This window comes from Nicotiana sylvestris, chromosome 8 (assembly GCF_000393655.2).
Source record: "Nicotiana sylvestris chromosome 8, ASM39365v2, whole genome shotgun sequence".
Lineage (NCBI taxonomy): Eukaryota > Viridiplantae > Streptophyta > Magnoliopsida > Solanales > Solanaceae > Nicotiana > Nicotiana sylvestris.
Genome location: NC_091064.1, coordinates 102,622,167 through 102,694,255, shown reverse-complemented (window position 1 = coordinate 102,694,255; position 72,089 = coordinate 102,622,167). Strand labels below are relative to the sequence as shown.

At 37.5% G+C, this 72,089-nt stretch overlaps 2 protein-coding genes across 2 annotated transcripts; one reads left to right on the top strand and one right to left on the bottom strand.

The window, feature by feature from the left end:
• Positions 1-34,966: 34,966 nt before the first annotated feature.
• Positions 34,967-35,795, bottom strand: LOC104247492 (14 kDa proline-rich protein DC2.15-like). Its single transcript, XM_009803523.2, has one exon. The coding sequence runs from the start codon at positions 35,734-35,736 to the stop codon at positions 35,335-35,337; it is 402 nt and encodes a 133-aa protein (XP_009801825.1). The 5' UTR covers positions 35,737-35,795; the 3' UTR covers positions 34,967-35,334.
• A 4,274-nt stretch (positions 35,796-40,069) lies between these two features.
• Positions 40,070-42,160, top strand: LOC104247493 (protein FAR1-RELATED SEQUENCE 5-like). The gene has a single exon (XM_009803524.2). It carries the CDS (start codon positions 40,070-40,072, stop codon positions 42,158-42,160), a length of 2,091 nt encoding a protein of 696 aa, XP_009801826.2.
• The last annotated feature ends 29,929 nt before the right edge of the window (positions 42,161-72,089 follow it).

Genomic DNA, 72,089 nt, shown 5'->3' with positions numbered 1-72,089 from the left:
TTAAATCCAAGAATATTAATATTAAAATCTAACCGTTTCCATTTTTCAATTTTCTGTTTTGGTAACAGAAAATTAACTACCCTCTTCAATTTTCCCTCTTTATTGTTAAGTAAATAGCAATTTATGTTGTGGCCGTTTTGTATAAACAGTCATTCTGAAGAGTTGCACCTCTTAGTATTTCAGCCCAACATTGGCTATAAATACAAGTCCATTCTCTCATATTTTCCATACGATTTTCTGAGTTTCTCCTCCTTTCTTCTGCATATTTTTAACTTCAAAGAAAGCAACAATAAGTGTGATTTGCTACCGAACTTTGTGTTCGCTGAAACACTGGAGTTTGAAGTACCACTACACTAGTGTGTAATTCGTTATATCCTAGGAGGAAATAATCCATAACCTTGCGTACTAGGAGGGGATTAAATTCCTTAAGGAAATATTGTGAATTCAGTGGGCTCGGATTAACTTTTGTGTCGTTTACATTTTCTGTTTATATGTTGTTTTATCTTTTCCAGAATTAGTTTACAAATACAGTTTAATAACAAAAGATTGGTGCATATTTTAAGAATATTATTAACAATCTTAAAGATTTTATATGGCTGTTATAGAGTGATAATTTTACAAAAAACGTTCTGTTAAAAATATGGTTGATGTTGTTATAGGTAAAATATTATTATAGAGAAGTAAAATATAATTTAAAAGTTTGATTTTGAGGAAAATTTAGCTTTTTTATAGTAAATGACTATTATATAAGGATGAGATTATCGAGAGATATGATTGTATTACGACCAAATCAAAGTTCGGTGATGCTTAGAATTCTATAGGCGATTAAATACACATAATTGAAATGGATACCATTGGTTTCTCCAACTGAATTCTATAGGCATTGAAATGGATACCATTGGTTTCTCCAAACTTACTTTCAAGAAACATTCACAGAGTTTAATATTAATACTGTTATGAATAGTTTGTACATTGGATGCTCATGTTGTGAATAACTTAAAGATTAAATTTCCTACTTTATGTCCATCATCTTTACTTTTTATGCCTATAAAAGGCTATGTAATTGCAATGGAAAGACACACACAATTGAAGAAGAAATCTCTTCCTTCTCTCTATCTCCATTTCTTGTTCATGTTTTACTAAATTGCTTTTATTTTCTTGTTCCATATTGTTACTTTGAGTTATATTTCATAACACGTTATCAACACGAAGTCTCTAACCTTAAGGTTGAATTCCACTTCTGGTAAGGTATATCTGGATGATCTATTGTCATAATATAAACTTGAGCATCTTGTTCATGAATATAGTATAGTTAAATTTTCATGAACTAACAATAGGTGGCATGCGTTAGACTACATAATTTACAAAATTACAATTATACTTTATTATGTATGCTTATGGTTTTACCTTATAATACAATTTCCTAGTATAATGATTATACATTAGTTTACTGCCACATATAATTAATATAATAATAATAATAATAATAATAATAATAATAATAATCGTAACTATTTTATTTTGATAAGATAAAATATTAGTATAAGAGGTATGTACTACACCAAATTTTTCATTAATGATAGTTCTTATCAAATTAACGTGTTCAATCATTTCTATATGGAAATATATGTCTTTATTTGCTACATCTCTTATCGGACAACGATAATATTCCAAGTAAGCCGCATTCTATCATTTCTACTCCATCTTGTGGTATGAAAATTCGGTATAATTTTTTTTCTTTAACTAACTTTGGAGCTTAGTTCCATTAGAAACAGTGAAATAATTTATACTTTGGTACAATTCTCATGGCCTTTTAGTTTCACGGACAGATATATGTTTGATCGGAATAGTTATTAAACTAATCAATTCTTTCCTTGTTATTGTTCACTGCCTTCATTGAATTGTTCATCTAATTATATGAACTAATGACTTTAAAAGCAAAGTAACATGGTTTTGCTGGTACTTGGCAATAGTGATATCATTATGTTTTATAGCTAGCTAGCCTATTGGAATATGTAAACTGTCTAGCAAAATATTATTACTTTCTTATTAACTTTCTGAAAATTGAATTGTGATATATAATAAAGCAACAATACTAGTTATGTAGCATGTCAAATCACTTAACCAAATTATTACTGGAATTGCTTGATAAAGACCTTAGTGCAATAAGGGGATTCATATTAACCAGTATTGTTCTTACATGTATTTAGTACCTTTTAAGTCATGCGAATTAAGTTATATAATTTAATAATGTATACCATGCACTAACTAGACATACGGTTTAGACATATTTTGGTATTATCTAATTTACGATTTTTGTCAAATTATTATGATATTTTTATATCATATTTATGCACCACTTAATTCATTTTATTCAAATTAGCGGACGTGATATTTTCTTTGGGTTATTGAGATATCGATGTCCAATTTTTAATCAATACCACAACAATTAGTTATTTAGTGTAGAATAAATATTTTTATAGTGTTAGTTCATATGAACTTACAAATATGATATCACTAGAGCACTAATTGGTTTTATGCATGTAATCATTATAAATTGGCATTATTTTTAAAGCTTGGGGTAAGACATGGATTTGAATCCTGATAGAGTTTCAAGTCATTATGGTCAAACATGCCTTTACATGGGTAATACATTGGATTCGAGTCCCAATGCACCATATTGATGATATAATGATGACTAAAGAAAAATTATATATTTTTCATTAAAGGCATGAAGATTGTCCCACTTGATTTGCTTCATTCTTGAAGTGAATGTGGTAGCAGTACATAATAAGTTTAAATGAAGACATGTGGTTGAACAATGAACGTGGTCGTTCCAAAGATCAAAATAATAATAATCATCACTATGATTTTAAAGGAAAACAATAAGGGTTCTCAAAATAGTCCTTCAAAATGTGAAGGCAATGTTTACCATAAAATTGGTATGAAAATAATAAAGCACATCGCTGATTATGATCCATTCCTTGAAGAGAATGTGACTTGTGATAAGCATTGAGAATGCAAACTCATTCCTAAAGTTGAATGTGGCAATATGTGATAAAAGCAATGAATAAAGACATGCAATTCATGATTATATGAATACCACACAACTCACCTCTAAGGGAGGTTTGACTGAAATAAAGAGAATAAATATTATTGTGTGGTTACATAAATATGTCATTGGTCGCGTACATGTGATACGCCAAATATTATTTTGCCATGCCTTATAAAAGTTATTAAAGTCAAAATTAAAGCAATAAATGATTTTGCTTATGATGATTTTGACCATGACAATTTATTATAATATATGTTTCTCCGTGAAGGAGACATTTACCATATGAATAGTTTGATAAAAGATCGTGTAGTACAAAAGTTGTTAAGAGCTCTGGATGAATAAAATTATTCATGACATTGATATTGTAAAGTCTCAGAAGAAACTTTTTGAGTTTCAAATGTACAAGTCAAAGTGATTATCATATTGAGACAATAAATGAAAGGAAGATTGAATATATTCATATTTCTATAATTATATCGGGTAAATATGAAAGGTTACCCAGTTTTATTTCTATTTGTACTACACAAATATAAGCATGATGCTTGAATCATATGCCACAAGTAAACTAGAGGTTTACTAAAATAAATATTAGTTGGCATAACCGGTTGACCATCCCGGTTCAATTATGATGCGAAAAAATTAATTGAGAATTACATTGGCATATATTGAAGAATAGAAGATTCTTCAAGAATTCTCTTATGCTGCTTATTCTCATGATATACCAGTTAAGGTAGGGATTGCATCCCTTGATTTCTGGAACAAATAAAAGGTGATAAATATATGGGCCCAGTCACCTGCCATGTGGACCGTTTACTATTATATGATTTTAATAGATGCATCTATTATATGGTCACATGTGCATTTGTTATCAACTTGCAGTTTGGCTTTTGCAAGATTTTTTGCTCAAATTATTAGAGCACAATTCCAGAATATAGATTATGATAATTTATCTTAATAATACTGGTTTAAATCCAAGTTGGTTTAGCAGAAATTGTATGCCTCCAGTTATAGCTAAATCATTGGTTATGAGAACAAAACTCTCAAAAAACGAAATTTTGTATGAGATGTATTATTTAATATACAGCAGCACTTGTACGCATCTAGCCAAGTTATGAAAATTTCTTCCTATCACAATCAGTTCAGGGTCAGGAACCAAATAATTTCTATATAGAAATATGGATATGTTATATGATTTAATTATTCCACCACAATGCACAAAGATGTGTTCCCAAAGAAGGTTGGGAAATATGTTGATGATCCCAACATTAGGGGGAGAAAATGGGCAGCTGAGAAAGTGATACGTGAAATAAATTATTATGAATACATATAGATCCCCGTACAAGAAAATATGAACTTGAAGTTCAAGTGATAATTCATTTACAAATTATTGCCAGACACATTTGCTGACCCAAAGCTAAATGTCATATTTCAGCTGCTAATGCTCCAAATAGAATAAAGTCCATGTGGGACAGAGTCTATGCCACGCATAAAGCGTAACAGACCAATCCATTCCAAAGATAAAACTCCTTGAAGTAGGAGAGGGGCAAATATTCAAAAAGGTCATAAAAAGGAGGCAAATGCTCTAGAAGAGCACCACGACATAATATTTCATAAGACCTCATGGGAGAGGCTCAGATACCTGAAATAATGAGATAAAGAGATCTCAATAAGTTATATCTTTATTAGGTAATAATTGAACTGATATAAAATGATCGTCGACGATACTGTTAACATAATGTAGCGCTCAATATTATTAATATTGATGAGGATCTTGAGCTCAAATCTGTCATAAAATTAGGACAGATAAATAATTGGCCAAATGAAAAATACGCAATGAAAGTTGACTTCAGTTGAAAAATATAAAGTTGGACGGAGTCCCAACACCTAAAAGTATAAATCTAGTGGAGGTAAATGTGTTCTTGTGCGAAAAAGGTCAAGTCGATAGACATAAAGATGACTTGTGTCACAAGAATATTTGTAAATATCCTGGCATTGATTATATAGAGATATGTTCTCTTGTGGTGGATGTAGTCATTTAAGATTTTAATCTGGCAATACATGAAAAACTTGATATGCGTATATTGGAAATCATTGAAGGATTTAAATTGTTCAGAAGCATATAAAAGTTTTCGAGAAACTTGTTCAATAAAGCTTCAAAAATCTTTATACAGATTGAAACAATCAGGTCATATGTGGTACAATCGCTTGAGTGAATACCTGTTGAAAGAAGGGTACAAGAATGATCCAATTTGTCCTTGTGTCTTTATAAAAAGGTCTGGATCTGAATTTGTTATAATCGCCGTGTATGTTGATGATTTAAATATCATTGGAACTCCTGGGAGATTTCAAAAACAGTAGACTGTTTGAAGAAAGAATTTGAAATGAAAGATCTTGGAAAGACAAAATTTTGTCTTGGTCTACAAATTGAGTATATGAAAGATGGAATATTTGTCCATCAATCAACATATACCGAAAAGTTTTTAAAGCGATTCTATATGGATAAAGCATATCCATTGAGTACCCCGATGGTTGTGAGATCACTTGATATAAAGAAAGATCCATTCTGACCTCATGAAAATGATGAAGAGCTTCTTGGTGCCGAAGTACCATATCTTAGTGCAATTGGGACATTAATGTATTTTGCCTATAATTCCTGACCAGATATAACTTTCTCAGTAAGCTTATTGGCAAGATTTAGTTCTTCGCCAACACAAAGACACTAGAATGGTATTAAACATATATTCAGATACCTCCAAGGGACCATTGATATGGGTTTATTTTATTCAAATGAATCCAAGCCATCATTGATTGGTTATGCAGATGCAGGATATTTCTCTGATCCATACAAAGGTCGATCTCAGACAGGCTATTTATTTACAAATGGAGGTACAACCATATCATGGCGTTCAACAAAATAAACTATGGTTGCTACTTCTTCAAATCATGCAAAGATAATAGTCATTCATGAAGCAAGTCAAGAATGCGTTTGGTTGAGATCGATACACATTCAGCAAATATGTGGTCTTTCTTCGAAAGAGAATATTCCAACAATATTGCATGAAGACAATGCTGCATGCATAGCTCAATTGAAAGGAGGATATATCAAAGGAGATAGAACAAAATACATTTCACCGAATTTTTTTCACTCATGATCTTCAGAAGAATGGTGAAATAGATGTACAACAAGTTCGTTCAAGTGATAATTTGACTGATCTGTTCACTAAGGCATTACCAACCTCAATATTTGAAAAGCTGATATATAAGATTGGAATGCATCGTCTTCAAGACATTAAGTGATTTTTCATCAGGGGGAGTAACTACACGATGCACTCTTTTCCTTAACCAACGTTTTGTCCCACTGGGTTTTCCTGGTAAGGTTTTTAATGAGGCAGCAAGCAATGCATATTATAAATAACTATGTACATCCCAATATTTTTTTTGTAAGTTCTTAATGAGGCACATTATCTTACATGGACATCCAAGGGGGAGTGTTATGAATAGTTTGTACATTGGATACTACATTGGATGCTACATTGGATGCCCATGTTGTGAATAACTTAAAGATTAAATCTCCTACTTTATGTCCATCATCTTTACTTTTTATGCCTATAAAAGGTTATGTAATTGCAATGGAAAGACACACACAATTGAAGAAGAAATCTCTTCCTTCTCTCTATCTCCATTTCTTGTTCATGTTTTACTAAATTACTTTTATTTTCTTGTTCCATATTGTTACTTTGAGTTATATTTCATAACAAATACAACTTTTTCCTGTTTTACTATTGACTTTCTTTCATGAAGATCTAATTCTTTTTAATTCTATGAAATGGAAAAAGTTACTACCAAATTATTTTTATATATCGATCAATCAGTTACGGTCAACTTAAAAAGTGAAAGTCTCTTTTCCAAGATTGTAAACTCTTAGTTTTGTACATGTTGCGATTTCCATTTTTTCTTCCGGTTTCATTTTTTTCTCTTGAAATTATTGCTTTTCTAATTTATTTAGCAGTTTAAGAAGGGAAAAGTTCTTATCACATAGTGAAGTGGCGGATCCTATGATTGGTCCAATATAATCCATAACCTCCGAGCTTTTAAAATGTAGCATGTTATGTGTTTGAGCGATAAATTGTTTGGTCGCTTTTTCTAATATTTTCTAACTCATGATCTGTATAGTATTCTACTTTTTTCTTAATATTATGTAACAGATAAAATGGAGAACTATTTCTTCTGAATTCTGATTTATGCTTTTTTGTACTTCTAAGGAACACGAAAAATAGCTATTTGTTGCTGGATTTTCTCTGTAAATTTCTGCATTAATACTTGTATAAGGTAGAAATCGGAGCTATCCGATTTCACTATTTGATCGAAACAAGAACGTTGCATTGAAGAGCTAAGGCATTGAGTTCGAGATTGAAGTCTCTTTCGAGATCGAGGTCGGTATCAATCGAAGTTAGGGAAGATAAACTTCGAGTTACATCGGGGATAGCTAGGTAACAAAAAAGCGAGATATTTGTGGTTGGTCGAGGATCGTGGCGTGAATCTCGGAATGGATCAATTCACTGCGGTTAATTAGATGTTAATATGGTTTCCTATTATAATTAGAAGTGTACCTTATTTAGGACTCCTCTATTATATAAAGGGAGAATATATTCATTTGTAATGATCATTATTGACTGAAACAAAAACAATATAGCTCTTCTTTTCTGACTCGTATTCTTGTTCATCAATTTATTCAATCTTTACTGTTCACATACTATTATCACCTCGAGGGTAACTTAATTCAAGGCTGAAGCTCTGTTTGCATACTGGTTTGGCTTATTTACAGTTCAATTCTACCTTTTATTTTTTTTCTACTTATCAATTGGTATTGGGTGAAAGCACATATCCTTAAAACCACAGTATAAGTTTAATTGTTATCCAAATTCTAGGGTAAATAGTTTGGCACCCACCATGGGGCTAAGGATAATAGTGATTGCCTAGTATTAATCCTTACAACACACACTGCTTTTACGCTTATTCTCGTAAATGTCTTTGATTTCAGGAATCAACATGTCAAACTCTCAAGCAGCGCTCACTCACACAGACACCGGCCTTAGTCTTCATGGATAAAATGATAATGTAGCCGCCCCAGGGATCGAAGTGCCTCAGGTGGGCCATGAGGGAGTACCAGTCACAGACCTCGTTGATGTTAGTTCGCATGTCGCCCTAAACGCAAATCTGGGCGCTGATACTGAAGGTAGCATATGCAGAGAAGCTTGATCAGGTGGGCGAGGTACGCAGGGTGGAGAAGAAGGTGGAGTTAGCCTCCAATTGATATTTGAAATGCTATAGGATCAGCAAGCCGCTATAGCGCAACTACAGAATCAACATCGAGCACCAATTGGGATCGAACCAGAGCCTGAACCAGAAACTATTCGCAGGGGCAACCTATACTAGAGAGATCGAATGCCAATGATTCGAGGACTGACCCTACTATTATGAAAATGCTCGAGGAGCTCACTAAACGAATTGAATCAGTAGAAAAGAAAATCGAGGTAAATGATAAAAAAGGTAGAAACATACAACTCCCGGGTTGACCAAATACCAGGGGCACCACCGATATTGGAAGGACTAGATTCTAAAATGTTCGTGCAAAGACCCTTCCCCCTAGTGCTGCTCCAAAGCCAATTCCCAAGAAGTTCCGTATGCCCGAGATTCTCAAGTATAACGGGACGACTGATCCGAATGAACACGTCACCTCATATGCGTGTTCCATAAAAGAATTGAATCCGTACTGTTGAAGAAGTTCGGGGAGACTCTATCGAAAGGTGCCTTAATATAGTATCATAACTTATCCCCTAGTTCTATTGATTTGTTTGCTATGCTTGCAGATTCTTTTGTAAAAGCACACGTCGGAGCTATTAAAATTACAACGAGAAAGTCGGACCTTTTCAAGGTAAGGCAGAAAGATAACGAGATGCTCAAGGAATTCGTATCTCGGTTCCAACCGGAGAGAATGGATGTCACGACCCAAAATATCCACAAGTCGAGGTAAGCCAACAAACAGAAAAACACAACCCAACTGAGGTTATATAGAAAAGAAAATAGATATTTACAAATTTACCAAGACCTGGTAGTACGAATCACGAGCTTCTATGATTTGAAATTTCAAAACTGATACAAATAAATACACGTTCTTTTTGAAGGTTACATAAACAGATTGGCAATAATCTAAACTACCAAGGACAAGTGGCAAGTATAACCAAACACACGAACATCTTTCGAATCAACACCCGACATCACCAGCAGCTCCGCTTCAAAATCTGCATAGAACGTGCAAAAGTGCAGTATTAGTACAACCGACCCCATGTACTAGTAAGTATTTTGTCTAACCTCGTCGAAGTAGTGATAGGGCTTTTAGTTGAAAGATGTTTATTGTTATAACATGTACATTTGACTAACAATATATGCAGTTTCAAACATAACTGATAAAAGAACTGTATACAACTTTGCGAGACAGTCAACAATTACTAGCAGGAATCACAGTAGAAGATTTACAATCCTTCATGGTATGAGAAGTATATCCAAGATATCAAGTCAAATGGCACGGTAACACCCTTCGTGCTTCTATCTCATCCTCACCATATATAAATAAATTTATGTGACAAATCAATTAGCACGGAAATACCATTCATGCGTTCAACTCATCCTTCCCAAATGTGCGTATAGCAGAACCAACTAGAGGATAGAAACACCATAACAGGAATTACAAAGTAGGAAATACGCAAGTAACAACAATGGACGAGGATATACATGTGGGCAACAGTAAAAGACTAGGCGGAAAGCACGTGAATAATAACAACCAATAGGAAAACAAAAAGTATCAACTTCAACTAATTAGCATAGTGGAGGCCTAAGTACAAATATAGCAAACAAAAAGGAAACACAAGATCTTTACAAGTTAACAAGTAAGGGCATAAATGACTAACATGGTGAAAGGCTTACACTAAGGTGAAATAGAATAGATACAACATGAGTATAATTATAAAAGCAAGAAATATGCATGGTATTTGCAAGTTAAGAAAGTAAAAGGTATGAGCAACACAACAACAATTGAGATGGAGATCATGACAGAACAATGGCAGTAAATCACATCAAATCCATAATTATGACAATAACAGTTCAAGGTAAAGACAAGAACATATACATGGAAGACTAATATCAAACATAATGCATGTCCCTCATCCTCGCCTGCACGGAAACACCCATCGTGCTATGACCTCACGATAACATACAAGAATAACGATATAAATGAAACGACACGATATCAGCCTTCGTGCTTTAACTCTCAAATGATATGGCACGGCATCACCCTTCGTGCTTTTACTCTCAATAATACGTCACAACATCACCCTTCATGCTTTTACTCTCAATGATTTGGCACGACATCACCCTTTGTGCTTTACATTTTCTCTCACATGATAATGTATAAAAAATAACACGACATCACCCTTCGTGCTTTACACTCTTCCTTACCAAGCATATGAGTATCAATGACAAATTAGGCAGGAAGCACAAATAACATCAAGGAGAGTGTTTTAACAGATATGTCAAACAAATCCCAATCATATCTTTCCAAATCAATAATGATTCAACAACCCTCGAGAACTGTATTATTTAAATACTTCTACAATTCTCACTATGATCCACAACACAAGCAAAGAGTCTAGTATCTCATGAATATGGGCCATAGTAACGTAATAATGATTTCACATAGAGATGACTGAATTAGATACATCAATGTATTCTCAGAATTCTACGAAATTCGATCAAGTTATATTGGGCTAATTCTTGATTACTAACATTTTATATCACGTTCTTAACATCGGTAAATCAAGTGAAGCATGAAGCAAGGAAGTTACGTAATCCTACAAGATACAATTATTGCACAATCTACTCCCGAGCATGATTAACCTCGGCACATACATATATGCTTGTCACCTAATATATGTATCACCCTCGCATGTAGAAAACAATGACAAGTAGGAGGAAAAATTCTTTCAACAAAGTTACGCAAAACACTTACCTCGAGCAAGCCAGTAACAATACCGAGCAAGCCAAGTGATGCTCCAAAAATGCCATCACGCGCGTAGTGGCCTCCGAAAGGTTCAAAACTATCCAAAAGCAACTCAAATACATCAAATAAAGCCCAAGGAAACAATTCAAAATGATAAAGGTCGAATCCTAATCAAATTCCAAATCCGGCCAAAAATCACACCCGGGCCCACCTCGGAACCCGACAAAATTCATAAAATCTGACACCATTCAATTTCGAGTCCAACCATACTAGTTTCACTCAATTCCAACTCCAAATCGATGTTCAAAACTCAAAAATTCATATTATGAAACTTTAGGCCAAACCCCCAATTTCCTCTTTAAAATTCATCAACCAAAATCTAAAATCGAAGAAAGATTCATGGAATATAACCAAAACTGAGTAGAGAACACTTACCCCAATTCATATGGTGAAAATCGCCTAAAATATTTCCCAATTCCGAGCTCCCCAACTCAAAATATGTTAAATGAATAAAACCCTCGTTTTAACACTGCTCTGCTTTGTTTCTTGTGCCAAATAATCTCGAAACTCATTTTTGATGCTTCCAATCGATTCCTTGTGAAATTTAGTCAAGTTAGGCTCTTGAATCACTCCATTTGACCTTATATTGAGGAGATATGTTGGTTTCAATATTTGAAAATAATGCCGATTTTAAAAACAAAATCAGTGGCAATTACGTAATTAATCTGAAAAATTTGGCAACTCAATTCTTAATAAAATGACCATAAACTTCTCATACGATGTCCAAATTTGACGATTCTTTTTGATATGGCTCGATAATTACGATACGAATCTAATGCTTCAATAAAACAGAAATTGGAGCTCATTTGCTCAATGTAATACCATTAATGCTTGAAGAAACAACGTCGAAACATTAAAAAAATGAGCGTAACACAACCCAAACCTATCCGAAACTCACCTGATCCCCTCGGGACCACGTCCAAACAAAACAACAAGTCTCATAATATAACACGGACTTACTCGAGGCTTCAATACACACATAACAACATCGAAACGACGAATCACACCTCAATCCAAAAATCAATGAAATTGAAACTTCAAACTTCCACAATCGATGTCGAAACCCATCAAATGACGCCCGATTGACCTTAAATTTTGTACACAAGTCACATTTGACATTACAAGCTTGTCTAACATTCCGAAATTGAAATCCGACCCCGATATCAAAAAATCCACTCCCGGTCAAACTTCTCAAAAATCCAACTTTTGCCATTTCAAGACTAATTCAACTACGGACCTCCAAATTACAATCCGGACGCGATCCTAAGTCCAAAATCACCCAACGTAGCTAATGGAACTGACGAAACTCGATTCTGAGGCCAAATGCTAAAAAGTTAAACTCGGTCAATTCTTCCAACTTAGAACTTAAATCTTGAAGTTCATTCTTCCAAATTGATTCCGGATAACTTGAAAACCAATATCGACGATTTACGCAAGTCATAATACATCATGCGGAGATACTCGAGCCCTCAAGATACCGAGCGAAGTGCAAATTCTCAAAATGACCAGTTGGGTAGTTACAATGGATTTGCCTCCGGTCACCGATGACTGGCTATTCAAGCTTTCACTCAAGGTCTCAACACTCAGAGTTCCATTGCTTCACAAAAGTTGAAGCAAAGTTTACTCGAGTACCTGGCTGTCACTTGGGCCGACGTACATAATCGGTATCAATCGAAGATTAGGGTCGAGGATGATTAACTAAGAACTCCTTCGGGGCTCGTTTATCCTAGCAAGCCTATGGATATGATCAAAAGGGACATCGATCAAGAGCCGAGGTCGAATAGAGATCAATATCAACCGTATAATGGAGATCGTAGAGGCAGCGGGCCTAGGAAAAGCTTTGCACGAAATGAAAGGAGAAATGATACAGGTCAAAATTCACGAAAGCTTGATGCCGAGGAAGATCACGTTAAATATCCAAAATCCGAATAAAGGTACGACCCCAGTCCAATCCTTTTTATTTTTTCAACTAACACTTGTAGGCTTTCGACAAGGATCGGCACGAAGCTTTGGATCTTAAAGCATGCATTGCACTCTTTTTCCCTTAGACCGATTTTTGTCCCAAATGAGTTTTTTCGGTGAGGTTTTTAATGAGGCAACCATTGTTCGTGCTAACTTAGAGCAATTCAACAGTATCCGAGCTTCCCTACAATAAGACTGGAGTACTGGAGGGCATTACCCTTGAATGTCTACTTTGTTGCAAGGAAATCACTTTGTGACAACGGGTCTTGATAGGAATATGATGTAAGGGTCAAATAGTCAGATGAACCGTAGTCGTATAGGTTACTCGAGCCCTAAAATCAAACATGTGCGCATGTATAATTATCTATTGAGAGAAGTATTTTTCCTTGCCGATATCTCATGCCTTTAGAAAAATTTCCCATTTTATACTCTTGATCTATTGTGTAAACAGGCTTAAGGGTCGGCCGTGATGGAAGTTCGAACAACTAACCCTGCGCTTGAGGACTATCGTCCGAAAAAACAAACAAAATCGAACTACCAAAATTTTGAGACCATAAGACCTTAAAGGCGACCCTCGATTTTTCAGTCCACGGCCACCCCACTCGGGGATTGACACTTCGGGCAAGCTCGAAGTGAAATGAAAAATAAGCCCAAAGGGATAGTTATGAACTAAAGAGGCTATGGCCAAATTAACGCAGATCGGAGACATCCGAAATCCGTAACAAATAGAAAAGCCCAAAGGCTATCTTAACCCGAGTTCGAGCAAACTCTCACTCGAGGACTAGCTATAAAGCCTAAGGGCTAACTTTACTTCGAGTTCGAGAAAATCCTCACTCGACTATAAATCCTAAGGGCTAACTTCACTTCGATTTCGTGCAAGTCCTCATTCGATCATAAAATCCCAAGGGCTATCTTAAACCAAGTTCGAGCAAATCCTCACTCGGGGACTATCTATAAAGCCTAAGGGCTAACTTTACTTCGAGTTCGAGCAAATCCTCACTCGACTATAAAGCCTAAGGGCTAACTTCACTTTGAGTTCGAGCAAGTCCTAACTTGATCATAAAAGCCCAAGGCTATCTTAACCCGAGTTCGAGCAAACCCTCACTCGGGGACTATTTATAATGCATAAGGGCTAACTTCACTTCGAGTTCGAGCAAGTCCTCACTCGATCATAAAAGCCCAAGAGCTATCTTAACCCGAGTTCGAGCAAACCCTTACTCGGGGACTATCTATAAATCCTAAGGGCTAACTTTACTTCGAGTTCGAGCAAATCCTCACTGGATTATAAAGCCTAAGGGCTAACTTCACTTCGAGTTCGAGCAAGTCCTCACTCGATCATAAAACTCCAAGGGCTATCTTAAATCGAGTTCGAGCAAACCCTCACTCGGGGACTATCTATAAAGCTTAAGGGCTAACTTCACTTCGATTTTGAGCAAGTCCTCACTCGATCATAAAAGCCCAAGGGCTATCTTATCCCGAGTTCGAGCAAACCCTCACTCGGGGACTATCTATAAAGCCTAAGGGATAACTTTACTTCGAGTTCGAGCAAATCCTCACTCGACTATAAAGCCTAAGGGCTAACTTCACTTCGAGTTCGACCAAGTCCTCACTCGATCATAAAAGCCCAAGGGCTATCTTAACCCGAGTTCAAGCAAACCCTTACTCGGGTACTATCTATAAAGCCTAAGGGCTAACTTTACTTCGAGTTCGATCAAATCCTCACTCGACTATAAAGCCTAAGGGCTATTTTCATTTCGAGTTAGAGAAAGTACTCACTCGACTACTAAGCCTAAGGGCTACCCGAGTTTGAGAAAATTCTCACTCGGGGACTATCTTTCGAGCCCAAGGGCAACCTCATCTCAAGTTTGAGCATGTCCTCACTTGACCATAAGGCCTAAGGGCTATTTTCATTTCAAGTTCGACCATGCACTCACTCAAACATCAAGCCCAAGGGATACCTTACCTCATCGACTGTTGAGCCTAAGAGCTACTCAAACTCAAGTTCAAATGGTCATTTGGGGTCCATTGATCAGAAACAATAAAGGGCAGTACTTATTGTCGGTCATTACCATCTCAAACTTTGGACATTCAAAAGGAATTTTAACTTTGACCCGCACAAAAGGGTAACAGATTCAGAAGCCATGGAAGGGAAAAAGTTTTGTATCAAAACCTTTTTACAAGGGCTATAGGTCACGATCAAGAGTTTCTCGTAAGGGCCGATCAGCCTCAAAAGAAAAAAATTATGAAGAGCACGAAACCTAAGCATCATGATCCTTATCGGCTAAAGTGTCTTCACCCTCAAAATCTTCTCCACCACCGAACTCGCTAGAGTTCTCAGAGTCTTTCTCGGGAAAGGACAGCTTCCAAGCTTTTGTTTCCTCAATCGCTTACGTCACGATGATGATGTCGTGGCAAAATCGAGGTAAAGATCGAGGACTCAATTCGTTTCTTGTTGTTATACTCCAAAAAATGAGGGGACTATCTGTATACGGTAGAAATCGAAGCTACCTGATTTCACTATTTGATCGAAACAAGAACGTTGCTCTGAAGAGTTAAGGTGATGTTCGGCCAAAAATGCATATATTTACCCATTGTTGCCTCATATTCTAGTACTTTTAATCGTCTTTTGAGTATTAGTTATATTGTTTTGTGCTTAATATTATATTTTAATTGTGTAGGAATAAAGCGATATAAAGATAAAGAGATTTGGAGCAAAATTATAAAATGCGGAAGAAAAAGAAAGAAAATTAAAATAATAAAAAATAGGGGGGACACCCTTTGGGTTTTGTCCCCTCAAGTGGAGACAACCAAGGAATTTTACAATTCAAAAATGAGGAAGTTACAATTGAAAGAAAATTTGACAAAGCAACGTCAAAAAAAAAGCGTACTGCTTCCAGCGCCACGGCCTGAACGCTGTGTTGCGAGGTTTTCCTATTTCGTTCGGAATATTAATTTAGTCCTACACGGTTCCAACTTGTATAAAAGGAGTCCTAAATCTAATTTGGAGGAGAGCTAACATACTTTGAAGGAAGTTTCACATGGAGGAACACACACCACGCTTAGATGAGGCTTCTAGCTAGTTCTTCTTCTCTTCTTTTAATCTCATAGTTTATTAGTTCTAGAGTTTTTGGTGCTACATGAACTTTGTAATTTGAAGCTTAGATGTTCTTATTATTTTATCATATTGGTTTATTTATTCAATCTTGTGCTTAATTATTTGATTGCCTGATCACCAAATGAATACTATCTACGAATCTAGGATTGAACTCGGGAGAGGGAATTCTAGATTGCATATAAGATTGAGTAGAGCAAGATTTTAACTCTGGGGGGGAGCGGATTTGCGATTAGGATAGGAATATACCTAATCGCTTTGCTTTGTTATTATATGAAAATTATAAATGCGTTCTTGTTAATCCTAAATAGGAATATAGGCGTTAGGTTAGCTTGAATAAGTGAGTTGTACTTTGGGAGAAGGCTATGAACAATATTAACCCGTCAATCAATAAACTAGATAAATTAATTAGACAATTTTGGTAGAAAACTCAACGAGATTGTTAGCTAACCCATAGCTCTAGAATATTCGCTCACATTGAATTCGGCTTTAAGTATGTCGTTGTTTTCTTTAATCTCTTAATTTGTTACTTTAGATTAATTTTAGTTAAATATTCATACATTAGGATTCACTTGAATAGATTAATTGTTTGGTTTAATTTAGTTGATAGTTAATCACAAGTCCCTGTGGGTACGATATCTGTACTTACAATCCTATATTACTTGTCGACGACGTATACTTGCGTGTGCATTTGTCGACGACAAATTTTTGGCGTCGTTGCTGGGGACTTAGAAATTAACTAGTCTACTAGATTAGATTTTTACTTTTTGTCTACTCAAGTTTTTTTTTCTTCTTATTTTTATCCTAGTTTAATATTTACTATCTTTGTTGATATGGCATCTTGGAATGATAATTGGTCGAATATTGGTTATTCTTATTATGGTGATCCTTGTCTATATTTTGGGGGACCACACTTGTGGCAAAATTGTGAATCTCAATCATATGGATGAAATTTTTGTAATGTGTGTTTGTCAAGGTGGTCATTGGGATGGTTTTCCTAATTCTTATTATCCTTCTCAGAACTCTTATTATGATGTTTCTAATAATATTTGTGAGTTTGATAGGGGTAATGAAGTGCAGGATATGAAACCTGATGCATCCATTAGGGATATTTTGAGGAAAGTAGCAGAGCAACAGGATGAACTCAAAAAAGATATTAAAAAAATAAGGGCAGCAATCACAAGAATGACGGCCAATATGGAAGAACTAAATAAAGAGAACGAGTTCCCACCAGAAGATAATTTAGAAGAAGAAGATATAGTGAGCCAATCTTGGCTAGAGGAACAAATTTAACTGATAAAATCTCATGAGTTTCTTTGTGATGGTCTTTCAAATATGACAGAACAACTGATAGAAGGAAGAACTGAGCTCAGGCAAGAGATAGACCAATTTGGCTTAGATATCCATGACATGCATGATCGATTGAATAAAAAAGTTGAGGCGTCTGATGCCTCACAACCAATTTTTGTGGATGTTGGCCAGCTTGTGGAGTGGAAAGAGGAACTTCAACTATTCGACCAAAATATTATTAATGATGCCAAAGTTGACGAAGAGTGCAAAATTGAGGATGTCAAAAATAATGCAATTTTGGAGTAAGAGCATATTGGACCTCATTCTATACACTTTTCAACATTGTGTTTGGTTAGTGACATGAGAATTGATCCATTCGAGCATATGGAGGAGTCAATGGATGAGGAACAAAGTTTTATATTCTGAAATTTTCCATACCAAGGAGGCAAAACGACATTCCTCATTTAAAGGCCAAGAAGTGCAAGATGCAAAATTTATTGATTGGTTCCTTTATTTTCACACCAACGCCCCAGGAACGTGACAGAAAAATTGATGTAAAATTGGGGGCAAAATTTATATCCTCAAAGTGGAAGGAAAAGTGGTGAAAGTGATGGCGTCGTGCCGCGACGTTAAATCAAGCGCTTGTTGGGAGGCAACCCAATTCCATCTTTTTCTTTTGTTTACTTTTTTTATATTTTATTGTGTTACATTTTTTTATTGTGTTATTATTTTGTAGTATTATTTTTATAATTTGTAGGAGTACGAGCATGGATTCAAAGCCAATAGGCATGTGCAAAAGCGAGCAGGTGGTTGAAACTAAGTGTGAGGTACCCGCACAAGGGATCATACCTAGGAGAAGTCTGAGTATCCTGTAAGCAGCTATGTCACGACCCAATCCCCGAACCCGGTCGTGATGGCGCCTCTCATGAAGACAAGGCCAGCCAGACCAAAACGGAACACCTCTTTTAAACAGTTAATCACCATAAACAGTAATAACATATAATATAATACTCATAAATTGTGGAATTTTAACGTTAACAATAGCAGGAACCATCCCGACACAGCCCAAACCGGGGTGTCACAAGTCATGAGCTACTACAGAATCTGCTATAGGTCTACAAAGTACGGAATCCGATACAACAGTCTGAAGAAAACATAAATGATAGAGGATAAGAGAGACAAGGGGCTGCGGACGTCAACAGCTACCTCGTAACTCCAAATCACTGCCTAGCCTGGAAGGAATCAGTGCTCAGGTGCGAACTCTGCTATACCTGAATCTGCACACACGGTGCAGGGAGTAATGTGAGTACTCCGACTCAGTGAGTAATAATTACAAATAATGGCTAAAAGTATGAAAACATGTAAAGGCACAAAGCAATTCCATATCAAGCAGTAAAATCACTTAAAGCAGTAAATCAGTGAAGAAATCAAATGATATTCCTTTTTAAAGAAGTAAATCAGTGAAGTAATCAAATGATATTCCTTTTAAAACAAGTAAAAAGGTAATTTAACAAGTAATTAACAAGCAAAAATTCACCCCTCGGGCACAGTATCAATCACTCAGCATAGTATCATCCCTTCGGGCTCACTCTCAGTATAGTATCAGCCCCTCGGGCTACCTCACAATCACTCAGCATAATGGTCAGCCATTGTTACTTGACCAACTTTCATCAAACAGTGTCATTGTTACACTGTTTCAAATCACATGGGTACCCGCACTCACTGTGGGTGTGCAGACTCCGGAGGGGCCCCTTACGGCCCAAGAGCTATATCAAGCCACCTCGTGGCATCATCACTCAGCATATCCTCACATTTCTCAAGCCACCGCATGGCATAAATAGTATCTCAGGCCCTCGGCCTCATATCACTCAGCATATCCTCACATATGGCCTTCGGCCTCACTCAGTCCAGAAATCATCATAAGCCCCTTGGGCATTAGTAAAACAGTAGTTCTCAGCCCAAAACATGATGTAGAAATATCATTTAAGTTTCATATCTGAGTAAAAGTGGCTGAGTTTGTAAAACAGTAGATATCAATAGGACTGAGTTCAAATAATAAGTCAAGCAGTAAGGAAACAATGATAAAAATCCCCGAAGGGTCCAAATAGTTGGCACGAAGCCCAATTATGACAATCAGCCCAAATCATGATGGTAACAAATGAATTTCAGTCAAATATTTGGTAAAATCATCAATCGGGATGGACCAAATTACAATCCCCAGTAGTGAAAACCCCATGCTCATCATCCAGCGCGTATCTTGCCTCAATATAGCACTACGACGTGCAATCCGGGGTTTCAAACCCTCAGAACATTATTTACAACCATTACTCACCTCGAACTGGCTAATTCTCTAGCTCACGACGCCTTTTCCCCTTGAATTGGCCTCCACGCGCGTCGAATCTATTCAAAATCAGAACGAATACGTCACAATATGCTAAGGGAACAAAGCCCAAGCGAAAACATTCGAAAAATATCAAAAATCTCAAAATTAGCAAAACCCGAGCCCCAGGCCCACGTCTCGGAATGGGGTAAAATTTACATTTTCAGAATCCTCATACCCTCACGAGTCTAACCATACCAAAATTATCCAATTTCGATACCATTTGGTCCTTCAAATCATCATTTTACATTTTTGAAAGGTTCCGCAATTTTCTTCCCAAATTCCATCTCAAATCACGAATTAAATGATGAATTCAGTGATAGATTCATGTACTCTAACGAAATCTGAGTTAGAATCACTTACCCCGACCAATTTCTTGAAAAACCTTCAAAAAATTGCCAAAATCCGAGCTCTCTAGGTCAAAATATCAAATAAAACCCAAAACCTCGTATTTATAGAGTACCCCTCGGATTCTGACCGCACAAAAATGACCGCGGTCCGCGCAAAATCAGCGGGGTCCGTGCAAAAAATGTCCGCGGCCGCGCAGGTCTTGCTCTGCAGGGACAGGCTTTAGTACTTTGGCCATAACTTTCGCTACAGATATCCAAATTGCTATATCTTTACCTTTCTTGAAACTAGACACGAAGGTCTACAACTTTCATGTTTGAATCACCTCAAAATTCCTTGTGTATCAAAAGATATGAGCTTTCGAAGTATGACCAGCAACCTGCAGTTTTCACGACCGCGGCCGCTTTCACGCGGCCAGCACTTTTTTTTTTTGGCAATCCGCTAGTCAAGCGCCTAGAGCTAGGTTTTATTAATAACAAAAAATAAAAATACAAAAATTAGGAAAAGTACAAATAAGGGGGACAATAGCACCGGAATTGTTACCCATATGCCTTGGCTATATAATAACTCCCATGCGCCTCACATTGCTTTATGGCAGCCTCATGTAGAGGATTCACGGTGTAGCTGTCTGCAAAGTCTCACGAGGGCATATAATCTCATAGCCGTGTGGATAATTTCCAAAGGCATAGGACCAAGGCAACACAAACCGAGCTAAACCTTACCATACTATTACTATTGAGGCGTTGCCAGCGCACCCAGCGCGAAAAGGAGCGCGGTCCGCGCCAAAACTGTTGCTCCCTCCATTTTTCTAAGTTCCGGGGTGTCCGTACTCGCTCAAAACTCACCCGAAACACACCCGAGGCCCCCGGGACCTCAACCAAAAGCACCAACGCATCCTAAACATTATTCAACCTCATTCCAATCATCAAAACACCTCGACTAACACCAAAATCATCAAATCACATCGAATTCAAGCCTATGAATCTCAAGAACTTCCAAATTCCATTTTTGATCAAAAACCCAACCAAACCACGTCCGAATGACCTCAAATTTTGCAGACAAGTCCAAAATGACATAACGAAGCTACAGAAACTCTCGGAATCCCATTCCGACCCTTGGATCAAAATCTCACCTATCAACCGGAATTCGCCAATATACTAACTTCGCCAATTCAAGCCTAATTCTACACCGTACCTTCAAAACCACTTCCGATCACTCTCCTAAGTCACAAATCACCTCCCGAAGCTAACCGAACCATCAGAACTCACATCCGAACCCTCTAACACATAAGTCAACATCAGGTTTACTTTTCCAACTTAAGCCTTCTTAAAAGAGACTAAGTGTCTCATTTCTTACCAAATCCTCTCCGAACTCGAACTAATCATCTCGATCCCATAAAACACGGATAACGAAGCGTAAAGAAGCTGAAATGGGGGAAATGGAGCGGTAACTCATGAGACGACTGGCCGGGTCGTCATATCCTCCCCAACTTAAACAAACATTCGTCCTCGAACGAGTCAAGAAACATACCTAAAGCCTCAAATAGATGAGAATATCTGCTCCGTATCTCCCGCTCGGTCTCCTAGGTAGCCTCTTCCACGGGACGACCTCTCCACTGCACCTTCACTGAAGCTATATACTTTGATCTCAACTTCCGAACCTGGTGACCCAAAATAGCTACTGGCTCCACCTCAAAGGTCAAATCGTCATCCAACTGAACCGTGTTGAAGTCCAAAACATGAGACGGATCCCCAATATACTTCCGGAGCATAGAAACATGAAATACCGGATGCACACTCGACAGGCTGGGTGGTAAAGCAAGCTCATAAGCCACCTCCCCAATCCTCCGAAGCACCTCAAAAGGCCCAATGAACCGAGGACTCAACTTGCCTTTCTTCCCAAATCTCATAACACCCTTCATGGGCGAAACCTTCAGCAAGACCTTCTCACCGACCATGTAGGACACATCTCGAACCTTCCGGTTCGCATAACTCTTCTGATGCGACTGTGCTGTACGAAGTCTCTCCAGAATCACCTTTACCTTCTCTAAGGCATCCTGAACCAAATCTGTCCTCAATAGTCTAGCCTCACCGGGCTCGAACCAACCAACCGGAGATCTACACCGCCTCTCGTACAAAGCCTCATATGGAGCCATCTGAATACTTGACTGGTAGTTGTTGTTGTAAGCAAACTCTACAAGTGGTAGAAACTTATCCCATGAACCTCCAAAGTCAATAACACAAGTACGCAACATGTCCTCCAATATTTGAATAGTATGCTCGGACTGTCCGTCCGTCTGAGGATGAAATGATGTGCTCAACTCTACCTGAGTACCCAACTCTCTCAGCACGGCTCTCCAGAACTGTGAATTAAACTGAGTACCTCTATCTGAGATGATGGAAACAGGAACGCCATGCAACCGAACAATCTCCCGGATATAAATTCCTGCCAACCGCTCTGAAGAATAGGTAGTACACACAGGAATGAAGTGCGCAGACTTGGATAGTCGATCCACAATCACCCAAATAGCATCGAACTTCTTCAAAATCCGAGGAAGTCCAACCACAAAGTCCATCGTGATTCTCTCCCACTTCCACTCGGGAATAACCATCTGCTGAAATAAGCCACCCGGTCTCTAATGCTCATACTTCACCTGCTGACAGTTGAGACACCGAGCTACACATCCCACAATATCTTTCTTCATTATTCTCCACCAATAGTGCTGCCTCAAATCCTGATACATCTTCGCGGCACCCGAATGAATAGAATACCGCGAGTTATGGGCCTCCTCCAGAATCAGCTCTCTAAGCCCATCCACATTGGGCACACAGATCCGGCCCTGCATCCTCAACACACCATCATCACCGACGGTCACATCTCTGGCATCATCATGCTAAACTCTGTCCCTAAGTACAAACAAATGCGGATCATCATACTGGCGCTCTCTGATGCGATCATATAAAAAAGACTGAGAAACCACACAAGCCAATATCCGACTAGGCTCCGAAATATCCAACCTCACGAACCGATTGGCCAGGGCCTGAACATAAACCGCAAGAGGTCTCTCCCCAACTGGAATATATGCCAAACTCCCCATACTCACTACCTTTCAGCTCAAAGCATCAGCCACCACATTGGCCTTTCCCGGATGGTACACTATAGTGATATCATAATCCTTAAGCAACTTCAACCATCTCCGCTGCCTCAAATTAAGATCCTTTTGCTTGAACAAATGCTGAAGACTGTGATGATCAGTGAACACCTCACAAGATACGCCATACAAGTAATGCCTCCAAATCTTCAATGCGTGAACTATGGCAGCCAACTCTAAATCATGAACGGGGTAGTTCTTCTCATGGGGCTTCAACTGCCGAGAAGCATAAGCAATAACTCTACCCTCCTGCATCAACACACAACCAATCCCAACCCTTGGAGCATCACATACACAGTATATGAACCTGAAGCTGAAGGCAAAACCAACACTGGAGTTGTGGTCAAGGCTGTCTTGAGCTTCTGAAAGCTCTCCTCACACTCGTCCGACCATATAAATGGAGCACCCTTCTAAGTCCACTTGGTCAAGGGCGATGCAATGGATGAAAATCCCTGAACAAACCGACGATAATAGCCTGCTAACCCAAGAAAGCTATGAATCTCTGTGGCTGAGGACGGTCTGGGACAACTCTGAACCACCTCTATCTTCTTCGAATCAACCTGTATGCTCTCGCTGGACACCATGTGCCCCAAGAAAGCCACTGAACTAAGCCAAAACTCACACTTGGAGAATTTTGCATAAAGCTTCTCCTCCCTCAGTCTCTGCAACACAACTCTCAAATGCTCTGTGTGCTCCTCCTGACTACGCGAGTACACCAGAATATCATCAATGAATACAATAACGAACGAATCCAGATAAGGCCGAAATACACTGTTCATCAAATGCATTAATGTTGCTGGAGCATTGGTTAGCCCGAAGGACATAACAAGAAATTCATAATGATCATATCTGGTCCTGAAAGCAGTCTTAAGAATATCTGAATCCCTGATCTTCAACTGGTGATAACCCGAACGGAGATCAATCTTGGAGAACACCCTCGCTCCCTGAAGCTGATCAAATAAATCATCAATGCGAGGCAAAGGATACTTGTTCTTGATTGTTACTTTGTTCAATTGCCTATAATCAATGCACATTCTTATCGTTCCATCCTTCTTCTTCACAAACAAAATTGGTGCACCCCAAGGGGACACACTAGGCCGAATGAACCCCTTATCTAGGAGTTCCTGAAGTTGTTCTTTCAATTCCTTCAACTCTGCTGGTGCCATACGATATGGAGGAATAGAAATGGGCTGAGTGCCCGGCACCAGGTCCATACCAAAATCAATATCCTTGTCTGGTGGCATGTCCGGCAGGTATGCAGGAAAAACATCGGGAAAATCCCTCACAACTGGGACAGAATCAATACTAGGAGTCTCAGCTCCAACATCCCTCACAAATGCTAGATATGAAAGGCAACCCTTCCCAACCATACGCTGGGCCTTCAAGAAAGAGATCACTCTACTAGGGATATAATCAGTCACACCACGCCACTCGATCCGCGGTACACCCGGCATAGCCAAAGTGACTGTCTTAGCATGACAGTCTAGAATAGCACGACACGGAGATATCCAATCCATGCCCAAAATGACATCAAAATCCACCATGCTCAATAGCAATAGATCCACTCGGGTCTCCAGACCCCCAATAGTCACCACACATGACCGGTACACACGGTCTACAACAACAATATCGCCCACTGGGGTAGATACATGAACAGGTAAAGCAAGAAACTCACGGGGCGTACCCAAATAATGAGCAAAGTATGATGACACATAAGAAAAGGTGGAACCGGGATTAAATAATACCGAGGCATCTCTGTGGCAGACTGGAACAATATAGCTCTTAACCGTGCAATCAACTTAATTAATAGCAAAATCCCCAACTTTGATCAAATCCATATAACAAAACGCACTCAATAAATCATAACGCACATACTCTATTGTTGCTGTAATACCATAGTGAGATTGAACTCACTCCTTCTTAAGCTTGTGGAAACACAAATCATCTGGAATTTTAACTCTTCTGCAATTCTTGCATTCACTCACACAATAGTTAAGCCCACTCTCTAGGCAGCACAATTTAGATTTCAACGCATATTCTTCACTTGTAAATGAGATCTTCTAATAGACAACATAAGGATCACACCACCTTAGAACAATCCGCATGAGATAACCCACCTGTTTTGCCTCCAATTAACATTTTGTATACCTTCCACTGTCATACACATTACACAGTCACTTAATCTTCCTGAGTCTAAATTCATACCGTAACATGAAATTTACTTTATTCCAAATAGGAGACATGAAAAGATTATTCACGCGCCCATAACTCGAGGCTACACATCCAATTACAATGGAAATCAAACACTTAATGCTTCATCTATCATCCAGCAGACTTTCTCGCCACTTTCGAGTCATATAGATACATCTCGCAGTGCTAACATACTCACCATGTAGCTATCCAGCCGTCATTCAAACCAATAGGGGCAATACCGAACATATAAGTTCAAAATACTTGCTCACACAATCAACACCTCGGTGCTCAAGCCATAGGCAAAGATCCGATCTTAAGTCCTCAAAACCGGCCCAACATCAACTCATAGAGATCACATCTCGCCCCTCGATCAGGGAATCACAAGCCGTTGATGCACATCTAATACTGAGCGCTCATACACGCATACGAACACGTGGAAGGAATTTCAAGAGTTACTTTTCAAGCTGAATCAAGGACGCACGATAAGAGTTTCAAGAATATGAAATTTTTCCAAAAGGTTCTGCAGCCTCTCGAGGATAAATACAGATGTCTCCGTACCGATCTGCGAGACTCTACTAAACCTACTCATGACTCGTGAGACCTAAGTAATCTAGGCTCTGATACCAACTTATCACGACCCAATCCCCAAACCCGGTCGTGAAGACAAGGCCAACCAGACCAAAACGGAACATCTCTTTTAAACAGTTAATCATCATAAACAGTAATAACATATAATATAATACTCATAAATTGCGGAATTTTAACGTTAACAACAGCAGGAACCATCCTGACACAGCCCAAACCGGGGTGTAATAAGTCATGAGCTACTACAGAATCTGCTATAGGTCTACAAAGTACGGAATCTGATACAACAGTCTGAAGAAAACATAAATGATAGAGGATAAGAGAGACAATGGGCTGCGGATATCAACAGCTACCTCGTAACTCCAAATCACTGCCTAGCCTGGAAGGAATCAACGCTCAGGTGCGGACTCTGCTATACCTGAATCTGCACACACGGTGCAGGGAGTAATATGAGTACTCCGACTCAGTGAGTAATAATTACAAATAATGGCTGAAAGTATGAAAACACGTAAAGGCACAAAGCAATTCCATATCAAGCAGTAAAATCACTTAAAGCAGTAAGTCAGTGAAGAAATCAAATGATATTCCTTTTTAAAGCAGTAAATCAGTGAAGAAATCAAATGATATTCCTTTTTAAAACAAGTAAAACAGATAATTTAATAGGTAATTAACAAGTATAAATCCGCCCCTCGGGCACAGTATCAATCGCTCAGCATAGTATCAGCCCCTCGGGCTCACTCTCAGTACAGTATCAGCCCCTCGGGCTACCTCACAATCACTCAGCATAATGGTCAGCCATTGTTACCTGACCAACTTTCATCAAACAGTGTCATTGTTACCACTGTTTCAAATCACATGGGTACCCGTGCTCACTATGGGTGTGCAGACTCCGGAGGGGCCCCTTACGGCCCAAGCGCTATATCAAGCCACCTCGTGGCATCATCACTCAACATATCCTCACATAACTCAAGCCACCACATGGCATAAATAGTATCTCAGGCCCTCGGCCTCATATCACTCAGCATATCCTCACATATGGCCCTCGGCCTCACTCAGTCCAGAAATCATCATAAGCCCCTTGGGCATTAGTAAAACAGTAGTTCTCAGCCCAAAACATGATGTAGAAATATCATTTAAGTTTCAAATCTGAGTAAAAGTGGCTGAGTTTGTAAAACAGTAGATATCAACAGGACTGAGTTCAAATAATAAGTCAAGCAGTAAGGAAACAGTGATAAAAATCCCCGAAGGGTCCAAATAGTTGGCACGAAGCCCAATTATGGCAATCAGCCCAAATCATGATGGTAACAAATGAATTTCAGTCAAATATTCGGTAAAATCATCAATCGAGATGGACCAAGTCACAATCCCCAGTAGTGAAAACCCCACGCTCATCATCCAGCACGTATTTTGCCTCAATATAGCACTACGACGTGCAATCTAGGGTTTCAAACCCTCAGAACATCATTTACAACCATTACTCACCTCGAACTGGCTAATTCTCTAGCTCACGACGCCTTTGCCCCTTGAATTAGCCTCCACGTGCGTCGAATCTATCCAAAATCAGAACGAATACGTCACAATATGCTAAGGAAACAAAGCCCAGGCGAAAACATTCGAAAAATATCAAAAATCTCAAAATTAGCAAAACCCGAGCCTCGGGCCCACGTCTCGGAATCGGGTAAAATTTACATTTTCAGAATCCTCATACCCTCACGAGTCTAACCATACCAAAATTATCCAATTTCGATACCATTTGGTCATTCAAATCATCATTTTACATTTTTGAAAGGTTCCACAATTTTCTTCCCAAATTCCATCTCAAATCACGAATTAAATGATGAATTCAGTGATAGATTCATGTAGTCTAACAAAATCTGAGTTAGAATCATTTACCCCGACCAATTTCTTGAAAAACCTTCGAAAAATCGCCAAAATCCGATGTACTTTAGCCATAACTTTCGCTACAGATGTCCAAATTGAGATATCTTTAGCTTTCTGGAAACTAGACACGAAAGGTTACAACTTTTATTTTTGAATCACCTCAAAATTCTTTGTGTATAAAAAGATATGAGCTTCCGAAGTAGGACCAGCAACCTGCAGTCTTCACGACCGCGGCCGCGGCCAGCGCGCCCAGCGCGAAAAGGAGCGGGGTCCGCGCCAAAACTGCTGCTCCCTCCATTTTTCTAAGTTTCGGGGTGTCCGTACTCGCTCAAAACTCACCCAAAACATTCCCGAGGCCCCCGAGACCTCAACCAAAAGCACTAACGCATCCTAAACATTATTCAACCTCGTTCCAATCATCAAAACACCTCTACTAACACCAAAATCATCAAATCACCTCGAATTCAAGCCTATGAATCTCAAGAACTTCCAAATTCCATTTTTGATCAAAAACCCAACCAAACCACGTCCGAATGACCTCAAATTTTGCAGACAAGTCCAAAATGACATAACGAAGCTACAGAAACTCTCGGAATCCCATTCCGACCCTCGGATCAAAATCTCACCTATCAACCGAAATTTGCCAAAACACTAACTTCGCCAATTCAAGTCTAGTTCTACACCGTACCTCCAAAACCACTTCCGATCACTCTCCTAAGTCACAAATCACCTCCCGAAGCTAACCGAACCATCGGAACTCACATCTGAACCCTCTAACACATAAGTCAACATTCGGTTGACTTTTCCAACTTAAGCCTTCTTAAAAGAGACTAAGTGTCTCATTTCTTACTAAATCCTCTTCGAACTCGAACTAATCATCTTGATCCCATAAAACATGGATAACGAAGCGTAAAGAAGCTGAAATAGGGGAAATGGAGCGGTAACTCATGAGACGACTGGGTGGGTCGTCACAAGCTAATTCTTCGGCCTTTGGCCTACCAGGGAGTCTCTTTTACCCTATTGTTATTTTCAGTGTGCTTTGAGGACATTGCACAATTTTAAGTGTGGGGTGAGGAGATTATCTGTGTGATTTTCTGGGCTATCTTAGCTTAGTTGTAATGCTCGTTCTTAGTGTAGTAGTTTTGTTAAAAAAATAAACAAAATGAAAAAAATCAGAAAACTGAGACTTTTCCTGATGATGGATTTTGTGGACAGCTTTCTTGAGGGATTAAGGTCCAATAAAATAAATCAAAAAATATTTTCCTTTTGTTCTAGTAGTTTTAGTTAGGTAATAATCCCCCTTGGTTTTTCTTTGTGCATTGGTTCTTTTCCAGGGGATGTAACTTGAACCGAGTAATTTTTTATTTTTTATTTTTAGGATTAATTTTTTTTAGAAGTAGAAAAAGAGAGAGGAGAAAAACCTTTATGACTTGTTTGATACTAAGCATATTTAGGCCCGAGCTTAAGTAGTACTTTCCTCTGAGCGCTTAAGTAATGAATAAAATAGCAGACCTTCTGACCCCTAGGCTCAGTGTTGTGACTCTGTATATAACTTATGCTTATTTTGTTGTTTGATATGACCCTGTCTGTCTTAAAGTAGAATTGATCCATCTTGATTGATACTTGTGCCATGTGTGGTGAGGATTTCTTGCATATATTCCATGTTTTGCATCTTAGTCTAGAACTTGCCCTGCATGTTATTGAAGTGAAATAAAAGTGTTGCTCTGTTTAGAAGATTATAATAGGCTTTCTTTGATATGTCTTGTGAATTTTAGCCTTTTCAGATATTGTACCACGAGTTAGCCCTTTGATCTTGTAGCCTTTTGTTTGGAAGCCATATTTTTTCCTTGATCCTTTTATTGAATCCCTAGTTTTTGCACCCTGCTTCCTTGAGCATTGTTGCTTAGACCGTAATATTAATTGATAAATTTGAAGAATGGGATGGCTAAGTGAAAATGGTGACCAATGATAGCTAAAAGGTGATGAAAAGAGATTCTTGAAAAGAATGTGACATGATAAAAGAGAGAATGAAAAAAAAATTGCTTCTAAAAAAATGAAATGTTCTTGATATGAGGGAAATACTTGTGAAACAATAGATGAAGAGAGGGCTGAAAAATAAAGTGAAGAGCAGAAAATAATGGGTGATGAAGTCTAAAAGTGCAAAGTGCTTAGGGAAGTGTAAGTCACTATTATATAGTTTTCCTAACCGTCCCTTAGCCAACATTACAACCCGTTAAAGTCCTAGTTGATTCTATTCGAGCATACTTAATTAGTAGAGATGTACATAATGGGCAAGCCTATGGTTCTTTGTGCATACATGTGACTTCCTTTGTGAGTGCGAGAGTTGTTCTTTGATGCAAAGTCCTTAAATTATATTCATTCTTTGATTTGAGTGTATGGACTATTTATTCTTGTGAGGGCACTTGTTTCATGATAGATAGGTGATGTTATTAGCTTTATTTGACAGAATAGATGAGCGAGCTTAAATTTGGTGATTTGGTGAGTTAGAGTCTCTCTCTGAGGTTAGGAGGTTAGAAGTTTGTTGTTCGTTTGTGACTTGTATATCGTGTACGATGATCAGGAAGTGTATATCTGATGGTTTGAGTTGCCATAGGGCCTAATGGTTAGTATCAACCAAAGTGGTGGTGTTTGTAGGCTTGATTTATTGAGAGTTGTTTTAATGCTTACTCGAGGACGAGTAAGAGTCTAAGTGTGGGGTAGTGATGTTCGGCCAAAAAAAATGCATATATTTACCCATTGTGGCCTCATATTCTAGTACTTTTAATCGTCTTTTGAGTATTAATTATATTGTTTTGTGCTTAATATTATATTTTAATTGTGTAGGAATAAAGCGATATGAAGATGAAGAAATTTGGAGTAAATTGAATAAAATACGGAAGAAAAAAAAAGAAAATTAAAATAATAAAAAGAAAGGAGAGACGCCATTTGGGTTTTGTCCCCCCAAGTGGAGACAACTAAGGAATTTTACAATTCAAAAAAGAGGAAGTTACAATTGAAAGCAAATTTGACAAAGCAACGTAAAAAAAAAAGCGTACTGCTTCCAGCGCCACGACGTTGGCCTTAACGCTGTGTTGCGGGGTTTTCCTATTTCGTTCGGGACAATGTTATTTTGGTCCTATACGGTTCTAATATACGATTCTAACTTGTATAAAAAGAATTCTAAACCTAATTTGGAGGGGACCTAACATACTTTGAAGGGAGTTTCACGTGGAGGAACACACACCGCGCTTGTATGAGGCTTCTAGCTAGTTCTTCTTCTCTTCTTTTAATCTCATAGTTTATTAGTTCTAGAGTTTTTGGGTGCTACATGAACGTTGTAGTTTGAAGCTTAGATTGCTCTTATTATTTTATTTATTCAATCTTGCGCTTAATTATTTGATTGCTTGATCACCAATTGAATACTATCTATGAATCAGGATTGAACTCGGGAGAGGAAATTCTAGATTGCATATAAGATTGAGTAGAGCAAGATCTTAACTCCAGGGGGGGGGAGGGGGGGAAGGGGGGACGGATTTGCGGTTAGGATAGGAATATACCTAATCGCCTTGCTTGGTTATTATACGGAATTTATAAATGTGTTCTTGTTAATCCTAATTCCATAGAAATATAGGCGTTAGGTTAGCTTGAATAGGTGAGTTGTACTTCGGGAGAAGGCTACGAGCAATATTAACCCCGCCAATCAATAAACTAGATAAATTAATTAGACAATTTTGGTAGAAAACTCAACGGGATTGTTAGCTAACCCATAGCTATAGAATATTCATTCACATTGAATTCGGCTTTAAGTTTGTCGTTGTTTTCTTTAATCTCTTAATTTGTTACTTTAGATTAATTTTAGTTAAATATTCATACGTTAGAATTCGCTTGAATAGATTAATCGTTTGGTTTAATTTAGTTGATAGTTATTCACAAGTTCCTGTGGGTACGATATCTAGACTTACAATCCTATATTACTTGTCGACGACGTATACTTGCGTATGCGTTTTGAAGCAACATAAGGCATTGAGTTCGAGATCGAAGTCTCGTTCAATATCGAGGTCGGTATCAATCGAAGTTAGGGAAGATAGACTTCGAGTAACATCGGGGATAGCTAGGTAACGGAAAGAGCGAGATATCCGTGGTTGGTCTAGGATCGTGGCGTGAATCTCGGAATGGATCAATCCACAACGGTTAATTAGATGTTAATATGGTTTCCTACTATAATTAGAAGTGTACCTTATTTAGGACTCTTCTATTATATAAAGGGAGATCCTATTCATTTGTAATGATCATTATTGACCGAAACAAAAGCAATATTCTTGTTCATCAATTTATTCAATCTTTACTGTTATCACCTCGAGGGTACCTTAATTCAAGGCTGAAGCTCTGTTTGCATACTGGTTTGGGTTATTTACAGATCAATTCTACTTTTTATTTTTTTTTCTACTTATCAATTGGTATTGGGTAAAATCACATACCCTTAAAATCATAATATAAGTTTAATTATTATCCAAATTCTAGGGTAAACAATACTTACTACTCTTATTAGGGTCTGAAACTTTTTCATTATATTTGCTACTTGAGAGCCTTAAGGCGATGCTTTTACTACAACAATGACAATTCTTTCCAGTGATATATGACACAAAACTCTAATTTGCTTGTAATTTGTAATATCTATTTAAAAGTTTTTTCTGATTCTCCAAAGTTAATTTCCAAGTCACCAATATACATTTTAATGTTCTCATTGACCAAAATATATTAAATTTCCTGTAAGAAACCAAAAAAGAAAATAGAATACAAATGAAATAGATTCTGAAAAGCTAAAAAGTTTCAACGAAAACAAAAAGATAGATGACACGAGAATGAGTATTGAAATATTTTCTTTTTATATTCTTAATTCTTCTATTGACTTATTTTCTTGCAATGAGTTGAATTGTTTTTTTCTTCCTATTTAGGAGGGTGAGGAAGTTTGGTGCCAATCCTAACATACACAACTTCCTTCTCTTCTTTCTTTCACGTCATATTCTTTGAAGCTTATTTCATAAAATTCAGGCAAATATTGTGCGTGCTCATATGACAAACTAAATTTGATTGTCTACTTTGCAGATTGGGAGTAGTTCACATTCATCTCCCTCGAGTTAATTTTTATTTTTATTTCTCCTGTTTCACTCACTAATTTCGTCACTAATGTCAACGGAACTAAAATGCTTATTTTCTTAATTTTATTTATGTGTCTACGCTACATTTGAAGACTTTGATTCTCCTTTATCAGTTATATAAAATAAAAATACACTCCATACATCCCAAAAAAGATGATACTTTTCAATTTCTGCGCGTCAAACGACTTATTTTCCACCGTGACTTTTTCATATGTCTTTTAAATATTTTAGAATATTAATTATTATAATTTTAGTACTTTTTATGTAATTTCTGAAAATATGTAAATTTTATTTACAAAACTTAAAGACTAATTCTATATTCGAATTTTCTGTTAAAATTAAGAAGTTTAAAACTCTCAAATTGAAAAAATCTTTTTGGAAATGAGGAAGTATATCATTTTCTGCAACTTAAATTTTTTCCTTTTAACTTTTTTTATGTAGTTCAAATATATTCTTTGCTAATATTTTATGTGATTCTTAAAAAGTTCATGCTCATTGGCAGGGCGAAGCTATATTTTTCTAAGGATGGTCAATTGATCATCCTTCGCCGAAAAATTACACTGTGTATATAGATAAAATATTAAGTTTTTAAGGCAACCCTCTTTGTTGGAAAATTTGACGCGCCCAAAAATTAGCATATATATGGAATACTTTTCACTTGTCAAAAGGATGTAAAAAGTAGAGAATGATAGGTCATGGAGAAATCGTAGACCCATCATGTGAATGATGTCATTTCCCTTTAGATATTTAGCACCTAATTGTGTCACGGGTGTCTTTTAGGTCATATCAATGCTTATGAGTGTTGTATGTAAATATTACAGCACGTACAAAGGGATTGGTATATCTCCTATAGAAAATGAATAATGAAATAAAATTTCTTGTTATTTCTGCTTTTATTATTTTGCTTAAAGCAAAGAAGTTGCAATTAATTGGAAGCAATTAAACACTTAAATATGCAAAGACACTGTGGTGAAAATCATTTAAGACATACTAAAATGAATCATAATCCAAAAGCTCTCAAAGTTACAATGAAATTCATGGAATCCCATTTTCGTAGCATTTTTCAGGTTATTGGTTACTTAATTAAATTCCTGAAGCAAAAAAAACAAAAATTAAATTTAAAAAGGTATTAATTAATTTCCTGCTCTATGTTTGTAACGGATTAATTAATTTGCAGATAAACTTGTTGCATTATGAGTATATTATCGTGGTGCTTTTTTAATTTGCAGAAATACATGACTGATACTAAATAGATTTTGAAAGACATCATATATATAATTATATCACGCGTGGCTATCATTAACTTTTCAAGGTCAAATTAACTCATAAGGGAATAATCACAACCCAAAAATGTTCCCTAATGCAGTATGATAATGTTACCTTTTTATTTGATAATGTTCCAGAACGTGTTATGCAATATGCACAAAGGGAGACACTCTCTATTCAGCCATCTATTTCATATTTTCGTTGTCGTATCCTGTATTTCATATTTCATATCTCTTATATATTGTTGCTGTTTTATTACGCATTTTTACGGTACTAATGTATCATCTCCTATTGCTTCTTTTGAGCCGAGGGTCTCCTGGAAACAGCCTCTCTACCCTTCGGAGTAGGGGTAAGGTCTGCGTACATACTACCCTCCCCAGACCCCACTTATAGGATTATACTGGGTCGTTGTTGTTGTTGTTGGAGACACTCTCTATTAAGAGCTTTTTAGAGCTTGAACCAGAAATATGATCGAAAAAACTTATTCATTCCGCCACAATTATTGATGAGCAATTAAAATAATAACTTCTACAAAGTCAACAATACATAATAGAAAAGGTGGGGAATTAAAAAAAAATAAAACGTAAAACAAAGTCTCAACCCAAAGCACACTTGGTAACAATGAGAATGTAGGAAATGAACTTGAAAATGGCAAGTGAAAGGCTTACCATTTTACCAATACACAGGTACAATATATATCTTCAAACTCCATCTGATCAAAGTATCTCCACAACCCCAAAATAACAGGATAAAAAAAACTTGGAAGAAAATATAAGGAATTAAAACGTAATTAAGATAGAGTTTAACAATCTTGATTAATAATCAAGGGAAAGTAATTAAGAGCACTGGAAGCCAGAAGGAGCCTCTTTAGAACAAACATTAAGAAGCAAACTAAGTGAAATAGGAACATTAAGGTTAATGCCCAAAATGTTAGCCTTAATAGCAGAGCAAAGGCAAAGAGCAGCTTCAACATTAGCAAGACCAGAGAGAAGGCTGCAACAAGGAGCGACTGGGGGTGACCCAATAACAGCATTCACCAATCCAAGAACATCAGCACACACTCCAAGCTTAAGGGTATCAATGGGGCATATAGCTGTTTCTGAAGAAGGAGGAGGAGGACATGAAGGCTTTGGTTTTGGCTTAGGTTTAGGTTTAGGGCAAGTACCACACCCAGAAACCATGGAAAACAAGATGAGGTTAAGGCAAAGGAAAAGAGCAACACTATTCTTGGAAGCCATTGTTCTGTTGAAGTGGTGTTTTTTCTTGCTCAAGTAGTGAGTGATCGATGCAGATATATGCAAGAAGTAAAGGGTATTTATAGATTTGAAATAAATGTGTAGGAAATTTTGGGTCCCATTAGTTAACCCTTGTATTTCCTATATAAGTACACTTATAGTGTATATTAAAAAATACTTTAAGCAGTAATTTTCCACGCTATCTTCTTCCAAATCAGGCGAGGGGTTTAGATTGTAATATAGGAGGTTGCTCCAATACTTCATAACAATCACCGCCGACTAGTAATTTCAGTCGCGGTTCATCCGTTCTTTCCGCTTCCGATACGCAAATAAGTAGATTCTTGTTTTACAATTTATGCGCTATCTAATGTGTTTAGATTTACGCATCCCTTCATTGGTATCAAAGCCATAGGCTGATTTTTTTGTCCGAAAAAATTATAGAATTATTCTAATTTTCGACGTGAATCTAGAACTGTGTTTTTTTTTTATTTAAATTTTTGAGAGCACTGTGAATTAGTTTCTCATCACAGTGAAGGGATATCCTATACATGTCTTGAATAATGTTTTCTTCTCTTTTATAATTAGCGGCCGGTAATTTCACGGAAGGTTCCATAATGTTGTAAAACTAATTTTTGTAGTAAAAATAATAACTCAACTACGTATATATTACAACGTAACTAAAACATCTTAAAATACTAAATATGGTCCCTAAAAAAAGAAAGTAGATAGTTATCATGAATAAAATTGCACTATAAGTATAGTCATATCTACTAATTCACCTTAGATAATATTCATGTGCAACCACATCAAATAAAAAAACCTATCTTTTGATCAAACCTAACCGATGTTTTTCACCACGTGGCACATTATTAGTGTTTCATTTTTTAAAGTGGGGTTTTTTTTTTGTTTAACTTTTAAGAGATACTACATGGATATTATGTAACCGAAATCGTTGGAGTGGCAGCCTGCTTATATTTTGGGACATGATTTAGTGTTTTCATGTCTCTCTTATTTTATGTGATATAAATGCGTAGTTGAGTTATTATTTCATTATAAAACTTAGTTTTATAACTTTGGTATAATAAGTACTCCCTCCGTTCCAATTTATGTGAACTTGTTTTGATTAAGCACGGAGTTTGAAAAAAATGAAGACTTTTGAAATTTATGGTCCTAAACAAGTCAAAAAGGGGCCAGAGTATTTCTGTGATTATAAAAGCTTTTCGTTAAGGGTAAAATTATAAATTTAAGCTAAATTATTTCCAAATTTAAAAAAGAATCAATTTTTTAGAGCGGAGCAAAAAAGGTATGTTCACATAAACCGGGAGTAAATTAATGTTGGACTAAGTACCACCAATTAAGTTACCCGAGAGAAAGGCAAGTAGAAGCTCAACATTTGCCATCCCTAATGACATTTTAGTCCTCTAACTTCCATTTTATCCAAAAAGAATCTAGTTTAGTACTTCAAGGGATGATAGTAATTAACCAAACAAAGTTTGCAAACGTACTAATTTCCAATTGCCTATCATTCCCTTAAGCACAATCTCAAAATTAAAAACTAAAACATGTAGGTCTCGAGGACAAAAGCTAAAAACATGTAGGGCTCAAAGGTACTTTTCTAGAATAAATAATGTTTTGTTCCAACATTGATCCCATTATTATGGCCACTTTATAATTGTTTATCATATCTGTAGAGTTGGAACACTGTTGTAAAGATGTGGATCTAAAATTTATATGTGAGGGGTTTAACTTTAGTCTCTTACCATAAATCCACAATACTTTTGAAATTATAAATTTAAAATTATATCCTTTTAAAATTTTTAGTGATTTTTACACACACACGCACATATACTCCATCTCAAAACAAGACGGGATTTGAACTGTCAATTTGAACTGTAGAGGTGCACCGAATAATAATCGCACCACATGAGTATTTGAGCATGGGTGCACGCACATATATATATATATATATATATAAGTAATTTTGAAGAAATATAATATTATTATATATGATTCAGGGAGAGAAGCATGAGTTCGCATGATCCCGACACTTTTTTATCAGATATTGTACATTATTAAGGAAGCCGTTACAATAAAGGACTCAAAGTTGCTTCTAGGATAGTTAAGTATCGTATGTGGATGAAGATCTATTTTTCATTTTAAAGCCTTCGTGCAAAAGGTATTTAGCTTAATCTACCTTACCGCTTGTATTGTATTGTTATCCCAAAACAATGTTTGTTTTGATTGTTTATTTAAAATTGGTTGTATCGTATTGTTAAATCCATTGTTCCGGAACAACCAAAAGCCCCATTTTATAAAACAATCGATTTGGTGTGGTGGGATCGTTTCCTATTTTCTTTTCCAATTGTACCCTTACTTATTACTCTATAATTCTATTTTTTATTTTTTTTATTTTATTTTTACTCCAAATCTCACCTATTGACCTACTTTATCTTCTTCCATCTTTTCTAGAGTTGGTTTGCCCCGTTCTTATTATCCAAGTCTTTGTTAAATCTTTTGTCTCTTTACATCGTTATAATTAAATTTTTTGTTGCTAATATTAGTTAACCTTTTTTTTCAGGTTTTTGCTCTTGTTTTCAAACTACATAATTAATCATAAATTAGTAGAAAGAAGTTGTCTTAAGTTATCTTTATGTGTAGTTCTTGATAAATTTTATTTAAAACAATTGGGGGTATTTTAGTGAACTTACCAGTTACAGTACAGTACGATACAGTCAAACCAAACACCAAAATATTATTTAACAACAGCAAACGATACAATCTATTCAAACATTGTATCCATAAAACGATACAATACAGTACAATACAATACATTATAAAACGATGGATAACAATGATCCAAACATAGTATTAGACAACATTGATTAGGGAAATAAAATTAGAACTAAGTCTCATAGACTAAAAGTGAAACCTTTCGCTTTCTCTAATTAATTACTTTGATGTTAACAAGCATATGAAAAGAAAAAAATGGAGCGCCCATGTGCCATAATCGCAATACTTTTGGCTGTATGCACAAAAAACAGCCCAGATTTTGGAGGTTAGTTAAAAGGCTAGGAACACAAGCACAAGTTGGGTTTTGAATTTCTTGGTCTGTTGATGATCAGATTCAAGAACAGTGATGTGGTGCAATGCAATTCTTTTCCATCTAATTAGAACACATAATTCTAGTGGGCTATATGTGTATGGTACAATATGTTCGTTGTCCTTCTCACATGAGTGGCTGAGGGTTCCTCAGCAAGAAAATATCTTTTCTTCTTTGAGGATTTATTGGAGTGTAGCTCCAAAAGATTCCACATGTTCTAATTTTTTTAGAGTCAAAAATTTGATGTTTTCAACCAGAAGAAAAATGACGGATTTGGCTCTAACTCCTGTACATTATCTCTCAATTTTCATAAGTGCATGTCTAATTTAATGACATCTGTCATCTTCCATATCTAAGGGCCAAAATTTATTTAGACTAACCCATGATTAAACTTCATTCTCTTACTGGGTTAGTATCAAAATTGGAAATAGAAATCAACTATCCGAAAATCTTGCTGGGAATTTCATTTTGATTGGGAAAATATTTTCTTATCAATGGAAACGATTCTTTGGCGCCAGAATGAAGAAAAACAAAAGATTAAACCATTTACAAACTACTACAACAACAACACAAATTGCAAGGAGAAAAACAAAATCAGTGGTTTGAGCAAAATATTATTCTGGGTAAAGAGCGACGGCAACAGAACATGTTCTACTTCAGTCTTACACCTCTTTTGATTTCTGTAGTGTTAAATTAAACCTGTTGTGATTTTTGTAGTGTCAAATTACCTATGTTAAAAAATGTCTACGATGTGTTTGATAAAATGTCTCAACCGAACTTTTTGAGAATAAAGTAGGAAATCAATATTTAACAATGTGAGAAATTGTATTCCTTGCAACACACATAGCAAGTTAAATAATTAAGATTAAAAATTGTTTCACAAAATGCTGATCGAGAAGAACATATTTCTTCCTAGTGGCTATGCCTACTTTCAAACACAAAAGGCAACATGATAGCAGTTTGCTCTACATTTATCACTTGAAAATTAGACTCTATTCAACCTTTTATAGACGCCAATCTTAGTTTATAAGTGAAAAAGTTCAAAAAAGCTAAATTTTATGAATAAGATTGCAGATGACCCCATGTCTTGTAATTCATTATTTGAGACTTTTTTTTAAAAGTTTTTCCAAAATTTAAGAATATAGATTATTTGTCATATTCATATCTTTTATAATGTAGATTTATGGATATATCTAGTGACTCTGAAGTGGATGTAACGTGCCAATAAAACTTGGCATGGAATTTGATTCAGATGAGCATGCATATGATTGTTACAATGAATACGCGGCTGCAATTGGTTTTAGTGTTAGGAAAGAATATGCAAACAAAAACAGAGTACACGGGTATGTGACTTCAAGAAAATTAACATGTTATAAAGAAGGTTACAGAGGTAAAGACAAACGAGATCCTACTGTTCAAAAACATAGAAAGGAAACTAGAACCGGTTGCTTGGCTCATGTTATTGTAAGTCGTCAATCAAATGGGAGGTTTCGCATCACTTCATTCGAAGAGAAACATAACCATCATCTTGTTCCTCCATCTTTAGTTCATCTGTTGCCATCACAAAGAAAGATAAAAATGGCTCAAGCATATGAAATTGACTTATTAGACGATTTGGGGATACGTCCTAAAGCGTCATTTGATTATGCTGCTCGTCAAGCTGGAGGACAATCTTTTCTAGGCTACACTAAGAGAGATCATAAGAATTATCTTCGTGACAAAAGAACAGATAGTTTGAAACATGGAGTGGCTCGTAGCTTGGTGAATTATTTTGAGAAACGAACTCTAGAAGATCCTGCTTTTCGATTTTCTTTACAATTAGATGATGAAGGTTTGATAACTAATATATTCTGGGCTGATGGAAAGATGATAAGGGATTTTAAGATTTATGGAGATATTGTGTCCTTTGATACAACGTATAGAACAGATAAAGAATACCGACCCTTGGCATTATTTGTTGGTTTGAACAATCATAGGGAAATGGTCATATTTGGTGCCGCCCTTTTATACGAAGAATCCGCTGAATCTTTTGAGTGGCTTTTTAATGCATTCTTTAGGATTATGTCTGCAGAGAAACCAAAGACATTTATCACAGATCAAGATCCCGCAATATCTTTTGCTGTCTCATTAGTAATGCCACAGACATATCATCGCCTGTGTGTGTGGCACTTGGAAAAGAATGCATTCAAGCATTTAAATCATGTCTTTAGAGCTCATGCATCATTTCCAGGAGATTTTAGCAAATTGCTTTACCATTATGAGTATGAGGAGGATTTTTTATTTGCGTGGCAGGAAATGCTAGAGAAATATGACCTTGGGGATAATAGTTGGTTGAAAAATACATTTGCTATAAGGGAGAAATGTTCCATGACATATGGAAGAAATACATTCTCAGCAGGTATGCGCAGCACACAATTGAGTGAGAGTTTTAATGGATTTTTAAGGGGATATTTGAAATCTGATCTAGATATTGTACAATTTTTTAAGCATTTTCAAAGATCAGTTGATGATAAGCGTGCTAATGAGAATAAATCAAATTTTGATATGACTCAAAGAATATCTATTTTAAAGGTTAAATTTCCTTTATTGGTTCATGCTAGGGAAGTATATACCCCAACTATATTTGATATGTTTCAAAATGAGTGGGAAAGGTCCTTACTTGTTTATATAAAAAGCTCCAGTGATGAAGGAGAATTGTGTACATATAATGTTAGCACTCATGGAAGTGTTAAGGAGCACGTAGTAACTGTTAAGAGAACATTAACTGAAGTTTCTTGCAGCTGCAAACTGTTTGAGTTTATGGGTATACTATGTAGACATGCCTTAAAGATCTTGGACATACTGAATGTAAAGGATATGATTCCTGAACACTATATACTAAAGAGGTGGACGAAAGATGCTACAAACTTGAATAAGATGGATGTCAGTTTGATAGCAAAGGAAACTGATCCGAAAGTTGAAGTTACTGCGAGGTATAGACATCTCTGCCAAACTTTTGTTCAGATTTCAAGTGAAGCTTCAGAATCTATCGAAGGATATGAATTGGTTGCAAATCATGCGAATGAGATAATTTCAAAGTTAAAGGATGTAAAAAAGAGAAAGGAATCTCAAAAGTCAGTTCCAGGCAATGTTATTCAAAATGAGCCAAATGAGACAGTATTTGTTGATAATACAAATGTCACGAAGGTGACTGGGTTAAAAAGAAAGCAACCAACTCGTCGTTCTAATACTAGACCAAAAAGTTTTATGGAAAAAGCCAAGAGGAAAAATCAGACATCATTTTCAAAATCTCCTCAACGCTCTGATCAGCAAGTAGACTATGTTTAGGAGATTCATTTTCCACGTCCAGATGCATCAATGACTATGGTATCTTGCGAAATCTAATTATTTTTTCTTGTTTATTGTTACATAAATTTTTATTTTATTCGTTAAATAATAGGAATTGGCAGAAGAAAGTTTTCCTCCACGGTGCTCTTCACAGTTGTCTCAAGGATCAGCCCATGGAAGTTTGACTCAACTCTTAAGAGTCAGTGAGCAAAGCATATGATGCTTCTCATATTTATTTATTTTCTAATAAGTAATGCTACTCATCCCAATATGTCATTTTTTTTCTCTCTTTTACTAATTACAGGATGTTTCATTTCATGATTTAAACAAGTATTCTTAATGTTGAGTGTGGCAGCTTCAGAGAATCAAATATTATATGGTAACAATGATTTATGCGATTATTGTCATAATCTCAAAATTCAAATGTGGGCTGCATTATAATTGTTATTTTCTGACGTTATAACTTGGTTTGTTTGATAGGTTGTGCAATAAAAAAACTGAACAAAGCGCAAGAAGTGTTGTCTTAAGGCAGTTTGGTAGCACATGATATTACGGCTTAAAGGAGCTTAGAAAAGCTGGCATTCTCCTCTGTGAATTGAGCTTTTATTTTTGCATCAAGGCTATAAGCATGGGTGCCACAAGGTGTAGTGCACTTAAGGGAATTTCCCTTTTCACTTAAAGATGATGCTAAAGAGTGGCTTCGAAGCTTGCTAGTGGTTCGATTAGAACCTGGGAGGAGATGAACAGAAAATTCCTCGATAAATATTTCTCCTCAGCTAAGACGAGCAAGAATAGAAGAGAAATCCATACCTTCTGCCACAAAAAGACTGAAATCATTTTTGAAGCATAATAGAGGTTTAAGGAGATAGTTAGAAAGTGTCAACACAATGGAAATGAACTCTGGATGCAACTCCATGACTTTTGGGAAAGATTGCCACCGGCCTCGCGTAGAACATTGAGCAATGCAGTTGGAGGACCGTTGATGAAGACGACTTCAGAGGAGATAGTTACAATTCTTGATGAGTTGTCTGAAGATGCTAATCAGTGGCCCTCTTAGAGTGCTAAAAGAAGAAAATCAACTGGTGATTACCAAGTTGATGCTAATACATCTATGCAGGTACAACTTGATGCTATGGCTAAAGAAATACGGAAGCTGACTTTAGCCTCGATATAGAATGATCCTCACGCAGCGTGTGATATATGTGGAAGAGGACACCCTACTCATGAGTGTCAAGCCTCAACTGAGGAAGTGAATGTTGTGGGAAATTATAGTTCTAATGCAATGGGTCAGAGGCACCCCGATTTTTCATGTAGTTCATCTGGGGTACTTTGAATGCATGGCAACAAAACAACCTCAGACCCTATGGCTGTCCAACGGGACGGGACGGGACGAAATTAACGGGATGGGATGGGACAGGACGACATTTAAGCGGGACGGTGGCGGGATGGGACGAAACGGGACGAAACGGTCGTCCCCTCCCGTCCCGCTAACAAACGGGACGGGACGAAACGGGACGGGATAGGACAAACGGGACGAAACGGTCGTCCCATCCCGCCCCGCTAACAAACGGGATGGGACGGGACGGGTTCGTGGGCCTTAAGTGTATTTTTTTTTAAAAAAAACGTCTAGTTTTTTGAAAATTACTATGTTTTTAAAGTTTGCAACGGCTAGATTTTTGACTTATTTAGTAAAGTTAAATGTTATTATGTTAAAACAAAAATTAGAAAACTAAGTAAAGAATTATAAAATATTAAAACAAAAGACTTGTAATGAAATATTCTAGTAATTGTAAATTTATAATAGAATTATAATTTATTTAATATAATTTCAAAGTATTAACTATTAAGTAACTAAGACAATTCATAAAAAAAAATCAACGCTTAGAGCCTTTTATTTTATTAATGGAACTTTCAAATCTCAAATACAAATATAATTCTTTTGAAGAGCACATAATGTACGTATCCACCTTCTAGGAAGGGTTCTGTTTGAACTGGGCCTCTTAGTAGACAATTACAAATTATCATACTAATATTTGTAATCTCCTATATAGCTTCTTTGTAACTTATCAATAATATCTCTCGGGCATTTTATTGGAATTGGCAATGTTGATTAATGTTCCATGAGCTCCATGTCGTCATCGCTCCCAGTGCTAAGTATCTCATTGTATTCTTCTTCTTCCCTAGTGGTTAATTTTTCAAAACCAAGATTTTTTCTTTCTGAATTAATCCAATCTCTGAATAATACGGAAATCTCTATACTGTCCTCCGCTAATGCATGTCTATGATCTCCAATTTGAAATCTTGCTGCGCTAAAAGCACTCTCCGATGCTACTGATGATGCTTGAATAGCCAGGATATCTCGGGCCATTATTGAAAGTGTTGGAAAAGCCTTGCCACACTCCCTCCACCATGACAAAAGTTGTTCCTTGCCTTCTTCGTCTTTAATACCCTCCAATCCTTGATTAAGAATTTAAGATAAGCTTGGCAGTCTTCGAGAGATGGTTGTTCATTTTCTTGAATTGCTAAATTCTCATAAATTTTACGAACAAGTCCCTTTGCACCTCTTAGTTTTAAAGATGGGTTAAGTAGAGTAGAAATTAAATAAACTTCGGCTAGCTTTGAAGAAGAAAAAAAAAATTGGCGGGACGCGGGACGGGACGGGACACGGGATGAGACGGGACGTGGTACGGGACGGGACGAGACAAACAGGACGAAATGGTCATCCCGTCCCATCTTGTGTCCAGTTTAACATTGGCCTATCCTGTTTAACTTGGGGCGGGACGAAACGGGGTGGGTCGGCCCGTTGGACAACCTTACCAGACCCTAGAATGAGCTCCAATCTTCCAAAATTAGTAGAGGCAGCAATATCAGCCTCAACAACCCATTCAGTCTGGCATAGAAGATCTCATGAAGGCCTTCATTCTGAAAACTGATGAGAGACTTGAAGCTCGTAGCTCAACTATACGGGAACATAGAGCAGCTATTAAAGAACTGGCACGGGTTTTTGAAACCTGGAAATACAGGTTGGGAAGCTAGCTACTTTGTTGTCTGAGAGGATCCCAGGAACTCTCCCTACTGATACGGAAAGAAATCCCAAAGAAACACTGAATGTTGTAACTCTGAGAAGTGAGTAAGTGTTGAAAGATCTCACCCCAATCTAAAAAGATGTGAGAATTGAAAAAGAAAGTGGGGAGCAACTGAAAAGTGATATTGATAAGAAGAAGAAAGGCTAGATGAAAGCTGAGAAGAAAAAGAAGGATGAAAACTCGAGAAGGGAGGAACCTAAAGAGAGCAAGTATATGCCTGCTCTACCTTTCCCTCAAAAGCAAAGTAGAGAAAAGCTGGACAAGCAGTTTGGGAGATTTCTGGATGTGCTGAAACAGGTTCATGTAAACTTACCATTCACAGAAGTGCTCTCACAGATGTATAGTTATGATAAATTCTTAAAATAGATCCTTACGAAGAAGAGGAATATATAGGAAACCTCAGTGGTCAAGCTCATAGAGCATTGCAGCACGATATTGCAAAATAAACTCCCACAAAAGCATGGAGATCCAGGGAGTTTTACTATACCTTGCTCTATAGGAACTATTAATTTTTATAAATCTTTATGTGATTCTGGTGCCTCAATTAATTTAATGCCTCTATCTATCTATAGGAAACTGGAGAAGGAGATTGGAGATATGAGGTCTACACCCATATCCTTGCAGCTGGCAGACCAAATGACTATTATACCCGAGGGAATAGTGGAAGATATGTTAGTTCGGGTGGATAAGTTCGTACTTTTTGTGGATTGTATAGTGGTGAATATGGAGGAATAAAAGGAGGTCCCTCTATCCTAGGAAGACCATTCTTAGCAACAGGTAGAGCGATATTAGATATACACGAGAGAAAACTCATGCTTAGAATGGGTGAGGAGACTGTGACTTTTAAGATGGATGTAGAAAATGGGGCAAAAAAAGACAAGTCAGTTGCGAGTGTTGAGTGTAAAGTGAAGGGGTCGAAAGAGAAGGCTGCAATGAGCGAGAAAGATAAGTGTGGGGTGTATCCAAAGAAGGCTGAGAAGAAGCTGTCCGCATGGATGCGTGCATTAGTTCGGAGTCGAGGAATGGAGCCCGACATCGACTCAAACCCTGACTAGATGTTCAGGGAAGTTTCTATTACCTTATACTTTTTAATTTTGTACCATGGGATATGCCACAATTTAAAGTGTGGGGTGGGGGATATCTGTATGTATGTTTGTATGTATATGTGTTTCTTTTTGTTAGTTGTAGTAGTTAGAGATAGAAAAAATTTGAAAAAAACATAAAAAATTTAAATTTTTTGATTTTTCCCGACAATGGATATCATTGACATGTTTCTTGAGGGATTAAAGTCGAAGGAAAAAAGACAAAAAGATTTTCTTTTGTTAGGTAGTGTAACAAGTTCCTCTTGGTTTTTCTTTGTGTCGCGGTTCTTTTCCAAGGGTTTTAATTGAACTGGGTGTAGTTCGTTTTTTATTTTTTTAGGAGTAGGAAATAGTGTGATGTGATTTGAATCGAAAGCAATATCTCTTGACTTTATTATACCTTGAAAATAGTGGTACTTTAGTTGTGACGCTTAGGCTCGTTTTTTGACTCTTGTGTAGGTATCTTAAATTGTATGATCTTAACTTTGCTTAATTGGTTCGACTAGAGTGTCTTGATAGTTCAATCATGTGCCATGTGTGTGCGAGGTTTTGTGTTATTATGTTTATTGCATTTCATGTCTAGAACTTGACCCGTGTGTTTGCAAAGCAAAATAGTAGTTTTATTTAGTCTTGGAAGTGATATAGGCGTTTCTTTGTTGATCCAGTTATATGCTTTTACCCACCTAATTGTTATGTATCTTAGTTAACCCTTTTGAGCCTGTAATCCTGTTTCTTTGGCAACCACATTACAAGTCTTACCCATTTGTTTGAATTGACCATATAAGCACTTGAAGTTATTATAAACTTTGTAAAAGTTAAAGTGTGGGGTGTTGGTTTGGCTTTTGAGTGGAACTAATGAAATAAAGAAAAAGGTGCACTGTTTTGAAAAAGTAAGAGTCATTTGAAGTGAAAAATAAAGAAAAAATAAGTATATTGTTGTGAAACATATTCTGTGATGGTGGTAACTCTTGATGTAATTGTGCTTAAAGAAGTTGGGAGTTGATGTATATTGATGTGAAGGTGGAGTTATGGTTTAACATAAGTGTGAGGTTTTGAACGGTTAATTGTATGTATTAAAGTGCTTAGGGAGGTGTAGTCACTCTTATATCCAAAAAGTATCCTACCTGTCCCAGCCTACATTACAACCAAATAAAGTCCTACTTGATCCTTGACTGAATAAGCTCAATTAGTAGAGTATTATACTACAAGAAAGCATATGGTATGTCTTTTGGGGCACATGAATATTGTTTCTGAGAGTTAGCGGATTCTTTATATCTTGAGTTCCTAATTGTTCATAAATTTTATAAATGTGGAACTACTCTCTATTGTTGTGTGCGGGCACTTTATTCATAAAGGAAAGGTAATGATGTTGACCTCTGTATTAGAGTAAGTGAGTGGGTTATAAAAAAATGCGTGGTGCTTCTGAGTTAAATATTGAGGCAAGGATGTTACGATACTATACATAATCTGTTTTTAAATATTCTTGGTATGATGAGTGAGAAGAGTTGTTTAAAAAGGTCAGGTCTATGTGAAGTGTAGTTTGATTGATCGAGGACAAGCAATGATTTAAGTGTGGGGTGTTAATGGTAGGCTATAATTACGTATTTTAGTCGCTTATTGCACTCTAATTCACTGCACTTTCTTTGTGTTGAGCTTTAACTGGTAGTATTTTGTACTTATTGTGTGTTTTATGCTTTGTAGGAGTGATTCTGAGCTGTGGAGATGATTTGGAGCTAATTCAAGCTATTTGGAGCTTTGAAGTATGAATAAAAGCCCAAGGGATTAAGTCGGGATCGTGTTCGGGGGACGAGGACTAAGTCTGGACGTCAAAATGCAAGATTTGAGTTGTACTCTGAGAAATTTGCACTAGTACGACGCAGGGTGCGAGGCATAGTACGATGCAACAATGTATTTTTCCTGCTTGTTGAATTGTCGAGCTTCTTGAAGATCTCCACTAGTGCATGTCATGGCGCGTTGCCCCATGAGGCGTGCCTGTGTATTTTTCCAGAGTAATTTTCCTATTTCGGCTAAGAAAGGGTGATTTCGTCTGGATCCGACCCTACTTGGTATAAATACATGAAAAATGTTATTTTCAGGATTTTTGACATATTCTAGACCTAAGGAGGCTAAGGAGTAGTTGGAAGAACACGAGCACAAGGATTTCATCATTTCTTCCTCACTCAAGACCCGAGTTTGGATCGAATTTACGCCTTCCTATATTTTAATCATATTTGTGATGAATTTCTCCATGTCTATGGAGTAGTTCCCTTTAGGGTTTGATGAAATTGGTATATTGGTGATTGTTTGTGGATTATAACTCTAGTTATATGTGTTGAAACGTTTTGGATGATTTAATCGTTGCATCTATATTCACTAGTTCTTGTAATCGAGAGAGGCATAACTTGTGATATCTTTGCATTATATTGTTGGTTGAGTTCATAGATTCTTCTAAGTAATCGAAAGAGTCTAGTTGAATCATTGATTAAACCTAGTTATGAGAATAATCGAAAGAGGTTTTCCTAAAGACCAATCCACTACGCATTCTTGCATATCTTCACATGCTTTAAATTGGTTCATCTCGTGAGGTTAAGACTTAATCGAGAGAAGAGTTTTTGCTGAATGTTTGAACTAATAATTGAGTAGATTCGAGAGATTCACTTAAGCATTAGAAGTGAAGTATCTAGAGTTAGATCCCGAACAATTATCTTGCACCAATCCTATCAAAATCGTATCTTCTCCCACTGATAACCTTTTTTGCTTAATCCTTGTCTCGATAGTCACTAGTCAATTGCTTTAGATTCTTAGTAAATTTTAGTTATTAATCATATAAATCTCAATTGTTGATCCTCCTTGATAGCAATAAAACTAGAAACTATGAGAATACTGTTTAAATCCAATCCCTGTGGATACGATATTATACTATACTATATTTGATTAGCGAGCAGAATCTAAGTGTCTGTTGTGCGATCTTCACTAAGACAACGGACAAGCCTAGTGATATACATTTCCGTAATTAACCAAGGCCTATACATGGTATATTCACAAATATTACAAGCATAAGGCTTTCCCTAGTTTATGAGAATGTCATTCTCATGATCACTGTTAAGCAGACAAAAAGTAAAAATAGTTTATACATTTGATACCACATCAGAGAGCTTTATATCTTTCAGTTTTTGGTTCCTTATTCTGAAATTAGAAAATCACCCTTTTTCCATGTTTATTAGCTCTTTCACATGTCTAGGGAGATCAGTAAAGGTAGTACAGACCTTAGTAGTTTGTGATGTGTGACTTAGAGCCACAAGATGATCTACCCCCGGATTTGCTTTCTGTAGAAGTGCTGGATGGTACTACCCAGTAGCCTTCTAATCTCTCGCACTGTTGCATCGACTTGCCATGGAATAATGGTCTCTTTGATCTATGATAACAAAAGCATAGAACCAGGTTTCAGTTTCAGGGCTATAAAACCATTTGGAATGCACCACTATATCCCAAAAAGAGCCTTTCTTTCTCCTATATTACTGGTTCTCTGTAAGGGTAAAAATTACCCTCTCCACAAGACCTGACCGAAAAGTCCCACATGGCAATTGAGACCTAGAGATAAAGTGACGTGACCCATTGCCGAATTCAGATGGAATGGTCATCGAGGGGTCAAGTATTTGAAGAGGTGGTTGAATAAGATCGGAGACTCAGTCAACCTTATCCTTAGATCGTGGGTATCTATGCTACATCGAAACGGAAGCCACTATCGAGGATCCCGCTCCCCACTACCTAACCCACTGACATGCTAGCGCAAAACTCGGAAGGACAGATCTCCTATCATTTCTATAAAAGTTGCTCCTACACTCGGAAAGAAGGAGGATGAAAAAGACACAAAAAAACTTTCCCTGCAACAAAAATACCATCTTATGCTTGCCCTTTCTCTGATTAAGTTCTGTAGTTCAGCCATACTTGTGAGTGCAGACCGCTCAGAACTAAAAATAAAGAGGAGATTTAAATGGCACATTATTTTTTTTAAAATCTATTTTACTACTTCTCGTTTATATTTATTCATCATCTACGACTGTATCGAATAAAATAAATTGCTAGTAACCCTTAAAATATAAATTTAATTATTCAATCTCAAAATTAGTTTTTGGGTCAAACAGTTTGACACCCACTATGGGGCCCTAGCAATTAAGAGTTTGAGTCACACCCTCTTCTACGATTACAGTCTCGTCTAACTATAATTTTTCCGTGTTTGTTGCAAGGAAAACACCATGACAGGAACTAATGAGCAAACCAATGTCCCTGCAATTGGACAAATAGTCGAACGATTTGAAGGAATCCGGACTCCGGATGATCAGTCCACCGGATCCACACTCCCTCGTGGTAGAAATAAATCGCTGACTAGATCCAGTAATGAATATCCTGATCTCCGGGGGCTGGAGAAGAAGGTGGACAATTCCATGTCGGAACATCAAAAGCTGAACGCTCAGATTGGGGAACCTTTGAAGGTATGGATGAGTGGAGCAATGATAATGACACCAACACCACCTCCGAGAACAGATGTTGTTGATGGGATCCCCAACTCCAAGATGGCTTATACAACAACTCGAGAGCTTCCGGGAGAAACTGGAGCCAGATGCAAGTATGTATTAAAGTTTTGAATGGCAAGATACTATTCTAACCCTGCAGAGGAAACTCAAGGAACAAAATGAAAGAATTGAACAAGTTCCAGGAGTGTCACCGGTTGTCAAAGGAATTGATGTAAACAAGATTCACCGCAGTTGTAGAAGCCCAGCTCGGCCCCCATACCGATCCAGAATAAATTAAAGATGCCTGATATTCGAAAGTATGGCGGTACCTGGGATCCCTATTATCACATCATGGTGTATACACTAGAATCAAAGGGAACGGCCCTACTAAGGAAAAGATCGAATAGGTGCTCGTCAAAAAGTTCGGAGAGACAGTTACAAAAGGAGCTCTAACCTGGTATTCTCATTTACCCGAAAAAACTGCTAGTTCTTTTGCTAAACTTACAGAAGCTTCTATCAAAGCTCATTCGGTGGCACAAAAGGTGGAAAAGCAAGTTAAAGAAGTCTTCAAGATCATACAGAGGAGGACAAAGTCGCCTCGGGAATTCATTGACCAGTTCCAAAGGGAAAGGATGTTGCTCCCATAAGTTGAGGACAATTGGGAGGCCATGACATTCACCAGGAATCTAAACTCAGAAATCTCAGAGGCCTCACAAAGATAGAAAGAAAGCCTCAGAGAATTCCCAGAACATACATAGAATGATGTATACCATTGGTGATGTACAAAACTCTGATTAGAGAAAGATATCTCAGTGCTCCCCAGGTTCGAAATGAAGGATACCCGTGGGTATGACCGCTGATCGGGAGGAACCTGCAGACAAGATGAACTCGGGAAACCGGAATGCAGCATGAACCATACCTCAGACCCATACTACATGAGATTGACCAATGACCAAAGCATGTACTTGACAATAGGAATCCCAGCCAAAAAAGTGAACTTCCTATGCACCGGCCTAGAAAAGAACTAGAGGCACCCCGAATCAGCAATCACCACCCCAGGCTAAAACTCGTAGACTATGGCTTCGGTGTGAACGTGGCAGAGTTAGTGGAAGCATTCACATGTATGGGGTAAAAAGTAAGATGGCCTAAAGAGATGAAATCTAACCAAAGCTAGCGAAGCCAGGAATTCTGGTGCGAATTTCATAATGATCACGACCACAAGACTTTGGATTATAGACTTCTCCAAGACGAAGTCAATCGCTTGCTTAAGAAGGAATACTTAACATAACTCTTCAACAAAAGAGAAAAGTTGTCCTACATGAAAAATCAGAACAAGGATGAGCCACCAAAAGTTCTGACTCCTAAGAGGATCGTCAACGTTATATTCGAAGGGAAAGAAGTAAACAGAGTCACCTTCATGGTGGCAAGGAAATTCACGAAAATGTTCATTTCTCACGAGATGAACACTCGACAAATGCTAACTAGAGAAAGTACACGTTCAATGAAGATCGATTAACCACGCCGCACAATGACGCCATTACTTTGAGAATTTTCTACACTAATGTAAGAGGAGTTCCGATTGACCCCAAAACTTCATCCAGTAGTATCTAGTCACGGGTAGTTGAGGAAATGAAGCTCACAAGCTAAATCATTTCGAAAGTGAGAATTCTATCAAGATTCCACAACTCCAGTGAGATAACCCATAAAGAAGTACCATTAGAGACCAATGCCGAAGGGGTAACTAAGGACACCCCGTTTCAGGTCGCCGCAGAAGATATGGCCTACAACACCATCCTAGGGAGGCCTGGATTCATGAGATGGATGAGGTGCCCTCAACTTTGCACCAGGTGATAAATTTCCCATCCAAATAGGGGATACGACAGGTCTGAGAGAAACAAAGAGCGTCTCGGTAAGTCAACCCAATTGCCACTGTGAGTCGTATGTCCAAAGAGGATAGAAATATCTCCAAAGAGGAACCACAACAACATAGGGCAGGAGTGCAGCTGACACCACTAAAACAGGCCCCCCTCCAGATATAATCATTGAACCAGGAGAAGATGATGCCTCCTCTCCAATAGTAGAACAATTAGAAGAAGTGATCCTCTTTATTCACTGGCTGGAAAGGCAGGTCAACATTGGCTCCGGACTGAATCTTGAGTGGAAATATAAGTTAACTAAATTTTTGCAAGATAATTCGGATTGTTTTGATTGGTCTCATGCATATATGAAGGGCATCCCGATGGATATCCCATTGCAAAAATTTAATGTGGACCCAAAACACCAACCTGTGAAGCAAAAGAAGAGAAATATTGGACCCGAACGATCTCGAGCGGTGGAGGTAGAGGTCACCAAGCTGCTCAAAAATGGTTTCATCTGCTAAGTGAAATACCCGGAATGGCTAGCCAGTGTCGTGGAGGTGAAAAAAAGAATGGCAAATGGAGAGTCTATGTCGACTACCAAGACCTGAACAAAGCCTGCCCAAAGATTGCTTTCCTTTGGCGAACATCAATCAACTCATAGATTCTACTAGTGGTCACGAATTATTAAGCTTTTTGGATGCATATTCAGGGTACAACTAGATCAAAATGGACCATAGGGACCAACAAAAAACTTCTTTCATTATAGATAAAGGGACTTACAGCTACAACATCATGATATCGGCTTAAAAAACACTGGAGCAATGTACCAAAGGCTAGTCACTCGAATGTTTCGAGATGACTTTGGCGAATCCATAGAAGTATACATTGATGAGTTAGAAAAATCAGTTCAAACCAGAGACCATCTGACCCACTTGCAAGAAACCTTCGAAGTCCTTGAAAAGTATAACATGAAACTCTACCAGGAAAAGTATGCCTTCGAGGTTGGTTCAGGTAAGTTCCTCGATTTTCTAGTTTCAAATAGAGGTATAGAAGCTTACCCTGTGTAGATCAAAGTGATTGAGAACATACCAGAAGTGCTAAAAAGTCAAAAAAAAGTGATGAGGCTGACCGGAAGGATAGCAGTGCTCGGGCGATTCATATCTCTATCCTCTAAGAGGTCTCACAAAATCTTTGCAACACTAAAGAAGAACAAGAACTTCGAATAGACCGTCGAGTGTCGATAAGCACTACGAGACTTGAAAAAGTACTTTTCCAGCCCACCTCTTTTGTTAAAGCCCGAAGTGGAAGAACGACTCCTGGTCTACCTGCCAGTAATAGAAATCACTGTAAGTACTGTTTTGGTCATAGAAAATGAATGTACGCTATCTCCCATTTAGTATGTAATTAAAGAATTAGTAGATGCCGAAACTAGATACCTACATTTCCAAAAACTTGCACTAGCACTCATAATGGCTGCTAAAAAATTAAGACCATATTTTCAATGTTATCCTATTTTGGTGGTCTCTACTTTCCTGTTGAGGAGTATTCTCCATAAGCCAGAACTCTCAGGGTGACTTGCCAAATGGGCAGTTGAATTAAGCATAATACGGTATCACATACCAGCCTTAAACAATAGTAAAATTATAGGTCCTGGCAGACTTTGTTGCCGATTTCAGTGCTAATATACTCCCCGAGGCAGAGAAAAAGGCATTGATAGCCTCTGAAGCCGTCTAAGTAACCTAGACCTTCTATACGGATGGCTCATCTAATGTAAAGGGGTCCGTTCTCGAGATATTAGTCATCACACTGACTGGTGAGGAAATACAACAATCAATCAAGTGCCCTTTAGTGACTAACAATGAGGCCGAGTATGAAGCTGATATTGCAGGACTCAAACTAGCTCGAGGACTCGGCGCCGAACAAGCCAAGCTAAAAATGACTTGCAGCTAGTCATCAATCAGAGGCACATAACCTATATGGATCGGGAAACACGAATGCAACAATACCATGCCAAAGTAACTCAGCTCTTAGGGCAATTTCAAGAATGGAAGGAAACACAAATACCCTGAGAGGAAAATGCTGAAGTAGATGCACTAGCCGACTTGGGGTCAGCCGCAAACATCTCTGACGCAAGAGCAAGCTCTATCGTCCATTTATTATGATCAAACCTTGACTCCAATCGAGAAGAGGTAAATACCGCTAATGTGATTAAATATTGGCACAATGACTTCATTGATTATTTACAGAATGATACGATACCTGAAGATAAAAAAGGCTAATCGACAACTCTAGGTTCGGGAGACGAGATACTACCTCGTCGAAGGACATCTGTACGTAGAACTTTTAATAGTCCTCTAGCCAAATTTTTGGGACCGTGGGACATATATTATGTGCTAAGAGAAGTTCATGAAACACTACAAAAACCACTAAAGAGATAGGTCTCTAGTTAGGAAGCTGATCGAAGCCGGATACTACAAGACCCGTATGGAACATGATGCCAACAATTTTGTCATAAAATGTAATAAATGCCAGTGATTCTCGCACCGGCTCCACCAGCCGGCCAAACCACTACATTCTATATTGTCCCCTTGGTCATTCATGAAGTCGGGGATAAACATAGTGGGACTCTTATCACAAGCTCCAGGTCAAGTAAATTATTTAGTTGTATTAACTAATTGTTTTTCGAAATAGGTGGAAGCAGGTGCTTATTCCTAGATCCGAGTGAAAAATCGAAAGAATTACCTCCACACACTATCACCCCGGAGCCAACAAACAAGCTGAGTCTTCAAACAAAGTTCTGCTTGACTATTTGAAAAAGGTTAGAAACAGTAAAAGGCAAGTGGCCTGAGGAATTTCCCGGAGTATTATGAGCTTACCACACAGCGGTGAAGTCGATCACCAAAGAGACTCCCTTTTCACTAGTGTATGGGCCCGAAGCGCTAATTTCGGTTGAAATAGAGAAACCAAGCGTAAGGTTTGAACACATAATCAGAGGCTCGAACATCAAAGTAGTCGTACATAGTCTAGACCTGGCCGAAAGACAAAAAGAGATGGATTTAGTTCGTATGGATACATAAAAATAACGAATCAAAAAATATCACAACAAGAAAATTAACCTATAGCGTATCAAGATAGACGACTATGTGCTCCAAATTGTGTTTGCACATCCCAGGAGCTGAACATGGGAAAACTAGATCCGAATTTGGAAGGACCCTATAGAATTACCGAGATAACGCACAAGGGATCATACAATCTTGAATATATGGACAGAAAGCCAGTAAAGGCGAATTGGAACGCTGTATATGTCAATAGATTCTACTTCTAGAGTCCATGGTGTTGTTTCTCTATCACTTTCAACTTATCTCTTGAATTCGTTATTTTGTACTAACATTCTTAGATGATAGGCAATAAACAAGGCCGCCCTGGAAGATGACCCCACAGACCTTTCTACGTAACCAATAAACCTTGGTAGTTCTATGCCAAGGTCGAACCGTCTGATAACGAAAGGGCCCAGGTACCGTCTTCATCTAAAGAATCCTCTCATAATCCCTCTAACTTCCTTTCATACGAAGTTGAATGAAGGAAGAAATTTGCGGCACCTGACGACATTCCAACGTTCGAGTATTCATCCTTTACACCAGAACATTGGGGGGAATGACACCCTGTACGTGGTTCACACGAAAGCATTCAAGACAAAAATAACCTCAAAATATCGGGAAAAAGGTGACCAGAAGGTCTCGAGATAAAACGGAAGGCCCATGCCTCTAAATCTCGGAAAAGCCTTAATAGTCTATTGCTACCGGATGGCCAAAGACCCCAAAATAAAAAGCGGGCAGGACTCTTAGAAATAAGTTGCCTAAAAAAGAAATGCGCAACTGTAAATTTAAATTAGCATAAGGACTCTTTGAAACTATTGCTAAAAATGCACCCAATACAACAAAGGTATTCAGAGTCATTGTTTCGTTCTAATAAATGAAGTTTTATTTATTTCTTATATTTATGTTTCCGAGAATATCTCTAAAAATATATAGCGGCCATCTCTGTAAAAACAATTTTCATTAGAAAGTAACTATTAACAACGAATGATCCCAGAGCAACGGCACCGGTAGGTCTCTGAAATCAAAAAAAAATTAAGAATTCGACGGAAAGGAAATAGGTACATTCAAATCTGCAAGAACAGATATGTGCATATGAACATACTTTGTCCATTTAACAAAAGGGGCCTGGAATAAGGAAATACCAAAAAAAACTATGGCCTCAGGCTGCGATTGGGGCCTTGAGAAGTGGATGTAGAAGGGGCATTCAAGTCATCATTAGCTGTTGGAGGGATTGAGGAATCATGGTCAACCCCTTCCCCCTCATCGTCTTTATCATTGTAACCCTCCTCATCCAACTCGATACTTAACCCCTGAGTGTCAGGGGAAGGAAGGCCAATGTTACACCCCGTACATTCATGATGGAATGCATATTAAGTGAATCAATATAAGCTGGAGAGTTTAAGAACATTTAGAAAGATAATGATGAGTTAACACAGGTGTTACGAAAGTATCATGTGAGTTGGAGGCTAAACGAATCAAAGATGTTATAACCGTACTTTTGGGGTAAAATTAGGAGTGCTTAATATGTTAGGAGGTTGTGTTTTAAGATACTTGAATCATATAATATTTGTACATTAAGTTTTGAAGTCAAACAAGTTGTAAAACAAAAGTCGACAAAAGTTGTCGCAAGATACGTTCATAATCTTACTGAAATTTGGGTCTAATATCATTGAGTTTTTCTCTCGATATACTTGGAGTTACGGTATTACCCACCCACCAAATTAGAGCTCTATGAATTTAGTTTTTAACATATTAAATATTTCATTAATGAAACATCGGAATAGAGAGATATTTACGTTTTTGCAAGACTTTACAGACTACGTAGGTGACAAGTAGGTGCATCACCTGCTTGCTTAAATGCAAGGACCAAATAAATCCCCCAAAAGAGATACTTGGGGCCGCCCAAAGGGCCTTTTTAATTTTGATTTCCTTCATTTATTCCACTTATTTTAGAGCCTAAAATCAAATAATAAACCCCTGCAAACTTCTTCCAAAAATTCCATACAAAACCCTAAGTGATTTTCTCTTATTTTCAAGTTCTAGTTGGAGGAAAACCTAAGAGTAGAAGGACCAAGTTAGGAGCTGAGATATTCACCAACTAAGGTGAGTATACTGACCTCTTCCACCTCTTTTTCTGCTGGAAAGGTAGAGAAGTTCATTCTATAGTGGTAAGAACTCAGGGGATGGTGATCCGAAGCCGTGAGTTCGAGTTGTTCAACTTGTAGTGGACTACTTTGGACCATTTTGTGGGTTGTTTTGTATTGTTGTTGGGTTTTTCTTTCTACTATTATTATGGAGTATGGGAGGAGAAGGGGTATTGAGAACCACCACATAATAGGGGTGGTGGTTTAGTCGTTCGTCGTTATATTTTTGGGTTGTTTGACACTAGTATGGTTGTCGTTTTGTGTATGAAGTAATTGAGGTGTGTTGGGCTGTTTTATGATATTTTGTGATGGATATAAGGTTGAAAAATGATGTATGTATGTTTTTATTGTTGTGGTCTTGTTGTTGTTGATTTTCTCTCAAATTGGGGGGAAGTAAAGGTTATACTTGAGATGCTGCCCATGTTAATATAAAATAAGCTTGTCGTTCGTTGTACGATAGTTGTACCTTTCGTAGCTTAACAATAGTATTATTATCATTGTTGTAGATTAAGGTCGATAAGACAAGTTTAATATGTTTATTGGACAGATTGTGATAAGGTATGTTAAGGCTAAATTATTCCTTCATGTTTGCATGATCCCGTAACTAAACTTCGATTACGAGACATAAAGCGAAGTTCGTATTCCTGAATTTATGTACATTATCGTAGTCTCATAAGTTATAGTATTCTCCCTTATCGGGAATTTATATTTAGTTAAGTATTGTCATCCTTCAGTAAAGAGAGCAGAGGGTCTTTATAAATATAGTATATCAGTATTTTCACAACCACCGAGCTATAATTGGTAGACAGGTCCCTATTGGGCAGCCTCAGATCAGATGGTAAGTTATATACCGATCCTACTATGGGCGAGAGCCTATAGGAAATCCCAAAATAGCCGAGTGGTGATTTAGATACCGAGCCTAGTATGGTCGAGCCCCTATGAGTGAGCCTACTACGACTGAGCAGTTACACATACCGAGCCGTATTAGGCCAGATAACTATTTTACTTACTATATTTGAGAGAGTTGATTCAGTATCAACAGGTAAGCATATCCACAGATAATCTTTGACTCCCAGTCACTTTCAGTTATTATATTATCAGTTCAGTGTTAGCGTTCCTTGTTCCATTGCCTTGCATACGTATTATTTCGTCCTAACGTCCCTTTGTCGGGGATGCTGTATTTAATACTTGCAGGTTCTGATAGATAGCCGGATAGACCTTCCCAGTAGAAAGATCCAGACATTAGCTTGATTGGTAAGCTCCACTTCCCCCGGAGTTACCAGGTCTAAACTTTGGAGTCCATTGTGTATATATAGACTTGATGGGTAGGTCTAGACCCTGTCCTGACCATAATACAATGTTGTTATCTCTAGAGGCTTGTAGATGAGTCTTGTATATTTTGTGTGTCTCTATTATGGCCTTGACAACCTTGTGTACATGTTCAGTTTGGTATTGTTGGTTGTAGACGTTCATTGTAGCCTCGTCGTCCTGCATAGTTTTGTATATGAGCTTTTGGATATGTCTATCCCTCAGATGAGATTGATGTTATATTTGGAGGATTCAGAATATGTCCTTGTAAGCCTTGATTGGTATTGTCATCTTGCAAGTAGGCCTCATCGGCTTAGGTTGAGAGCTACTCCTCCAGAGTTCACAGTTACAGAGTTGTAAGCTCGGTCCGAGTATGGCATGGGGTGCCGTTCATGCCTCCCCAAGCTTGGGGCATGACAACTAAGTAGTACCCGAAGCTCCCTCGCCTCGGCTTCAAGTTGAGAAAGCACAAGTAAAATATTCAAATCTCCAATGTGTGCCTCATGGAGGATGTTAATGCGAGTCTCCACAACTGTACATGCCCAGTTATCGACCATCCTCTTTTGTAAACTCATGAAGACCTCTTGAGCAGCCTTCCGATCTCAATTGTTTGCTAAGACCCTCTCTTCAATCACTTCCAGTTCAAATCGTAGGCTCCGAACCTCATCATCTAATTGAGAGAAATCTCCCCTCAGCCGCAATTCCATATTCGTCTTCGAAACCAAATCCCTTTTGAGGACGAAATTCTTTCGGAAGATCTAGAACACTCAACCTATAGGGCAACCTCGCTTGCCAAAAACTCATGCATCCTTTGATCGACACTCCTTTCTACAACCTCCCTCTACATCTGGAAGGCCTCCTTCTCAGCCATGAACTCTTCTATATCGTTTTGGAGCTTCTCGTTTTCAACCTTTAGCAGCTTATCATACCTAACCATCTCCTTGGCCATGGCCAAGTCAAATCGAGCCATCTTTAGGGCCTCTGAAGAGGCGGTAGCAAGCTTTTTTGAAAGGAATGAGTAGAATAACTCCAATAGTGTGAGTACAAAAAGAAAAAATCCATAAGATAATTTACCTTGGCGCCTTCATGGGTTTTAAAGTTACCAACACCGTGGAGTTCGTAGAATCTATCTGAGCCAATTCATATTGATTCTGAAACTTGGGGAGTTTCACAACCACAAGCTCAAAATACGTGAAAACGTTGACACCACCGGGCAGGGAAAGACTGATGACACTTTGATTGTCAATGGTGGGGCACGATGATATGACTGGAGCTTGAACTGGCATCGCTGAACCATTCCCTAAGGGTGCCCTCTCATCCATGGGCTGCTCTACATGGTAAGGTCGGCCTTCCAGACATTGAGGGGACTCGTAAATCCTCTCAACCTCAATTTAGCCGGGTCGACCGATTATTAATCCCTCTTCTTGGATAAACTCCGCTCTCTCCTCGAGCCTTAAGGCCACTAGATGAGGGACTTCTTCGTTAGATTCAATAGTGATAATCTCGGACGGGGTCGACCTTTCTTCTTTAACCCTAGGATGACCTATCCTTTTTTGGAGACTAATGTCCTTCGGGGTACAATGGGGGGGAGTGCTGAAGAAGGGCGGCATCATTTTCTTGCGGCACTTCAGAAAGTAGCTCACAGAGCAGCCTGGTGGCGATGGCCACGGAGGGAAGACCTGTTGGGCCAGTAGTAGAAAAGGAACTCTCTTCTCAAGTCCCACCCCTTTGAGAATATCATCTATAGTAGCAAGAATATAAAAGTGATAATTTCAACCCAAATAGAAATTCGATAAGAAGAGAAGAGGGTTACCGTGGTACAACTCTCGGATACTGCCGAGCATGACGATGATAGATTTCCAAGTCCACGAGCAGTTGTTTGAGACCTATAGGATCTTGGACACCCAACCCTCAATGTCGGGCACCCTTTCAAGAGGTACTGGATGGATGCAAAGTCCACAAAGAAGAGAAATGAAGGCCAGTAATGATTCAAGCCAAAATAAACAAAGTGATTCATGCACTTATGATTATAGTTCCATTTGTCTGAAAACCAAACTTTGTCATTTGTATAAGGAAACTTGGTCTGCACGACCAAGTACCTTTATGACCACCGATGATTAAAGTCATCCCTGTATTCAAATATGAGGGCCTTCAAACCCTGCTACGTCATGTTAATTACTCCTTGTCGACAGATCTTGGGACAATATAGATTGTAATGACTTGATCGGTCATTTTGTGTATTTGAGCTCTGTTTCGCCTTTTGAAGTTTTCCCTATGTGTATTTGTGGTTTTATGACTTGCGGGGATGGTTGATTTTTTTGATCGGGGAAGTTTTGGAATGATTTGGACCTTTTGGTTCTTGGTTTAGAAGTTTAAGTTGGAAATATTGACCTAGGTTTAAATTTTATTAAAATGACTCCGGAACGGTGTTTTGATGGCTTCGATGGATTCGTATCGTGATTTTACACTTGGACGTATGCCCGGAATTGAAATCGGAGGTCCCTACGTTGATTTGACTTGTTTTGCCGAAAGTTAACAATTTGAGGTTTATAAATTTTCTTAGGTCTGACTATAGATTGACTTTATGGCTATCAGGTTCGTAATTTGGTTTTGGGACTTGGAATGGATCCGTTTTTCTATTTGGAACTTGTTTGAAAAATTTGGTGTCATTCCGAGTTGGTTTGATAGGATTCAGACGTTTGGTTGAAATTTTAGTGATTCTCTAGTTTCCTTTTGAATTTCATGTGTTTTGGTATCCGATTCGTGGTTACAGATGTTATTTTAGTATTTTGATCGCACGAGCGAGTTAGTATGATATTTTTAGGCTTGTGGATGTTAGGTGTAGAGCCCAGATGGATCGGGTGAGTTTCAGACGTGTTTCAGATTGGATTGAACTCATTTTTGGTTGCTGGTATGTTGGTGCTCCAATTATCACAATTGTCAGCAGTAGCATTGCAATTGCAAAGTGGACAGTTGGGGGGGGGGGGAGGGCAAGTATCGCATTTACGATGCCTTACTCACAATTGCGAAGCAAGGCCTGAGCTGTGTAGGTTCGCATTTGCGACCAATGGTCACATTTGCGAGAGTATGAAATTTCGCAAACACAAAGTCAATGTCTCATATGCGACATTCCTCTTGGTTGTCAGGCTCCGCATTTTCTAGATATTCTTCATATTTGCAAGGGTTGGAATTGCGAACCTAGGGTCGCAATTGCGACACCTGCGCTTGAACATAAGGGCTAGAAAAAATGGGACTTAGTCTTATACTCCCTCCGTTTCAATTTATGTGAACCTATTTCCTTTTTAGTCCGTGCCACAAAAAAGGACATATTTCCCTATTTGAAAATAATTTACTTTATGCAATAATTTATAGTCACACAAAATATATGTGCCTCATTTTACACCACAAGTTCAAAAGTCTTATCTCTTTTCTTAAACTCCGTACCCAGTCAAATAGGTTTACATAAATTAAAACGAAGGGAGTATTACATGATTATATAACATTTAACATCAAATTCATAAGAATCTAAGGTAAATTTTGGGGATTTTTGTCTATGTTTTGAAAAATATGAATTTGGGATTTGAGAGTCGAATTGGGCTCGGATTTGAAAACAAAATGCATATATGGACTCATAGGGTTATGGGTAGTTGAGATCTACCCTTACAATCGAGTTTTGACCGGACAGGCCCGAGATTGACTTTTGGGGAATTGTATAAAAATCATAGCTTTATGAATCTTAATTGGTTTCTCTTGTATTGTTTGATGATATTAAGTCATTTTTGTTAGATTTAAGCCATGCGGAGGTAAACTTTAAGGGAAATGTTATTTTTAAGTGTTGATTTGACATAGTTGAGATAAGTATCTTGCCTAACTTTGTGGGGGGAGGGGGGGAACTATCCCTTAGAATTGGGTTGATTATACTATTTCATTTATGTGAAAGGCGTGTACATAAGGTGACGAGTGTGTACATAAGCTTATATATGGAATTTGACCGGTTTAGACTCTTCTATTACTTATAAGCATTTAATTGAAGTTGTTATTAATTAGTTTATCTTGTGTTGTCAAGTTTATTCTTATATTTTTTAACTGAAGTTGTTATTACATGTTCTAGTTTCCATTGTCGAGTTTTCTTTTATATGCATTTATTAGTAGTTTTTCTTTCATGCTATCTCTTTCGTTGTTATGTTATGCATTAGAATTTGAAGAAGCCATTTTATGGAAGTACCTTTATTATTGAGTTATTGAAGTTGTAGGTGTTGAGAACTATTAACACGTTTGTGGTTGAAATTGTTGGTTATTTGAATACCTTCCCACGATGAGTTATTTCTCATTTATTTTGTTGTTATTGAGATTCTTGTACATATTGTAGTTGAGCCATGAGCTATGTGTTGTGTAAAATTGGTATTGTTGATTTTTGTAATGTTGTGACATATGGCACGTGTGGTGCGAGTTGATGATTATGTTGTGATATTGATGCGCATGCGGCGGTATGTAGGTAGGGGTTGATGCGTATGAGGCGATATAAGGTGGGATTTATATGCGTGTTACTAGTAAGGGAATTACTTTAAGCCTCGCGGTGAGATAAGGGGGCTAAAGCGCATGAAGTTGTTTTGGAAAAATAAAATCAAAAATATATATACAAGACTCATCTGGCGACATAAGGAAGATTGTGATTGTGACTTGTGAAATGTGAATATGAGGTGTGGTACTTCGGTGTGATTCTTGTTTTATATTATAAATTGAAAAGACTTGTTAATTTGAATGGTTATTATATTATTTTCCTTAAATTCATTTCCCTTGTATTGTGACTGTATTTGATTATTTGTTGTTTTTATCGCATGTCACTCTTTGTTGTCATTAGTTGCTTTTATTTCTATTGTTAGCCTTGTACTAATAAATTATTTTATTGTCATTTAATCACTTTTACTTCCCCATTTTTATATTATATAAATATTCTGCATAGCCATTGTCACACCTCCTTTTTCCGCCCCCGCGAGGGTGCAAGGGAGTTTTTTCCAATTAAAGGACAGTCGAAACGGGATTTATTTCTTTATTTCAGAGTCGTCACTTGGGAGATTTAGGGTGTCCCAAGTCACCTATTTTAATCCCGAATCGAGGAAAAGAATGACTCTGTATTACAGTCTGCGCACCAGAAATCCGGATAAGGAATTCTGTTAACCCGGGAGAAGGTGTTAGGCATTCCCGAGTTCCGTGGTTCTAGCACGGTCGCTCAACTGTTATATTTGGCTTGATTATCTGATTTTATACAAATATGGACTCATGTGCAAGTTTTATCTTTTTACCGCTTTCATTATTATATTTTTTAAAGAATGTGAACATCGTTTAAAAACATGTCTTTGGATTGGGTCACATAAAATGCATCCACGATCCGGAACGTATTTTTATTCAATGTTTTGGGATTTGGATTTGGGTCGCATAAATGCATACCCGTGTTTAAGAATGTATTATTATTATATCGCGCCTAAAGCAATTAGCGATTTATTACTTTGGGGTAGGGCCGTGAAATTTGCTAAAACGACTCCTCCTTAATTCTAAGCAATTAAATGTACATTTATTGAGGGCCCCGCAATCTATACATTTTATTAAGCGAGGCTCATCTCATTTATTTTCCTAAATGGATAAATCTTAAAGCGACTACATTTTGCTATTTAAAATTAGTCTCTAAAATAAATAAAGAAAATCCTAATTAATTACGTTTTTTTTTATATTATTATTTAAGAAAACATGACACGCTAATTGCTTGATTCATACAAATATTGATGAAAAAGGAATTTTATTCTTAATTTCGAAAATTATAAATTAAATAAAAATTCAACAACTAATATTCAAAATAAACAAATATAGCTAGATTAAAACTCAGAATTGTTATTTTTTTTAAAAAATATTATTGAGATTAATTATTCACAATCATTTGAAACTAAATTTAACCATAATTACTAAAGCTTATTAGAAAGTTTATTAGACTTAAACGTTCTTCTAATCTTGCTTAAGCTCAAGTCATGCCTTAATGCCTAATTTACGATGTTTAATTTAAATTCGTGTCTTAGCTAAATTTAGCTACTTGTTCATGATCAACCTATAATCTTGAAGCCTTCATAACTAGTGAATTAACCTATTTTGCCGAACCGATTTATTACAGACTAACTTATGATATTATTTTCTTATTCCAGTCATTATTTAGTAATTCATGAAATAGCTTAAATACAATCAACAAAAGGAACAAAGAAAAAAAACGAAATTAAAACTTCAAATTTTCATTCTTCATATGTATTCACGCTTCATATTTCGGATTACAATAACCAGCTTTTCAGTTGTGTACCTGATATTGGAAGCAAAAGAAAATGAATATGAGAATCAGCAGCAGCAGTAAAATCAATACAACACAGCAACAATAGCCCAGCAACAGTAACAACCCAGTAACAGACCGGTGGAGTAGTAATCCCAAAAAAACAAAAGCTTCCAGCTTTGATGAAACAACAATTAATTCTAATTTCAAACAACAAAAGAAAGCAGAATGTTTTTTCTTAGGTTTTTTTTTATTTGAAAGCTTAAATATTTTTCGGAATTTTCTATCTCTTAAATGTTCAGCCCTTTTCTCTCTCTTATTTTCAGATTTGTTTCGCTCTCTCGTATCTGTGTATTTTTCTCTATCTCTCTCTATTTTTTCTCTCTGTATTGTCTGTCTATGTCTTGTGTTCAAGACCTCACATATATAACCCATCCCATAAACCTTTCAATTAATTAAAATCCATACTTTTCTCTACCCAACCCATTATCTTTCCACTCATCCCCATTACATTAAATAAACATATCACACCACCCCATTTCATTTTGTCCCCCATGCTTCATTTAAAATAATGCAAGATTCCCCTTTAAATTAAATCTTGTCCCCCCTTTATATTAAATAATCATATCACAACCCACCCCATTTCATTTTGTCCCCCATGCTTCAAATAAACAATTTCAAAATGTACAATTCCTAAACTACCCCCTCCGACCTTACTGAAATTACCAAACTACCCCTGAACGTACTACAAATTTACCAAACTACCCATCAGCTATAACACATCAATTAATCAAACTTAACCAAAATATAGACAATATGATCAATTTCTAACAATGTTCAAACAACAATATGAACACGGATGAACATCATAACAACAATATCACATGAACACGATTTTAACAACAAATCACATGAACACAAATTGAACAACAAAGAACAACTAAAATTTGATTGAACAATATTTTAGCAACAAACAATCCTATTTTCGGATTCAACAACTACAACAAACAAGTATATTTAGATTTCTAACTTCAATCATATTGAACTTAAAATCAATTCTAACAACATTACAACAAACAATTCCTATATTAAACTTAAACAAGATTATGAGACAAATTCAAGAAATAATCATAAATGATAAACAAGAAATCAAACTATACAAAATTCGGATTCAAGATCATCCAAACAAAGTATGAACATGAATGAATCTATTTTAACACAACAAACATGACGGATTAAACGATTAAATCAATATATTTCCTTTAACACAACTAAATTCTTTTAGACAAATAACAAGATCGACGAATAAACAATTATGAACTTAAGCTTGAACTTAACAATATTAACAATTTCTAACAATACATAAACTCATGAAACAAATTGAAGAAATAGTTAATTAAATTTCAATTTGAATCTAACAAACAACAAACTAACAAATATTCACTTAAACAATAATACAAACATGAAATGAATATGAAAACAACTAATTAAACTTCTATTTTGAAATCTGAAAATTAATTTTAACAAAGCACATGAACATGAACAAACTAGAAAAAATGATTTCAACGATAAACAACGAACAAAACAAGAATCAAATATTTAACGATTTTAACTTTTAGAAATATAAAAACGAAATATGGACAAAATAAAACTCAAAAACAACTAACCGGAGATGAATCAACGAAGAACTTTGATTGTAAACAAATTTGCCCGAGCCTCGACCAAAGCTCGAACAAATGACGACGAAGACGAAGAAAAGATGAAGCAGCCCGTAGCTACTGCCGCGACGAGCAGCAGCAGCAGTTCGTCCAACACCTGCTACGACGAGCAGAAGCAGCACGACGTCGAGACAGCAGCAGCGGCGGCGACAGGCAGCAGCAGCGGCGGTGACAGGCAGCAGCACAGCGCGGACAGCCATGGACGACGACATGGTCGACGTCGAAGCTCGTCCATGGCTGTGTTCGTTTGGTTGTTTGGTTGAGACAGAAGCAGCAACGACGGGGCTTCGAACAACAGAAGGAACAAACAACGGGCTGGTTGACGCACAAGCAGAAGCAACTGGTGGCGACGACGGACTGTTTTGCCGGAGAAGATGAAGCTCGACCAAACGACGACGAACTAGAGCAACAATGGTGGACGAAGAAGATGAAGTGCTTGGGCAGCAGCTGTTTGGACGATGAGGGTGTGTCGAAGAAGAAGGTAAAGGGCAGCCATGGATGCTTGGTTGGAGCTTTGGAGGAAGAAGAAGAAGATAGGAGAGGGGGGCGGATGGTTTAGATTTTAGGGTTTTCTTCTTTTAGTTTTTGTTTTGTTTTTGTAAAATGTAAGACAAAAGGGGTTTGGGTCTTTTGGGTTATGGACTGGGTCGACCCAGTTCGAAATGGACTGGGTCGTAGGGAAGATTGGGCCATTTTTTGGGCCTATGGCTTGAAATCGAAGAAGAGGCCCAATTCCGACTTTCTTTATATTTTCGCTCTTTTTTCTTCTTTTATTTCTCTAAAACTAAATTATAAAAATACTTAAACTATTATTAAGAATTAAATTAAGTTATAAAAGCGCAAATTAACTCCCAATAACAATTAACGCACAATTAAGTAATAATTAAGCATAAAATTGTATATTTGGACATTAAATGCTAAAATGCAAACGATGCCTATTTTTGTAATTTTTAATTTTTTGTAAACAAATTTAATTAGTAACAATTATAGAATTAAATCATACATGCAAATGCGACATATTTTTGTATTTTTTTATTAATTTAATAAATAAACAAACACAGACAAATACAAATAATTATCCAAAATCTCACAAAATCTCACAAAATTTCACACCAAGGAAAATCATTTTATTTTGAATTTTTTGGGAGTAATTCTCATATAGGGCAAAAATCACGTGCTTACAGCCATTCTATGTCTAGTAGGTGTCTTGACCTGACCTCATCACTACTCTACGGAGGTTAGGCTTTATAATTACTGAGTATCGTTATGGTATACTCATGCTATGCTTCTGCAAATTTTTCTTTTGTAAGTCCAGGTACTTATGCTCGTGCTGGACGTTAGTGATTTGACTCAGACTTTTCAAAGACTTCAAGGTATACATGTTTGACGTTCGCAGGCCTTGGAGTCACCTTCTAGAGATCTTATGCTACTATTTCTTTTGTTTTCAAACAGTATTGAATTAGAGATTCTTATCATATTTCAATTGAGCTTATGACTCAGTTCCACTAGTGTTGGGGATTATGTAACTACTGATCTGTTTTGTTTATCATGATGTTAATCAGTTTAAATTTAATACCATAGTCGTTATTTCTGTTAAATTCTAAATATGTGTTAGGCTTACCTAGTCCAGGTGTAATTACAACTACTTAAGGTGGGATTTTGGGATCGTCACATAGATGAAGTAGGTGTTGATAACTTAAAACTACATCTGCCTTTTGGGCCAGGTGGCTGAGACATATAATGAGCCTCAAAATCTGAGGGCCAATTCGTGCCAAGCACAATTTATACCGAATGCACATTTCATCTACCATGTCGTCAATGGGAAGGGGAAATCCCATAAAAAAAGGGTATGTGGTTATAAATCAGTATCCGAGATGATGACTGGTCAACCTTATCTCGCCAAGGGGGAGATCAAGGACAAGGTCTGCCCGGTCCCCCCGCCCGTAATCTTTTCGAACACGAGGATGATTTCATTGGTGATAAGAGTGGTGTAGTGAAAAATCGGAGCATTTCAATCCCTTGTCGACTTTTCCTTAATGTTAAAAGTCATTTGTCTTTTTTAGCTCCCTAGGTACGATGTCAGAAATCATCTTCTCTGGCTGAAAAGCTAAATCTACCTTTTTGGTGGTCCTCCTTTTATTTGGCGGAGGAGTGGCGGTGCACACCATCGTGTTTTCTATGCCGACATGGTGTGAAGCTTCCTCTCGTGCATCAGAAGGAGAAATAGAAGGTGATTGGTCTAGGGAGAACTGATTGTGGGAATCCATTGGGTGAAAATGAGACTTTATTTTATAGGAAAGGTATTTGAGTTGTTAAGAGAAAGACAATCGAGATTTAGAAGAAATTTCGAAACTTTAGAAGGGATGAGAGGATCAACAATGAGCCCCCCTCTCATTTTATACATCCCAAGATAGAGATCATGATTGGGTACGACCACGTGTTAGTTGAATTAAATAGGCATGACATCAAACGTCAAAGTACTTGAAAGGATGCTTGACAGAATGGCGTGCTTTTTCAAGTTATCCTTCCCTAGAAACGACATACCTGACCCGAAAACTGCAAACACCGAACACATATTCCGGTAGCTATGCAGAGTCAGTGTTGTACGAGAAAAACGTGCCACCCCACACGTATTCTTTCTTGAGGACTACAACAAAATTCTCTGAGGCTCGGGGAGACACGGTTAATGTAGCTCGGAATCGTTATTTGTCACAAAAAGATTAAAGGCAAAAGTAGTTTTCATTACAGAGAGGTTTATTACGAGACTGAGGTATAACATCAGACGAAGCAAAAAAAAAAAAAAGAAAGAGAACACAACTTAATCAACTAGATAGCGCCTTAAAACTCCTGCATGCTAGAACCACGTCCTCAATGGTCCCCCACTAGGGGACTATGGGGTTACGGGATTCATCCCAAGGGGTCGAAGGGCCAAGGTGTGAATTTGAAGTTCCTTTACCGCCTTCTTCTGAAGGGCCAGAAAATCCCTCATCCCCCAGGAATCCCCCTTAGGAAGATGCCACATTGAGATTAAATTCAGCTTCCTCCACGGCTTGCCTTAACTTTTTTATCTCATCTTCTAGATCAGGAATCTCGGTGTGAACATCCTCCAACGTGGATAACTTGGAGTTAAGGAAAAAGACATTTTGTGCCAAAACTGATTGCAGTTTCAAATGGTCAAGTTCTCGAGCCACGTCTTCCCTCTCTCCCTATAGCCTCACCACCTTGATCTGTTCGGCATCGATGGAGTCCTTCCATGAACCAAGGCTTTCCTCGATGTGCGACACATGTAGCTTGGCCTGAACCAAGTCATATGACAGAGTGTCATTCTTTTCTGTCAATTGGTTTATCCGCACTTCCTTCTCAGCCAATGAGCCTCCCAACTTCCCAGCCTCCTTCCTCAACTCCTCTAGCTCGTCCTTGTTCACATAGGGCAACAACTCATAAGTCTTCTTATCCAGAAACACCACTTCACAACGAGTTTCTCAGTCTTTGGCATGCTGTCTCAATCCATCTATGGATCATTCATAGAAAATAAACCTTTCTTTGATTCGGGTCGAAATCAAATTTGCCCGTGCAAAAACAACTTAACCTTATAAGAAAAGAAAATTCAAAGAACAAGGAAATGGAAATTAGAAACATTGCCTGGAGGGTATAGTGAAGTATGTCATTAGCGAGCATGGTTCCACTGGGCAGACAACTCCTCCCTCTCCAAGGGGTCTATCAATCCTTCCAACCATACCTTCCCCTCTCTGGAACGGTTCCAGAAGTTGACCCCTACGAGCATATTACTTAGAACTAGGCGAATGCTGATGCTCGTCAAAAAACTGGTAAGCGAGGGGCGTGGAACAGAAGGATTCAATAGATAAAGACGGGAAGGTCTCTTCCATAACTACCTTTTTTCCTCAATCCAAGGGAGAGGGTACGACTTTCGGTGACTCTAAAGTAGGGGGACTCCAAATTTGGCCCCCCGAAACCTATTCCGCTAATTCAGAGCCAAGGGACTCCGATCCATCATCCTCCAACTCAATAGGGGTATTGTCTCGAGGCCGCTCGTAGATAGCTCTAGGAAAATTGCGGATATCGTCAGGGCCTATCATGAAATTAGACCTTGCTATTTTTTGAGGAAGACCCTCCGGCATGGAAACCGAAGGGTTCACTCTTTTTTCAAGGCATAAAGTTGTCTGACCCTTTCGCAAGTAGAATCAACGGAGGTGGGAAGCCTTATCAACACTTGCAGAGCGACCTTCATTAGAGGGATGCCTAGAAAGGGATATATATATATAGGAAGCTCGAATGATTGAAATGTAGTTGTAACAAATGCTTACTGTGATCCCTGACTCTCCACTCGGCTGCCTCCGATATGAATCTCCATGACCTCTTCGTTATCGGAGAGGATGCCAAATTCTTTCCTCCCTACTCTTCAATGTCTTGAAAACCTTCCGGGGCTACCAATACAACTATTGAAAAAGAAGAAGGCAAATCAGAGCAATTTAATATAAAGATAGGGGAAGGAAAAATAAAGAATGTTAATAAAGGAAACTATGGTTACGTCTTTCATTCTACCTGTCCGAAATAAGTCCATCCTCGGGCTTGACTAACTCATGAGTAGGGACTGCAACAAAAGGGTCAGACCACCCCCTATCGTGGCCATCCTCGGTGTCCACGAGGGTTTGAATACCTTAACTAGCTAATGAAATAATGCTTCCCCTGAGCTGCTTTGGAACAAATAGATGTAGAAGTTGAGAGAGAGAGAGAACGGGATGTCGGATACACTTAACAGGAAAGGGAAAAACACCACGAGCCTCAATATGTT

What these genes read in the sequence shown, in the direction of transcription:
- LOC104247493 (XM_009803524.2), top strand. Translation starts at nt 40,070, where the DNA reads ATGGAATTTGATTCAGATGAGCATGCATATGATTGTTACAATGAATAC.
- LOC104247492 (XM_009803523.2), bottom strand. Translation starts at nt 35,736, where the DNA reads ATGGCTTCCAAGAATAGTGTTGCTCTTTTCCTTTGCCTTAACCTCATC.